Raw genomic sequence first — 72,089 nt, 5'->3', positions numbered from 1 at the left:
ACTTTGAACCTTTTCACCTCCTTTTTGAGTGTAATTTACATGAGTCTTTGACATCTTCTTTTCTTCTTTCTTAAAGGGATTTTGTTGCTATTGGCTGCCCAGGTTGTTTTTTTTGTCGCCTTTGACTTTTATCAACTTTGTGCCAGTACAAAGAAAAAGCAAATCTAAATGTAACCCTTAAATGATATACAGTAAATGGCAACCGTCTCCTTATATGTGGCAGCTGATGTATAGCCTCCAGTCTCCACTCTGTGGCAGACCACTGGTTGTGCATCCTCCGCTGCCACTAAGTGACAGACTGCGGCTGGTCTGCTTGGCAGGAGGACGAGCAGAGATGGACACTCATATCTCACCGCCTGCCAGCCGCACCGCAGGAGTCGCCTGCTGTAATAGGCCCGAGCCACACACATGTTGGAAAGGAGCCCGTCCACATGCACTCATGGATGTGCGATGTGTGCATGCAAACATGCGACTTTCACACGCGGGCCAAAACGCATGCGAGGATATAGTTTGATACATGTAATTACACAAAGAGGTGTATGATGTATGGAACACACACACATGTAAATATACACCCTCCACAGGGGCTGTCTAGTGTGATACCACTTCTGCTTTTATTTTTCACGCTATACTGTGGCTACCGCAGTGTTCGGATTAGCGCTGGCTCATATGGACGGATCATAGTCTTAACTGAAATGACTTAGATTTTAGACATGGAATATTAAGATGACCTTATATGGACATCCAACCCGTACCATGCCACTGAGCTAATGGACCTAGGCACATTTAAAACCATTGGTCGAGTCGGTCAAGCTTCCTTGCACATGCAGTGCACAAAATGGTCATCTAGTCTTGGAGTTTGCAGCAAAAAAAGTGCGTCCTCATTCTGAATACATACTTATTTATCTCACTATTTTTCTCTCATTCCTTCCATTACAAGATGACAGCACAACATGATATATGTTTGTTTGAAAGAGCCATCGATGTAGCAGAAATAACTGTTATTTTAATACAGAGCAACTGATCTTTGCATCATAAAAAGCAGTTGTAATGTTCTCAGATGAGCCTCAATTAGTTGTAGTATATGCTATATATGGCCTTATAGCTCTATCCAACGGTCCAGATGGTGATCCAGTGGTGTGTGTGTGTGTCTTTTCTCTTCATGTCATTTACAGAATTACAGACCTCTTTCATGCGGGACATATATTATTACAGTGAGCATCAAGTTCACACATTAAGTAACGCTAAAAGGATGCCATGCTTTTCTTTCCACAATTTGGAGTGTAATTTTTTTATGCAACCATTGCCTAACAAGCCAGCCCCATTCAAGGACAAATTCTTATTAGAAACGACAGCCTGGGAAGGAAAACAAGTAGGCATGGATGGAGGAAGGGATTTGGCTGAGGGGTATGAAAAAGAGAGAGAGAGTGATGGATGGTAAAATGGAAAGAAGAGAGGAATCATGAACAAAACACCAGTGAAATGTCACCAATATGCCCTGGCTGTGGCAGCAGGGTCGCAGGGAACTGCTGTGGCTAGATTTTGTATCCATGTTGCTCTATTGTGCGTAATCTATTAATCCCTGGGAGTAGTAGCAGTCTCCAACAGAAAGATGACGGCTTTATCATGTGTTTGTATGCAAACTAGGGCAGGAACTACACTAATGATTCTTTTCTTTCCTGATTAATCTACTGATTCTTTTCTCTGTTAATTAGGGATGATAATTAACAGTTTAACCGTTAACCGTTAACCGATTAACGCTATCGGTTAAACGGTTAAAAGAAATATTAAAAATGAATTAGAAAGCTGGGCAAAACTCAGAGGAGCGGATCATCACTTTAAGGAGAAAAGCTGGTCCACCTTAACAGTCCACCTTAATAGAGTCTGAGCTGGCGTTGCAGGATACAGGAAGTTGGCTCAGGTCTTGAGCTGAGGAGTTGTAGCATTTATTCACCGACAAATGAACTGTACACACACTGCTACAGCTACGTTCACAGCTAGAACGCCACCGACAACCTCACACTCACCACCAACACACACACACGGTCTGTTGGCTACTTGCTAACGTTACGCCGTGCTGACAGACCGTATGTGTGTGTGACAACGGTGAGCACGAAGCCTCCAGCATCGCTACAGCTGCTAATGTAGCATAAACAGACACACGGTCGGACACTCGCTAATGTTATGCCAGGCAGACAGAGTATGGTTGCGCCAGGCAGACAGAGTATGGTTGCGCCAGGCAGACAGAGTATGGTTACGCCAGGCAGACAGAGTATGGTTACGCCAGGCAGACAGAGTATGGTTACGCCGGGCAGACAGAGTATTATTACGCCGGGCAGACAGAGTATGGTTGCGCCAGGCAGACAGAGTATCGTTACGCCGGGCAGACAGAATATGGTTGCGCCAGGCAGACAGAGTATCGTTACGCCGGGCAGACAGAGTATCGTTGCGCCAGGCAGACAGAGTATCGTTACGCCCGGCAGATAGAGTATCATTACGCCAGGCAGACAGAGTATCGGTAAGCCCGGCAGACAGAGTATTATTACGCCAGGCAGACAGAGTATTATTACGCCGGGCAGACAGAGTATGGTTGCGCCAGGCAGACAGAGTATCGTTACGCCGGGCAGACAGAATATCGTTATGCCGGGCAGACAGAATATGGTTGCGCCGGGCAGACAGAGTATCGTTACGCCGGGCAGACAGAGTATCGTTACGCCAGGCAGACAGAGTAACTACGCCAGGCAGACAGAGTAACTACAGTAACGCTCCCGGACGGTGAACTAGGGACTCAGTTGTCTGTGTTGCTCATACACTGCAGCTGGCGCACCGTTACATGAGACGCACTAATCTTAATTATCGGTTAACGAGGGTCGGTTATCGGTTTAAATAACAAAACAAAATTAGCATCCCTACTATTAACCGATTAATTCTTTCAGCTATAAAATTTGAGAAATGGTCAAAAATGCCCATCACAATTTCTAAAACTCCAATCTGATGTGTTCAGATTGGTTGTTTTGTCTGACCAACAGTATAACCCACATACAGTAGATGTTCCCTTTACTATCTTATATATATATATATATATGACAAAAGATATACATTTGAGATACTGGAATTAGGGAACGTTTGGTATTTTTGCTTAAAAAATTATTGAACTTATCATTTCATTATCAAACTAGAATTACCACCTCGTGGTTGTATGCCTCCGCCAACCAGTGAAGTTGCAGTTTACGTCCATGTCTGTCCAAAATGTCATCATTTTATCCTGTTAGACATATGTGTGAAATTGTCATAAATAGTGTATGAATTCTTGAGCTATGGCCAAAAACGTATCTTGTGAAGTCACAGTGACCTTGACCTTTGACTTAGTTCATCCTCGAGTCCAAGTGAATGTTTGTGCCAAATTTGAGGAAATTCCCACCAGACATTCCTGAGATATTGCGTTCACAAGAATGGACGGACAACCCGAAAACATAATCCCTTCCGTCACGGCTATCGCCGGTATGGGGGCATAAAAGAGCTGCAGATTTTCTGTAGATGGAGTAATTGATTTACGGACTAATTGTTTTAACTCTAATGGAAACGTGGCCACAAAAGTAGAGCTTTGTTAGCCTGGATTTTAGAAATATTTGACAGTGCACTCCCTTGAATTAAGTTCCTTGTCCTTAAAAACCACCTTAAAGACGTGTGAAATGGACACTAGAACTAAACTTACTGGAAAACCGTGAAATTGAATAGTGACCTCACCATACATGCCTGCCTCTGACTGGACCTCACTTAGACCTAAAACACTGATAATATACTGTGATAGAGGGAGATTTAAAAGTTGTATACGACATGAAAGATCCATTTCATTTGTAAACTATAAACTGCACCTGTACCCCCCCTTAGACATTCCTCAAAATGAGCTGTAGAAGATTGATATGGAAGACAAGTGAAGAGTTTGGCCTCTAGGTGGTGGAACAGTGTTCTGACCTATGACCTGCCTCAGCGAAGACAAGCCTTCTTTCAGTGTCTTTCTGTTGTTTCTGTCTCTAGCTTCCTGCTCGTCCTTTACTGAGCACTCGAGGTTTAGTCATCACATGAAAAGACAAATACATTATCACTTAATGCCTCAATAAGCCTCTGGGAGTACACACACACACACACACGCACACACACACACACACACACACACACACACACACACACACACACACACACACACACACGCACACAGAAACATGTGCAGGCTGAGTTCCTCGAATACAGCCTCACAGCACATCATATGCTGATCACCACCACTAGCAGGAGCATGTGCTGAGATTCGGAGATTGGATACAGGGTACCAGTTAAGATAGTTAAGTTTTGATAAGACCCTGGTCTTGCCAACAATTGTTCTCTTAACAGAAATGGGTTGTGGATTGAATTTATGTGTCTGCTTCCACTTTCCACAATCAGCTTACTAGACCATTGAATAACTTCAGGCCTCGGTACACTTGGAACCATGCTGCTCTCATGCACCGTTCGTAGCTAGACCTATGAAAAGTAATGTGCTGTAATTCATATATATCCCACAAAATCAATCCGTATGTAATCCACACAATAGTGAACCAGGAAGTATAGAGAGCGACAAACGCTGCGTAGAGAGGAGGCCAGGGTGGATGGCTGGGACTAAAAACACTGGAGTTTGGCCCAGGAGACCGATGTTCGTATCCCGTGTGAAACCAGAAGTCAACGTTCATTTATTTGTCACAAAATCTCCTTAAGTTACACCACTTCAACAGTTATTTTAACCCAAACCACAATCTTTTCTTAAACCTAACTAAGAAGTTTTTTTGCCTAAACCTAACCAAGTTGTTTCCTGTGAAGACGAAGTTTATTTTGAAAAGACTGGAGCGGATATCAACATGTGGTGCTAGACATTTGTAGGAAAACACCCGAAAAATTAGGAATTGCATTCCGTAAGATATCATACAAACCGTCGTATGAGGTTACACTGTTCGAACAGCGTCTGAAACTGTCAATCCAACAATCACACTGAACCCTTAAAGACTTGTGCTGGCACTAAACCCAAAGATATTTACCTGTTTGATTCTACTGTTTCTGTAACAACATACAAATCTCAACTCTATCTCTACTTTTTAGGTTTTTATCGGCACAATAGGAAAAACAAGTGTCAGAGAAGGGACTACTTTTCTTCAAGGATAATGATACAAACATAAAAAATAAATCATCTATATCCAGTAGTCTGTGGCACCCAGCCCAAACGTCCAGTTGATTTAATCTTTACTTTACAGCATGATAGCGCCATGTATGAAATGAGGCAATCAATCAATTACGGCTACAGCTATTAATAATGGATTATTGTTTTGATTATTTCATTCATTGTTTTGGTCAATAAAACATAAGTAAACTGTGAAAAAAGCCTGTTACACTTTGTCCTCTGACCAACAGTTCCAAACCCAAAGATGTGCAGCTCACTGTCATATATTTTTGCTTAAACATGTACTTAAACAATTATAATTGTAGCTCTACATTCAATCAATCTATCTATGTTTACATGGAGCTGATATTATTAAAGCTAAATGAAGCAGCAGGCTCTTTGTTTAGCGTGAATCAAAAAGAGAGCGCAGAACATAAAGGGAGCTGCACGCTTCCCTCTCTGCTCGCCGGCGCTGCTGTCCTCAGACAACCCCACCCAAATGATTCTAATACTCCACCAAATGCTGCATACGTCTGAGAGTGTATCTCTGTCTGTGTGTCTGATGCATCGTACGCAGCGCTCGACACTACATGTGCAGTATGAGACTTATATTCGGAGAGACTGTAGTAATATCCTTCTGAATACTGGTTGCTGTGATGCGTTTGTGTGTGAGCACAGACTCTTTTGAAAAGAACTGTTACTCGCTCAGTTGCTCAAACATGATTGACATGATGAGAGACCGACTTTGACGCGTTTTAAATCACAGTATTGTAGAGCACAATAACAGCAACATACTGTACCGATCCACATGCAAATGATGGGAATGGTTCAGGTTACTGTGTGCTCTGATGAGACAAAGAAACCCAAAGTGAACTTTGACATGTGCGTGGAGGTGAGCCATGCAGTACATGTGTCTGGACTTTGCTGTGCTTGGCATTGATATGACATTCCCTCTGCATGTTATATCTATTTTGGTGTGTCTGTCCGTATATGTGTGTGTGTGTGAGAGAAAGATGCATCAGGGACAAAGAGTTCACACTGCAGCAGTGCTGTCTCTCTCCTCTCCCACATCCCTCCCTCCTTCTTTCCGCATCCATCTCCATCTCTGCTTTTCTATTTTCCCTGGGAGTCTGTTTCCTTCTCCTCAAATGATCTCTCAGTATTTCTGTCTGTCTCGATGCACAGCGCGTCTCTCTCGCTCTCTCTCTCTCTCTCTCTCTCACACACACACACACTCACAGTTTGGGTTTGATACACTGTCTGTACATTTTGTGCTGCATGTACCAGCCTGTGTATGAAGCTGCCTGTTGCTGCGTGTTCAAAGTGATATTTGTTGGCATAAAAGTATTTGTATAATTATAGCATTTTAGGGTGTATTGATCTCTCAATATCACTCAATATGTAGCTAAAAATTGTAATTATACATGCAGGTGTGTTTGTGTGGTGTTCCCCTTCGCATGCTCTTTGACATTTGATGATCTGTGTGCATGTGCATGCACGTGTGTGTCCGTCCCTTTTATCCCCGCTGTTCTCCCTCATCTCCTCATTTGACCTCTCCGTCTCCCGCTGTCTGTATCTCTCTCCCTCTCCTCGTCTCCTGGTAGTATATGTCAGATCCTCCCACATTGTGTGTGTAGCTTACCCTCTGTCTGCCTGTTCATGTGTGTGTGTGTGTGTGTGTGTGTGTGTGTGTGTGTGTGTGTGTGTGTGTGTGTGAGTGTGAGTGTGAGTGTGAGTGAGACCGTTTGATGCATCCTTTTTTTGAAGCTGTCGGGTCTGCCTCCGATGGAGAGGCTTGATGCGTGTGAAGCTGTTTGGTACTGATGTCTGCTTGTGATGTACAGTGTAGGACTGTGCACAGTGTGTGTGACAGAGAGTGTGTGTGGGTGAGTAGAATCTCTAACCTCATACAGATATAGAAATCATTCAAAGTCTTTTGTCTTGGATGTGAGTGTGTATCAATACACTTGATTTTTTACAATGTACTTGTGTGTTAGCAGTGTGTATTAGGTGTGTGTGTGTGTGCAGTGTGTAGATGTACTTGTGTGTTAGCGGTGTGTATTAGGCGTGTATGTGCATGTGTGTGCTGGTCTGCAGTGTGTAGATGTACTTGTGTACATTGTGGTTTAGTGTGTGTGGTGTGAGTGGAGTGTCGGGAACACCGAGTTCAGACTACTGCGCCATCCCTCCCTGTCTCTCCTCCTTCTCCTCTCTTGCATCCTTCCTTCCTCTTTCCTCTTCTTCTCTTTCCTCCCCTCCATCTCCCTTTTTCCTCTCCCTAGTCGTTCTCTTCTCTCCTCCTTATCCATCCTTACTGTTGTCTCCTCTTTCCTTCCTCTCTCTCCTACTACTTCCTCCTCGTCTATCTCCTCTTCTCCCTTGCTTGTCCCCTCTTCCTCTTCCTCTCCCCTCTCTCTACCTCCCTCTTTGTCTTCCCCTCCGTCTCTCCCCGTCTGAGGCGACCCACTCAGACGTCGATGAATAATTCAGACTGTGTTGCACTGCAGGTTTTCCCCCTCTCCGCCCCCACGCCTCCCCTCTTCTCCTCTCTCTCTTGCCTCTCCTCCTCTGCATCATCCCTTCTTCCTCCCATCTTTTCTGCCTGTTTTTTTTATCTCTGATTCACTTTGACTGATTGTTTGATTGTTATTTTGGATAATTGATTGAACAAGAGCACATATTTGAGTGTAAAAGAGAAAGAGAAAGAGAAAGAGGGAGAGATCCCCTTAGTGTTTAGTAATCTGCAGCTCTTTCTGCAGGGGGCTTCTGGGTGTGTGGTGTCTCTCTCTCTCTCTCTCTCTCTCTCTCTCTCTCTCTCTCTCTCTCTCTCTCTTCTTCCACACACACACTTTCAGAGGAGGTGCCGTGCGCACGATCAACAGCAGGGCTCTCCCGCTACCCCTCCCAACCTCAGCGCACACCTTCGTCAGCAGCATCACCCCTCCTCTCACCCCTCTATCTCTTTCCCGTTACTACTGATTTGCGATGAGGCGAGGCACCGAAAGCTCAAGAGATGCGAGGAAGAGGAGGAAGGAGGGTGAGCGAGTGTCGGAAGGAGTGAGTCACGGAGCGGACAGTCGGGAGCAACGTGACCACAGCTCGGCAACCAGGAAACGGGCGCGCTGCAGGCTGAGCTTTCCAAGAATCTGCCTGTGGCATTTCACTGATAATCCATAACAGCACACACACACTTCACAAGCTTTACAGAAAAAATTACGCTGCTAATGAGTGTGAAAGCTACTTGGAAAGAAATGTGACGGTGATTCCTGAAAGATGTCATGTCATTATCAGTCACTCTCAGGAGATTTAGATTTAGATTCAAATAGAGCTGACCCGACGGCTTCCAAGCTTCCAAACTTTGACCTTTGCCGTAGTATTCGACCTCCAAATCACTGTTCCAATGCTTCGTTTTTTAAATCTTTTTTTTATTTTTTATATTTAAATATGTAATAATAATGTCTAAATCCCTAAATAGCCCATGAAATAAGGAATAATCCCACATTACTAATTATTCATATTCAACATTAATTATTATGAGTTATTCTCAGACGGATATTGCTGTTTGTTGTGTGTAGAGGTGTGTGTGTGTGTGTGTGTGTGTGTGTGTACAGTAGTGCTGCAGCACCGCTGTCCCGAAGCTTCGAAAACCTTTGAATATTTCTCACAGAAGCTTTGTGAAAAAGCCAAAAAATGGTATTCGGGACAGCCCTAGTTTCAAACATTGTCCCTCATAAAATATTCAATTACTAAATTTGATTTATTAGACGAGACATTCGTAGCCATAATTCTGACGCGGAATGTCCTCTACGTCTCCCCCAAAAGTGGATTTAATAGGTGAAAATAATAAATGGCCTTCACTTTAAACATAAAATGACTGAGGCTGTCTACAATCAATCAGGACAGAGTGGGTGGTCGGGATGTTTTAAACATATCGTGTGTATGTTTGATGAGTTATAGCTGCTCTTCATGTGTGTGTATATCAGTGGGCAGCCAGACATGGCCAGTGAGCTTCAGATGTGAATTTCAAAAAAGGCTCCAGGTGGTCGTCCTCATGACAGAAAGCATTTTTTATTTGGTGTAAAGACTAAATTACAAGGTAAGAAACTGCCAATAAAAACACAGCCAAGTGTATATTTCCCTTAAAAACAACTCATAACTCACATCAGGTTGATGCTGCTTATCTTTTACACTCACAGGATGAGTATCAGCCCTTAAAAGGAAGACACCAAAATAGAGATGATGGAAAAAAGAGGAAAAAGACAAACAGGCAAAAAAGAAGGATGGAAAAAGAGGGATAGAAGCAAAGAGACCAAAACATAGGAAGAGAAGGGGTAAGGAGGAAAAAGGGGATATTTACTCTAGGCCACTCTCCTGAAGTGGCAGTTGCCATGGAGACCACGCCCAGCACTCCAGGTTTGGAAGCAGTGGGAGGGGCTGGATGTTGGGGGAGTGTGCCCAGCGAGCCAATCACAGCTCTCTGCTGGCTTCTGACACATTTCCCACATGCAGAGCCCCGTTAACGAGGTTACACAATGGTCTCCCAAAAAACACACAATCCCATCACTTTAAGAACAAGGCAGCTGCTGGAGGATGACTCAGCCTGTTTGTGTGTGACGAAGGAAAGCCACGATTCAGACCAACAGAAAAAGGACAGAAGCAGAAATACAGAAGTGTGACTGATCAGCATATACAAAATGTACAGAAACACAAAGTGACAAGACACTCCGACACACACGACCCTCCAAAACAAGCAATGCACTCGCGTTACATAATTACAAACCTGGCGATATCGGGTACACAGAGTGCTGGACCCAGACACATCACATGACCAGGAAATAGAAAATCACCAGTGGGAAGAAAATGAAGAGGACAGTGCATGTTTAGAGGCAAATTACACTCCTTTGTTTTTCTATTACAGTAACTTAAAAAGGCTTCATTTATATGGTCATGTTCACACTTAAAGGAACAGTGTGTTACATTTCAAGTCATCTATTAGCAGAAATTGAATATAATATTCATAACTATGTTTTCATGAGTGTATAATAACCTGAAACTACGAATCGTTGTGTTTTCGTTAGCTTAGAATGAGTCCTTCATATCTACATAGGGAGCGGGTCCTCTTCACTGAGTCCTCCATGTTTCTACAGTAGCCCAGAACAGACAAACCAAACTCTGGCTCTAGAGAGAGCCTTTCACGTTTTTATGTTACCTGAAAGTCACCATACTTCTCCGACACACTTGTGAAACTGCAGTAACGTGAGCTGCTGAGTGTGAAACCATGGTATCGCCAGCCGCCGTCTGACTTCCATTGCTCCCAAAGTAGTGTTATTATGGTATGGATGGCCTCTGAGCGAGGCGTTAACGCGGTTTTGTACTCGGCGGCTCACATTACCGCAGTCTTCAAAGGGAGGTGTAAGCAGAGGGGTACTCAGTTGGTTGCAATCTGCAACCACACCACTAGATGCCACCAAATCCTACACACTGTCCCTTTAAGTGGAAAATATTTAAAATAATTGTGAACTGTAAAGTTCTGAATTTCATCATATTGCAAAATGAGCAACGTGGATATATGGGACCCAGTTTCACCTCTGTCCATGACGTCTCTTAAACTTTGAATAATTCCACATTTTGGCAAATACGCATATTCACTTTTTGGCGGACACTTGAGGAAATTGATACCACTTTCCCTGCGTGTCCATTTAAAGAAGCTACAGCATATAGACAATTAGCTTAGCACACAGACTGGAATCAGGGGAAAGCTGCTAGCTGAGCTCTGTCCACATGTAAAAAGCACCTGTAAAGCTCACTAATTAACATATTATAGCTTGTTTGTTTAATCTGTACAGAAATAACAATTTGTTATATGCCATTTTGGACAGAGCCAGACTAGTTGTTTTAAGCGTTTCCTGTCTTTGTGCTAGGCTAAGCTTATCGGCTGCTAGCTCTAGTGAGAGTGGAATCCATCTTCTCATCTAACTCTCTGCCAGAAAGCGAATAAGCTTATTTCCCAAAATGTCAAACTATTCCTTTAAAGGTGCTCGATAGGACATGCAGAGCATTAATATAGCATCAAACAGCTATTTACCATGTAAAGATATCGAGGAGTAATGTCTACCTGAGCAGAGAAAGAAGTCTCTCTCTCTCTGTGTGTGTTGTAATCCGAGCTTGTCTGTGCTTTATTGACATAGCGTTGTTGTTGTAGCCGGCCGTGCATGCTTTTAGTGCATGTTTGTGCATGTGAGCGTGCCCCATGGCCGCCGCTCTGCTCTCATACGTCGGTTACAGCTGATAACTGTTAACTCTGTCAGACCTTTCACCGTTGTTTTCACTGTTGAAGCTGTTAGCACCTTTAGCTACGAGCCGCCGGCTTGTCGTCACCATGTTGAGAGCCGATGAGAGGCAACAGAAATGCTCTCAATCCCGTATTTAGCTCCTTTAAGTAAATCTGTTGTCTTTTACCTGCTACTACTGTTGTGTGACCTAACCTGATCAACTCCAAAACAAATGACTTCTTTCCATACTTGTGTGCACATGCATACTTCCAACTTATTTTCCAGTTCATATTTGCATCAGATATGGGTTACATCCTATAATAGATGTGAACAGTCAAGCAGAAAATGAGATATGAGCAGCAATGTGGAACTGATCATGAAGGCCTGCAGCCTGTGAGAAGACACTGCTGTCTCTGTTGTGTTGTGTGTGTGTGTGTGTGTGTGTGTGTGTGTGTGTGTGACGCTGCCCACAGAGGGGCCTTCACATGACTGGCAGGGCGCATATTTGATCCTGCAGCCGCCATGTGCTTGTTCCTGTCAGAGTGTGCTTGAGAAAGAGACGAAGCCTCACCTTCTCTGACCCTGTGCTGCTTTGGCTTTATGAATCAGCTTTATGTCTCACAGGGTTGTGCAACAGAGTCGGACAGTTTTTTTATCCCAAATGTGCTTGACTCAGGTAATTACATCATATGTAAGCTGCCAGGTAAAAGATATTGTATCCTTTATCTCAACAGAAAAAGGTATATTATATAGCACTTAGGATCCAAAAATGCAAACACAAAGCAAACAAATGCTGCTCAAAAAGACATGTTTGGGCACACAGACTATCATTCAAATCATGTGTATGTATGTACGCCCTACCTGCACGCCCTACCCTGCACGCCTTACCTGCCACAAACAAAAGGTGAACAATTACTGGAATGCAAATATACACGCTTTACCTTTAGCTGGCTCTGTAGTGACAATTCCCTCTTCTCCTCCTCCCTCCTTCAGGTCAACTAAGGTTGAGATATGCCATTTATGAAGTAGACTTATGGCTTTATGAATTCATAATAATCCAATAAAACCAAACATTCATTCTCTGTTTTAGAGAATCAGCTCTTTCTTGGAAACCGTCTTTTATCTCTATTGAAATCAGGCCCAGTGACAAAGGTTAAAGAAGCGGCTTTGTGCTGAGGGATGACATGAAATAATGCTTTCACCCTCCACAGCTAAAGTCAAGGTGCCCTTGACCGAGGCATTTGCCCCCGGCTGATCCAGAGCCAACTGCTCTGTGGCAAACGATTAGAGCAAAACGTGGGCTCCAAAGAGCAGCTGTGTGTCTGTTAATGGGGTTGAAAATGGAGTCAAATCAAGTTATTGTCAGCATATAAAAGAAAAATGTGTTTGGAAAGCAGCTTTTCGTTGAAACACTTTTAGACTTCTGTCAAGGCTCATCATTTACGGTGATGTTTGTGACAGCACTAAATTGGACTTTATATAAGCTATCTTGTTTTCTTTCCTCCCTTTCACATCCATATTTTCATCATGCCCTCTTGAATGTACGAACACATAGACAAATAATTCTTTACTCAATTTTCACCTGAATTAATGTCCCTGTGTTTTTTGGGCTGTATGACTGGAGTTTACAATAAATGAAGGTCTATTTGAAACAGACCTAGAAAGTCTTCAAAATGAAGCGAAAAAAACAAAACACCATTGAACTGTTGATTATCTGTTAACGGTTTGAGTCCCCCAAAATGAAAATAACACAAAAATAGTTAAAGTGGTTAAACTACATCACTACGTTGCAAATATTTATAATCACCCTGATCTCTTTTTATTTTAGATTTTTCAATGTATCTTCATATCCTCAGTTTTCATGCGTTCTCCTACGAATGTCCAGCAACACGCACGTGTCAATTTCCACTCCAGTCTTTTCAAAATAAACTTTTGTCTTCACAGGAAATAACTTAGGAAACTACTTAGTTAGGTTTAGGAAAATATTGGGGTTTGGTTTATAATAACTCTGGAAGTGGCATAACTTAAGTACGGATGTTACGTGGCAAATAAATATACGTTGACTTTCACGCAGGATATGAACAAAGACAGATGTTTTTGACCCACGTTTGTTGCTCGTTATAACTTCGTGGTTCACAATTACGTGGATTGCATACTAATTGTTTTTGTGGGATATATATAGGAATTACAGTGCATTACCTTTCTTAGGTATAGCGAACGATGTATGAGAACAGCCTGAGATTATTTTTTATCTTATCTACATATTTTTAAATATTCAAAATAAATACAGTGTCAGTCTACACATTTTTTTCTTGAGGATGGACTAAATATTAATGAATGTCTTGTGATTATTCAAGATCGAATTTTTCCACAAAGAAGAACCACTCACATGGACAGTACCCCTGAATTGTGCACCAAGTTAAAACATGCAAGAATTAGTGGAGTGTGCAAAAAATTGTCCAAGTTGTGATAAAATTGCTGTCAGCCATGATGTCTGACAGCAACGTCACTCTTTATGTTGATGCATAGAACCAGACATGAATCACGTTGAATCATGTTTTGTTTTTGACTTAAAGTCAGACATTTTGATGAATGAACTTGAAAGTGTGAAAGGTGGAACATCAAAGATGGCTGCGTGTGTAAAGAATGTGATTAGGAAGCTTTGTGCCACCAGCTGACAGCCTCTGCAGCGCTACGTTGTGGCATGATGACAAACTGAGACACTGAAACAAACATTTCAGGTGTCATATGAAAGACTGTTTTATTCTTCTGTATATTCCCTGAAAAGATTCTCTGATCTCTTGTCTTTTATAGTTTATAAGCCGTATTCTCTCTGAGACTCGGCTTTTTCTACAGAGAAAATACACACAAATGTTGACCTTTAACCCTCCAGAGTGATCTTAGAGGTACAGGCAGACACACTCAGTCCAGTCCTCGGTCCTCTCTGACTGCAATATGGCAAGAAAAAGTAATCCTCATTGTCTGTCCACCAGTTATCCAGCGAAAGGCTAATCCATTAAACACTGGAGTTCATCCAACGGTTGACAGATTAACCCACTGCATCCTGGGACACACACACACACACACACACACACTAATGACAAGGCAGCAAGTTTTTCAGAGAGAATCTGTTTCATGTAACTGTTAACCAATAATAATAATACTTGATATAAATACATGAGAGGGGCTGCACGGTGGTGCAGTGGTTAGCACTGGCGCCTCACAGCTAGAGGGTTGCAGGTTCGAATCTGGCTTGGGACCCTTCTGTGTGGAGTTTGCATGTTCTCCCCGTGTTAGCGTGGGTTTTCTCCGGGTACTCCGGTTTCCTCCCACAGTCCAAAGACATGCAGGTTAGGTTAATTGTGGACTCTAAATTGCCCGTAGGTGTGAGTGTGAGCGTGAATGGTTGTCTGTCTCTATGTGTCAGCCCTGCGATGGACTGGCGACCTGTCCAGGGTGTACCCTGCCTTCGCCCAATGTCGGCTGGGATCGGCTCCAGCCCCCCCGCGACCCCTAACGGGATAAGCGGTTGCAGATGGATGGATGGATAAATACATGAGTAGTAAGCAGCAGTGGAAGTGGAAGTACTGTATGGTTTTTAAGTATTTATTCCATTTTTACTTTGTACTTTTACTCCACTACATTTCAGAGGGAAATATTATACTTTTTACTCCTTTACATTTATCTGACAGATTTAGTTACTAGTTACTCTACAAATTAAGATTTTTAGTAAAACACAAGTTTATAAAGCTTATAAAATACAACACATTATAAAAGATGAAATGTAGTATGTTGGAAAACTAGACTAAAAACTACCAAACAAACTACTCTAATTATATAAAGTAGTAGGGCTGTCCTGAATATACCATTTATTGGGCTTTTGAAGTTTCAGTGAGAAATATTTGAAGGTATTCGAAGCTTCGCGGCACACAACAGACAACGATATCTGTCTGAGAATAACTAATAATAATAATGTTGTGGGATTATTCCTTATTCCATGGGCTAATCTGGGATTTATACATTATTATTACATATATACAACATTTAAAAAAAATAAACAAATAAAAATAGGAAGCATTGGAATAGTGATTTGGAGGTGGAATACCATGGCAACGGTCGAAGCTTTGAAGCATTTGGGTCAGCCTTATAAAGTAGTTCAATTGGCTCCACTTATGCATTTATGCATCACTATGTGCAGTCTAATACAGTATTGTCATATAACATAACACTCACAGAAGCTATTTTTTCTGCAGAACAAGTACTTTTATTTTTCATAAAGTACATTTAACTGATAATCATATGTTTTCTTTTGTAGTATTTTGAATGCAGAACTTGTGATGGAGAGCTTTTACATGGTGGTATTGGTACTTTTACTTCAGTAAAATGATCTGAGTACTTCCTCCAGAACTGCTAGTCAGTCATCTGATACTGAGTCTCAGAGGCTACAGGGTGCAGTTCACCATGTTGGCCACCGGAGGCTCCGTAGAGTCTCTGCAGCAGCCCTGAGGAGGGGCGCGGCTCTGCATCGATTCAGGTCAATGAGTTCCTTGTGGTGAGGAGAACAGTCAGGCTTGGGGCGCTTACACACACACACACACACACACACACATGCACATAGGTAGTCAAAAAGCAGTGTTACATCATATTCAGTAATCTTATTATTAGCCCCTGTAATGTTTCTGTGCTTGTCTCTGATGTACAGCTTCTAGGAGTGAGATGGGGTGAGACACACACATTCACACACATTCACACACATATACACTAACCTGAGCACAGGATGTACTGTGATCTACTGTAGTATCAAGGTGTGTTGATCGTTGACGCTGCCAAATGTAAGTGGACCTGCGTTACCTCACAAGACCCCAAACCAACTGGAGTAGAACACTGTGTGTGTGGACTGTAATGACAGCTTCATTGTATGTGCACGCATGTACACACCATGTATCCGTGTGTATTTGGGGGGTACTTTTTTTGATGCGGACTGTTGTGTGGCATTGTGCGGCGTTGTGCGGCGGTGGGGGATTGAGTTACATGTATAAAGTGCAGGGCGGAGATCTGGGAGCTGCAAGCTGAGCCAAGCTGGCCAGCGCTGCTACAGTACTGCTGCGACTGCAACACACACGCACACACACACACACACCGAGTGGGGGAAACGAGGTCGGCTTGGCACTCTGTCAAATTTCTCTCTCCCGCTCGCTCTCGCCAAGTGCTGCGTAGGATACTACACTACACACACACAGAGGGGTTCTGCTCTACTGCACCATTTTAGAAGGCTGGGGGCGTACAGTGCACACACACACACACACACACACACTGCAATTTAAATAAAAAAATGAATCCACATTGAATGTTGGGGGACATATTAATCATGCTAAGTGGATTCACCTCATGAAAAGAAGAGTGCTCTGTATTTTGTGGGCCAATTTCAGGGCAGCGGAGCATTCTGCGAAGATCTAAAATCTAGTTATTTTTAATAGCCAGATTTACATAAATCATATCTCAATCCACTGCCAATTTGTAGACAATTTGTAAGCTGTAACAGTCAATAGCAGAAAATGATCCAACGGGATCAAAAACCTACTTCTTTCCATGTGATTCCCCCAAGCAGCTCAATTACTCCTCTGATGTTTCATGGTAACGCCTCGTTCACGACAGCCTCGTTTACGACAGCCTAGCGCCAAAAAAGAAAAAGGAAAAAAAATTTATTTTGGCTTTTGCATTGAAAAATAATCCATTGTTTGTTCAGGGGCCACAGTGAAGCCTCTGATATTAACCCACAGTTGTGTTTTTCATCAGTAAATGCTCCCTGCATTCAGTTCTGCTTATATAAAAGCACAAAACTTAATGTGAGTGACATTTAGGTGTATGTGTGTGCTTCACAGCTGCCCTCCTAGACTCCCACTCCCACGTTTACCTTGAAAGCAATCTCTACACCCTCTCCTCCCTTCCCTTCCTCCGCCTCCCCACACGAGGAAAACTAGCAGAATTCAGTTTGGTGGATATAATCCCTTCTGAGTCCTCCGTGGTATTTCAAAAGGACATTGGCCCTTACACAAACTAAGCTGCTTAATATTAATACCGCAGTCGTTCCTCGCCGTTTTTCTGTGTTTGCGGTGGGCGTGTGTGTGTGTGTTGTGGCTATATATAGGTTAACTGGGCTAATAAAGAGGGATTAGGTGACTCGGTGGCACTGATTGAAAAATGGTATACGTCAGAAGGAGCGGCAAACTGACAGATTAGACCCCCAGTAGTTCTGTGTGGATTACAGCAGAGAGGTCATCTGACATGAGAGGTGGGGATGAGAGGAGATCGAGAGAGAAGGAGAGGTCATTTTGGGGAGAAAGAGACATTGCCCTGTTCAGACCTGGTATTAACATGTGATTGGATCAAGTCCCCAGGAATAGCGCCGGTCGTTGATCCCAACTTCCGTAGTGGCCAAACGGCGGTACTACAACTTCCGTGTCCGTCACGTGATGCCATCGGGCCCAAAAAGACCTTTTCCCATAGACTTACATTGGGAGAGAGACGACTGTAACCCAGCAGATCATTTTTTTGAGGTAAATAAACTCCCCAGTATGAACACTCCAATAGTCCTTATTTAAATCATTAGGTTGAAAATTTGTAAAATGCACTAATAGTTGAATCCAGAGTTATTTCTCTTCCTCCATTCATGTGAATGAGACCCAGAATGCTACTGTGCATGTTCCATGTGCCCAGGATCCGGGTACTTTTCCAGACGGAAGTCGAGCCATTTTGTCTTCAGGCTCCACTGAGCGACTTTCCTAGGAATGAATGGGGCCCCGCCTTCAACGCTGGATCCAGTTCTCTTAATACAAGATGCATTGAGGACGCATTGAGATCGGATCACTCAGACCACATTCAGAGGTGGTCTAGGCCTCATATGGCCACATTCTGTTAGCAGTGTGCAGTGAATGTGTCCTGGGCCACATTGAAGGATGTGAGCGCTGGTCTGCCTGTATTCTGTCGGTGCAACTGTATTTTATTAAAATATATCTCAGATATATCAGACTAGGCATGTGAAGTGCACTATTATCATACTGTCGGTGATGTGTCTGTGTTTTTGTTCCACTTCTTTGCACGGAGCTGATATCCGCCCGGCTCTCTGAAGCTCTGTACCCCTACAGGCTGTTGTCGGCGGTGTCAGCGGAGCGGAGGTCCCCCGGGACCGCCGATACAATAACCTTTTATTTTGATGTTAATACAATGTACCAGAATTCAGGAATATGTAGGACTACATTCCTGTAATATTACGTCACAACGTCTGCTGTATTAGCAGTGTGTTTAATACGTGTTTATTTGCATATAGAGCGGGGATGTGAGACCGGATCACAAGTGGTCACTGGAGACGCATGTGGAGACGCATTCTAATACCAGATGTGAACAGGCGTATTTAAAGCTGTCCACTTGTGTTTGGATCAGTCAGGTCGCATGTTAATGCCATAACAGGGCCAGAGGTTGAGAGTGAGGTGATGTAGGGAGATGAACGGGGATAAGGCACTGATTCTTAACTTCACTTTACTTAAAGGAAAACTGATTTTAAACATCAGAGTCTGGGTACAGGTCTTGAGGAGTTTTACTGCACATGTAAAAATAATTGTATAAAGCCTTTTGTGCCTCCAGAGAATGAGCTTCAGGTGATGTCACTTGAGTCAGTTGTGACTTTTGAAGACTTTGAAGTAGTTTAGCAATGAAAAGAATCTGGCGATGTGGAGTTAGAAAGAAGCGAGTTCTACCAGACCTGCAACCCGCTCCTCATCTTTGCTTGAGGCTGGCGGCTTAAGGCCACATTGGTCGCTACTAACCAGTGGCGGCGCCAGAGATTTTCTTTTGCTGGTGCTACGGGGTTGCTCCAGTTTTCAGTGAGGGTGCTCTGAAGTGAAGTGCTCTGACCCACTAGAAAACTCAGAAACTCATGTACATGCACACTTTGACTCTCACAAACACACTCAATTAATTCTACTCTGGGGTATTACAAATTTTAAAATGTAAATAAAGCACAGATATTTCTCGGGGGTACTAGGGGTAGCTCTAGCATCCCCAAACCCCTCCCTGGCGCCGCTTATGCTACTAACATAACACACCTGAAACTCTGACCCAACTGTTTGCAGTTGAGTTGCATTGTGGGTAAAGTAGGAGCCAGACATCATCGATTTTGTAGAAATACTGATGTAAAAATCCTACAAGTAGAAGTGCTGCATTCAAAATGTACTTAATAAAAAGGATTGCATTTATTAGGAGTAACAAGTACAATATGTCTCTTTGAAATGTAGTTTAGAGGAAAAATCAGACAAGAAAGCAAAATCCAGAGAAAAGAAGAGAAACGAGAGGAAGAAGAAGAGAGAGGTCAGGGAGAACAGGCAGGCCTCCTGTCAGGAGGACAGACGGATAACGTTACTGTTTGTGAACTGTTCACTAAGCAGGCATTTTGTGCTGACTTTGCTAAAAACTCGTATTTTCAGAACACCCATCGAGTTCACAGCTCTGCGCCGCCGTGCTCAATTTACAGCGTTAGATTGTACGGTTGCTGTTTGAGTGACAGCTCTGCAGTGTGCAATTTAGACGCCCCAGTTACGCCATCGCCTTTGATAGTAGACGCAAAATACGGCACCGCAACGAGGAGGAGACATGTGGAAGCCCGTCCGCTGTCCTTTGACGACCTTTACAATGCTGACATTTGATTGTTTCCTTGTGGCTGGGTTCAGTAAACCATGTCCATGTGTACTGAGCGGTGCTCTGGAGCCCTGCTCCCTGACATGCTAATAGCAGGTTTCCATCTCCTACACATGTGTGTTGCTCTCTCCTGAGTTTTGGAATATTTGATTCAAGCTGCTGATAGTCGATATTTAGTTTATATTTAAATGGCACAACTTTCACGGCCGTAAACAATACATGGATTTAATGTTTCCCACAGACCTTTATTCTTGGCAGCGTGAAGTAACAGTGCCTCTAAAACAACATTTAGAGCCTCACAAGAGGCACTAAACTGTGCTGGGTCACTTACAAACCAAAACACTTTAGGTGGCTTAGCAGCTGTTTAAAGAGCACCTATTATGGGAAGTAAAATATATATTAATGCTGTTCAACAAACATATTAAAAATAGAACTGAAGTGAATTTTAAAACATGTAGTAAGAGGAGTCTACAGCCATGGGAGCAGCTCTGTGAGGCTGTAGGCACAGCTGCACTGCACAGCTACATGCTAACAGTAGCATGGTAACGTGGTAACCAGTAGCTAAGGGTTGTATTGAACCCTAATGCACATGCACACAGTCACACACACACTCCCACACCACATCTGTAGATCCAAACCAGTCGGGAAAGAAAGGAGAGGATTGGATGCAGACATTGGCCTCAAACTCCAAAGCGGCCGCTGCGTTTTCTCCTGAGTTATGGCGCGATGCGGCCCCCTGTAATTTACCTTCTGCCGGAGCACGTAGGGCCATTCGCCCTGGCATTCCTCCGCTCGCCCACCGCAACACATGAAAGCTTCGGCCACAGCTGTTCTAGATGGCGGTAAACGAGTCCCAGATGGCGAAGTGTTTTGTGTGTATGTGTGCGTCTGAGCTTCTTGCCACATAAGAGAGTGCTTTTACTGTACAAGTGGCCTGAGTCACATCCCCAGGGGTAATGTGGGGAGGACTACTGCAGGATGCTGGAGGACGTGTGGGTGTAGCCTACTGTTTGCCCACAGGGCAGCTTGTATGCACCGGACATGTGTGCGTTCATGCTCGCACATGCACAAGCGTTCTGACTATTCCTACTCTGAACCCCGAGACAGCAGCTGGAAGAATTTTAACAACCTTGCAATCGACGAATAGCCAGCGCCGCTCCGCATATATGCTGTGTCATGCGAGCTCAATACAGCTCGAAGGCTATTGATTACTCATCTAGAAAAAAATCCATCCTGCTGGTAAAGTATGCATGTCAAACCATCGAGGATATCCTTTGGAAAGATGGGATTATCCTGCTGCTTGGAGATTAACAACCAACTATACTGTATATGTATAAATGCATCTGTGTGCCATTCATCCATGCATCATTATATCCATGCATGCATCTATTCATTTGTTAACTCAATACCATGAAAATCTTTCAAAATGGACAGTGATTATAAGCTGAATGAGCTACTGTATGTCAACCCAGCGCTAAAAATACATCACAATGAAGTGAAGTCCACTGGGAGCGTAAATCCATTTGTAAACTGCTGTTTTGCAAGAGGCAGAATAAGCTGATGTAATACGCCGTTTGCAGACTATTAAGAGAACCATTCACATATTGAATGGTATCCCTTTATTGTACTTTGTGTACTAAAAGGTTTTTCTTTTAGAATATCTGTAAAATATGTCTCTTTCTATTTTAAAATGATGTTGAAATAAAAACAAAAGGTGGAGAAGGGTTAAAGCTCCGGTAAAGCTGACAGTAAAGGCCTTAACACACCGGGGGCGTGAAGATTAAACAACACAAAAAATGCTAAATACTTGCCTGTGAATATTATATGTCTAGTTCTTTTATTGTGAAAGGTAAAAACGGAAGAAGTGGATCTGGTCTGTGCTGCTTTTGTCAATTATGAAAGGAGTGATAAAGTTTGCTGTCCTGGTTCAGACTACGCAGCCTCTGTGTTGTACTTTCATTAATATAGGCGCACCTCAACCCGTTCCACACAACGTGATTGGTTGATGCCTTTATTTGTGGTGCGAGCTCAGAAAATCAACCTCGTTCCCCAAAAAAATTACATTGCTTTTTTGCTGCATAATATTCACATTCCATGTGAAAGTATTCATGACAAAAACAACAATTTAATTGCACGAAAAAAACACCCCCGGGGTGAAAAGGTCCTAAGAAACAGGCAGAAGGAGACACTTGGGCTGCACAGTTGGCCAGGTGTGCAAAGGTGGGAAAGTGAGGCAACAAAGTGTGAAACATTACGTTTTGCATTGCATTCATTTGGCTGACTTAAAATGAATGCATTCATGTATTCAAACTCAAAAGGAACAAGAGCAAGGTGTCATGTGTCATGACTGTCTGAAAGTGTTTGACCTTTCTCCATTTGAACGAAGCAGAGCGGTTTTAAAAGAGACTGGGAGGCCGTGTTATGCAACCAGAGGGACATGAAGGCATGCTACTTGCCACGCCTTTGAGTTCAGACATTCGGAACAGGTATTACTGTAACACTTTCACCTTTAGACGTGGTTGAAAGACACTTCATATGACGTACTGTTTCAAGCATACTGAACCCTTTACCAACCTAAATCTACTCACATTGCAATTTTCAATAAATGTCTATTAAGTGGCAATAGCTGACATTTAAGCAGACACCATGTGTCTCATGGGTATCACGTGTCTGTCTGCCTTCTCCAGGCAAACTGGAGAGGTTGCAGAAAAAAGGAGCATAGTGCACGGGGACTTTGACATTTAAATTGGGAAAAGGACGGACAAAAATCTGCATAAATAAATAAATTAGTAGCAGACGTAATATCACATACATTTGTGTCAATGAATGGTGTGCATATGTGGAGTTTATCCCTATCTTCTAGGTCAGAGTTCATGCCACATGAGCTCTTTCCTTACAACCTACAAGGTGCTGTTCTTTTACTTCCAGAGAATGCCGGCGAGCAGGACTACCAATGTGTTATGGAGGTCAAAGGTCTCTTGTGTGCTATGGAGGGCCGGGAGCAGGGAGGCCTGGAGGGAGGGCGGTGAAATAACAGAGATTACAACACGTTATCCGTTTGCTCAGAGGAGTCTGGCGGAGTTAAGCAAGAAGGTGAAAGTTCAGGTCTTGAAACGAGACAGGTGGTTGTTCCTTTCTCAACAAAGGCGATGACAGTGGATGTTCTTTTGGCTGTTGAGCCTCCAACATTGTCAGAGATCAATGCTGCTGATTAATTCTGCATGATTGAGTCATCTCTCCAACTGTAGCATGGTGGCCATTCTTCCACTTTTCCAAGTTTTTGAACACTTCCTCGACCTTTGTTTTCTGCCCTAAGGCCTCGACCATACTCAAATAAATACATTTTAAATGCTGTTTAAGTGTTGAAAGATTTTTTTGAGATAGTCTTCTACAAGTTTACAGTCACAACAAAATGCCAAAAGAGTACAAAAGCTCTTAAATGTCGTCTATTTGACTCCTTCCATTTAGGAGGTGAAGTTTTATTAAAAGAAGGGCTGTCAAAGTTAACGCGTTTTTTTGCGATTTTTAGGTTGTAGCACGCTCAGTTCTAAAGCTAGATTTAAAGATACTGGCATCATATGAAACTAAAACCTAAGGAATCCATCGGTACCAACCATGTCATACTAGTTTGTTGCTAAGGAGGTTAAATAAATTCTTAGGATACATTTTGGCGAGGAAAAATTGTCATGTCCATTTTCAAAGGGGTCCCTTGACCTCTGACCTCCAGATCAGTGAATGTAAATGGGTTCTATGGGTACCCACGAGTCTCCCCTTTACAGACATGCCCACTTTATGATAATCACATGCAGTTTGGGTCAAGTCATAGTCAAGTCAGCACACTGACACACTGACAGCTGTTGTTGCCTGTTGGGCTGTAGTTTGCCATGGAGCATATTGTGTTATGCTAAATGCAGTACCTGTGAGGGTTTCTGGACAATATCTGTCATTGTTTTGTGTTGTTCATTGATTTCCAATAATAAATATATATACATTTGCAAAAAGCAGCATATTTGTCCACTCCCAGGTTGATAAAAGTATTAAATAAGAGTATTAAATACTTGACAATCTCCCTTTAAAGGTCACCTATTATGCAAAATGCACTTTTCCATGTCTTTTAAACATCAATATCTGTCCCCAGTGTGTCTACAAGTCACCATAGTATCATAAAAGACCATCCTCTCTCTTTTTCTCCTGCTCCGTTTGTCCGGAAATGGGTGTCGAAACAACGCTGCGCAGCTTTTCTTTTCTTCTGACGTCATTTGAGAATTAGCCATATAAGGGTTTCCTGGTCGAACCAGAGCAGAACCTTCAGTAGCTGACCCCGCCCCACAGCGCGTCACTGTCTCTCCTCCTCAACCGAACTTGAGCAAAGTAGCTCCTACTGTTAGTCTGCAAGAACCAGCAGAACAGGCTTCATGTACTCCCATCATCTAAATATAACATGTTCTTTCACAAAGGCTTTATGTAATTACACTGTTTAAACAGCTGATATTTATATATTATATATATTTGATGTCATGCATGTAGCAGAGTACAGGTAGTAGTGACTGTAAGCAACACAACACATTTCTGTTTCACAGTCAAACTTTATTTGAGTTGACAGATGACAATATTAATTATTCACAGCATTTGTAATCATCTCACCTGTTAGTTAGTTAAGTTAACATGGTACAGGAGAAAGTCTTCAGCTCTGGTAAACTATGGTAAGCTAAGCTCCGGTGGTCTGTAGTCATGGTAACACAGAGACAGCTACTACTGTAAATAATATACCATTACTCTGATCTTCCATACATTTATCTTTTAGCAGAAATAATGAACTGACTACTGTTTCACATCTTCTATTTTCCACCCTGATGGTCGCTGTGTTTACACACCGTGTCATAGCGGTAGCATGTAGCTAACCCGTTAGCATGTAGCTACATGCTAACGGGTTAGCTACATGCTACCGGGTTAGCTCTGTATCTCCATGTAAACAGAGCCATCTGCTCTCAGCTATCTGCTCTCAGCTGTCTGCTCTCCTCTGGGATGATTCTGTCGGTCATTTCTCACAGATGGATCTATAAAGTCAAACGTAAAACAGAGTGTATGTTTACGGTTTACAGAGTTGATGCATGAGGTAAACACTGAGCTAACCAACAGAGCTATAAACAGCATTATTTACCTGAGAGGAACCGTCAGGAAAACCTGGAATCTGGACCCAGATGTTCATCATGTGTCGCCGATTTCGGTTCAGATTCCTCCGGTCACGTGCGCTGGGTGAAGTTTCTGGTTTATAAACTTTAAAGTGGTTTATAAACTTTATTCTAGCTGCTATCTCTCCACTCGTCTCTCTCTCTCTCTCTCTCTCAGAGAGAGAGAGAGAGAGAGAGCTTCTCCAGGAGGGAGGGGGAGGGTGACGCTGTTGTTGAGGACGTTTGATTGACAGAAAACGCTGACCAATCAGAGCAGAGTGGGAGGAGACAGGCTGTGAATCAGGGGTTTTCAGACAGAGGCTGAATTAGGCTCTGAGGCAGGCAGACTCAGGCTGCAGTATGAGAAGAATAAAGGGTTTTTTGAACATTGCAGCATGTAAACATGTTCTAGTGCAACATTAAAATACATCTATGAACCTGGAAATGAGCATAATATGAGACCTACAGAGCTACAGACACAGAAATCAGCACTTTTGGAAATGGGCTGAAACAGAGGTTATAGAGACATGCTGGAATGCATGATCTGATTGTTTTTTTGCAAAAAAAACTTCAGAGACATGGTTTGGAGGTGTCTGAGACCTATAATAACTAGTTTAAATGGAGTATAATATGTGACCTTTAAGGTACATTGTGAAGAGATAAAAAATGTGGGATTAATTGCGATTCAATATTTTAATCGATTGACAGCCCTAATTAAAAGCTGTAAATCTCTTAGTATTAAAATGTTCTTCTATTCCATATATGAGAAAACCTCTCAAGCACTAGTGTGTAAAATCACCTTCCATTTCTATTTTTCATTGAGTGGACTGAACTTTAATTGACCCCAGGTCACGCTTTGACCTTCAATTTTAGTGCAATTCTTTCAATACTGCAGTGAAGTTCTGACACATAAAGTGGGTAAATAGGACGAGTGATTACCACCTCTGGACATAAAAATCAACCAGATCCTTAAAGTCTTCTCGCCCTTCGTGCAGCCCACTCTCACCTCTAAAGTACCGTGACAGAACTGTCCTCCCGTTCTCTCCTCTGTGGCCTGTCAGCAAGAAAGACGCCACTTGTTCAGCCTCACGGTAGCTAGACGGTCCGGCGCCACGTTAGCGGCTTCTGCGTCTAGACGCAGCCAACAAGCCTCCTTTTCTCCCGTCAGTGAAACACGGTGTGAAAAAAGGAAACTTTATATTGAGCTCACACACGGTGATGTCACCTCGCTGCTGCCAAGAAAGCAGCGGCCCTTATTTGCATTTTGTTTTTTCGGCTGACAGCATCTTTTAAAATCCTTTCCAAATAACGCCTGACAAAGATCCCGGTTGTTTTTTCTCATGTTTTTTTTTCTCTTCCTCTTCCGTCCCTCCCCTTTTCTTCTTTCTCAATTACTCTTAACGTTTTATCTGCACTTGTTACCCCACAGCACACACTCTTTCTCACACACACAGCTCAGAGAAAGAGGCCTCTGTGTTCTAGAGACAAAAGCTCCTCTTTCTCCAGAATGGGAGCCGAGCTTCCGGTTGAAGCTCACTGTGTCAGAGGGGAGAGGAAGGGCAGACGACGGGCCAAGAATACCAAATGCAGTATGTGTGTGTATGAATTTACATCTCTTCATTTATCTGTGTTTTCATCCTGCGTGGTATGTACGTGAGCTTGAATATGGGTGCCTTAGTTTGATGGCATTAATGCAATCTCCATCTTTTTCTCTGGTGCTTTCCCTCCCAGTGTGTGTGTATGAATGTGTGTGTGTTGTCAGGGTGGTCCGCCGGCTGGGTGAGGGCACTGAGTTTGTGTCCGCCTGGTGTGAACCGGTTAGCCGCCCCCCTGCAGACACACTAAGACTGATTGGTCGCCAGGGAGCGATGGGAGCGAGCTCAGTTTTCACCATTTAATGTGGAGATACAAACACACTCTGTCCCTCTCTTTCTCTTTGTCTTCCTCACAAGTTCATTCACTTCTTTCATATCCTGCCTGCCTCCGTCTTTCCTTTGTCGTTTTTCACTGTCCTACCCTCTCTTTCCTCTGCTTATCCATCCTGCTTTCTCTCTTTTTATACAACTTTCTAATTTCTTCCGCCCTCTCTTTCCAGCTCTTTCTTTCTTCCTTTCTCTTTCATGTCTAACTCATGTTAAGTATAACCTACAAATGATGAAATGACAGAGCTGGAGACAGAGATAAACACGGCTGCCATTATTTCAACTATAAACTACGGTGTTAAAGAGCAACAATAATGGTGGATTCAACTAAAGTGTGAGGCTCCGTGTGTCTGCATGTGCAAACAGTGCAGTCAGTGAGCCTTAATGAGATTCGAGGGGTGTGATTGAACGTTTAGCCCTCGTTGCTTGACATTCACAGCTCTCAACTACAGCATCAGTAGTAATGAAGGGGGGGTGCAAACACAGTGGTCCTTTTGATCTGCCTCCTGCAAGTGTTTACTCAAGGAGAATGAAGCCTAAGTTCCACAGAAGAATGATAGTAGCACCAGTGACAAAACGTCATGGTCACACTTAAGATAGTCCGATGCTGACTCTAAATTTGCTAAGTAACAAGGTTTGACAAAGCGAGGAGACACTTTTCATCGTTTTGACCGTAGCGTTTTACAGGATCATTGGAAGTTCTTTGTGTCCGTTACATAAAATGTTATGCTCTTTTGACATGTGGAGTTCCTCAAGGTTCAATTCTTGGCCCCATGTTATTTTGCCTTAGGGGGACATTATCTGCCATATCGGTAGGTTATCATTACTTTGCTGATGACACACTGCTTTATGTGAAATATTTTTAATTTGGCTGCCCTATTTACTGTATAAGTCCTTCTGAAATCAGTGCCTTCACAATTCAAAACATATTTTAAGTATTTAAAGCTTCAGTAGGCAGTATATTTTGGCATCATTTGGCAAAAATTCCATAATAACCTTTCAGCTTATTGTAATTCAAGTGTTCTGAGAGGAAACTAGACTTCTGCTCCTCCTCATGGCTCTGTTTTCAGGATTTAGAACATCTAGCCCGTGACGGGAGACTTTGACCAATCACAGGTCATTTCATTGAGAGAGCGTTCCTATTGGCTGTGCTCTGTGAAATCTTAAAGATGCCGTTAGGAGCACCGGAGGACATCGGAGGAGACAGAGGAACATGATTTGTTCTGGTTACCTGTCTCATGTACTACTGTCAGGATACAGCGACCGTTTTATAAAAATAACTTTTTTGAATCATATTTGCTCCAATCTGCCTACCTCAGCTTTAAGTCTTTCCCCCTGATTGAGCCTTTGAAATTATTATACTAGAAGACTTTTTACTACAAAACATTTTGTAGCTCAGGTTTTTAAAACCCCTAAATAAATAATGTTCTATATCCTTACAGGAACTTACCAAACTGCTATCTATTGCCTCATTTCCACTGCATGGTTCGGCTCCACTCAACTTGACTCGACTCAACTCTTTGGTTACAGGTCCTTTTCTCCATTCCTTTTCCCACTGCAGATACAGTAGTACCCTTTCAGTTTAGGCGGGATTCTCAGCTGATCAAAGTAGCGACGCCGCACATGAAACTGCTGTGACATGATGTTCAACGAGACACTCGCTGGATCCTTTCATGGGCAACCAAACAGAGGAAAGTCTGCACTTTGTCAATTGTACGGCGTGGCCTATGGTGTAGTTTTGCAAGCTGCCATTTTCTAAAATCTGGGTCGAGTGAACAGCAAAAAATGCTATCGAAGGTAGCTTAGGTATTTAAAATTGACGCGTTTTAACAGGATATCCCATGTGGCACTAGTGACGATTCCCTCTGACCAATCAGTAGTCAGTTCTAGTATCGGCTCAGCTTGCTTGGAACCTCGACTGAGGTGGTACCAATGGTGCTAATGGAAAACCAAAAACAGAGCCAGTCGAATTGAGTAGCGCCGTGCCGTATCATGCGATGGAAATGTGGCATATGTAATGCAATCGACTCATACATACTGTACAGCATGCATGCAAACTCAAAGCTGAAATACATGGAAAAAGGATGGGATTTTGCAACTTTTTCTTCAACTTTCCCGTATTAAGTGGCCTAGTTACGGCCGTCATTTTGTCATTTGTAATAAGATATATACCTTTTTCCTATGTTGTCAGTTAATGTTATCTATACTGTCCCAGTTACTGTACAGAAAGTTACTTACAGTCTTTGTAATCCTGGCTCCCAGGAGGTGGAGAGTTTACCCTGTGTGAATTAGCACTCGGTTAAATGTATGGTCAACTTCTTGTATACTTTTTTAAAGATTATGTTTTTGGCATTTTGGCCTTTATTTGACAGAGGACAATGTAGAAATGGTGGGGGGGAGTGTATGTATGTAAGGCCGGAATCAAACCCGAGACATTGCGGTTATATGGCATGCGCTGTAACCACTCAGCTACCAAGGCTCTCCCATTTTCATAAACTTTTTAATCAACAGTAAAAATACAGAATCCAACAAAAACCTTGATGTTGGTATGACGGATTACATGAAATGGACACAGTAGATACAAATATGTGCATGCATGCAGGTCTGCATTGTGAGCAAGCACTATTGTACGCATGAAGACACATGGTCATATACAGTACTAGGCACAGCAATGTGCACACACACCTCCACCCTACTACTGTAAGGGACAGTGACCAAAGCCCTCCTTCCTGCTTTCGCTCCTCCGCCCATTGATCGGTGTCTGGAGCTCGCTATAAATCTGCTGCTGCCGACAAGAAAGAAGATTGCGGGTGGCCACTTCTGCACAAATACAACCCAGTAAGCCAAAATCAATGGGTGCAATATCACACCCGTATACGCAAGCAGACGACAGTAAAGGAAATGTTGTTGGTTTTCACTTGAAAGGATGAAAAATTGGGTGTCTGCGTGTGTCAATGTATGATGAAAACGTCAGGTTTGTGGGGATAGTGTGTCATATAGAACGTGAGTCAATGTGTGTGCCACCTTGCACGTGGATGTATATATGAATGTATGTGTATGTGGGTGGATGTGTGTGCGTGTGTGTGTGTTTGTGTGTCTGGGGGCTGTTTGTGATGAGGCAGTCTCGCCCTTGTTGCTCACACCAGTTATTAGCACATGCTGCTGAGGTGTGTTTGCTGGTTTATTGGCTCATACTCACCACACACACACACACACATACACACACACACACACACACACACACACACACACACACCGTAGTAACTCCACCCTTTCATCCTGAGACATGCTTCACACACACACACACACACACACACACAGATAAAGAGGAGGAGAGACCGAGAAAGTGACATACAGTACATACCGTCCTTCAGCATGCTGTGTGGTTGTAGTCCCACTCTTGGATGTATGTTCACACTCACACACACACACACAGGCATACGCACAAACATAGCACATTGACACCTCCCTGCAATTAGCTTCTTCTCTGGTGTTAGCATAAGCTACTGTAAACTAATGTAATCCCTGTTCCTAACCTTTTAAACACCTCCCATACAGGCCGCTGTTAGCTTTGCATTTGTATGCTGGCATTAACCTCAGAAGTGGAACAGTGTACATACAGTATAGATGGGCTTTGTTGAGGGATGGCCATGCTTCGGATTATTTTATTCAAAGTGTAATACATTACCATGCAAATACTGTAAATTGTTTAAGGAGGAATGGTAATTAAATCCCATTCCTTTCGCCTTAACTGTGAAAAAACATTTTTCTCCGGATGAGCTGACTCATTCAGTTTTCAGAAAATAGACATGTTTCATGGATATTTAAGTGAACATGGAAATGTTCCTGTTTCTCTTTTATGCTTCTATGTATATGCTTTCTGTGCCTTTCACGGCACATGTCCGCTCCGTGTCTTTTATATGCGTCCTACGCCTTTGATGCCTTTTGCATGCATTTCACATTTAAATTCCAACATTCTTTATATGCGACGTAACTCATCACCATTTACACACACATGCTGTCTATCTACAGCGATGTCTTATGAAAGGTTTCCATGTGGGATGTCTCTGATGTGCATGGCTGGGGGAAGAAACCTGTGTAGTCAGCGAGGAAGGAGAGAGGTGGTGCGATAAGGCGAGGCTAATTTGTTTGTGATTGGCATTGATTAAAGTCGGCCCCAGGAGAGCCGTGAACACACAGGGACTCACTCATGATAGAACTACAGACAGTGTGTTACAAAAGCTGCCTCACTGTCTCTGTTGTTTCTACCAAGAAAGTCATCAGAACCCTGACAGTAACTGTTGATGTTTTTTGGCTTCCAAACTAAGACTCGGTGTCTTCGAAATATTGTGACATAATCGGCATTTGTCCAGTTAAAAACACAGCACTAATGAAACAAGACTAGGTTGACGCCTAGTATATGGCTGAATGGTGTTTGGTCAATGTGCTTAACTGTGGCCACATTGTTACAGGGATAGTTAGCAGTGTCTTTTGTGTGAATTCCTGGATAGTAAATGTAATCTAATCTAATTTTCTGTAGTGGTATAGACTGTATATAAGAAGCGGACGTAGTCATTGTGATGTCACCCAGTGGTTTGTGGACTGCCGTATTGGAGCCTTGAGTTTGTAATTTCGGCGGTCACAATCTTGGTTTTTGGCCGTCACCATCTTGGTCTTTTGCAACCAGAAGTGACATGAAAGGGCGGAGCTAAGCACAACCAAACCCCGAGTAAGACATGTTTAGGTGATCGAAATGGTTATAATTAACTTTCATGAAGTGAAAACACACTATGAAAGGGAAAAAAGATCTAAGACAAAAACATGGACAACTCCCAGACCGGACAACGCCGTGGGAGCAACCTGTCAATCACAAGGTAGCCCCGCCCTAAAGCATCCCCTGCTTTATGGTCTATCTGACTCTAAATGGGACCATCATTTACTAAATGAACATCATGCTGTATTGAAGAAGACTTGAAACTAGTGATTGAGACCATAAACTCATGTTCGACCTCATCAGTCATCACACCACAAACACCACCGTTAAACACTGCGGTAACGTGAGCCGCCGAGTGCATAACCGTGGTAACGCAAGCCACTGTCTAAATTTTGTTGCGCCTAAAGTAGCGTTGTAAAGGTAAGAATGGCCTCTGAGCGAGGCGAAGGTCCTGAAAGATACATAGACGCGTCTTCTTTCATGTTCTTTCTTATTTTATGAACATAATGCTGACATTGGTATGCATTGTACTTAATACGTTCCCCTCTGACGGACGGCCTGTGAGCGAGGCGAAGGTCCTGAAAGATGCATATACTCATTTTCTTTTATGTTTTTTGTTTTTTATGTTTTTTTATAAAAAATAAAAGAAACCATCACAGCCTTAAACTAACTATATTTTTGCATACACCCACAATTCATCTATATTTCTAATGTTCTTTAATAGTTTAGATACGTTGTTGTATTTTAAAAGTCCCTTCGAGTATTTGAGCTCATTTCTCTCTCCCAAATAGTGCTTGAAATGCGTGTCTGGAGATCTGGAGATCTGTAAATCTGGAAAACAGGAATGAAGGAGGAAACAGCCCCCTGTTGCAAAACCTTGATGGGATTCTGCATCACTCTTTTTCCTTTCTGTACTGAGCGTGTGCAGGTGGTGACAGCAAACGGGTGTTCTCCACACCCATTTGATTGCATTTGCATTAAACTAAGTCACAGTTTTGGGAGTAAACTGCGGATTTCATCACCCTTTCAACAATCCTCTTCCTCTGCGTGTCTGATTGCAGTCTATTGACACATTGTTTTTCTCTCCACACAGACGTGCATGTTTGTGTTTGCGCCTTTCATTGCGCAGAGCTTGCATCGCTCAGTCTGTACAACATGTTGAGGCAAGACGAGTAAACGCTGATGCAAACGGATCCTCCTATAGCCTGAGCTATGGAAACTCTCGGCACTGCACTGATGCAACTTGGTTGACAAGTGTTGACTTGGCTCTCATGATGGCACACACACACACACACACACACACACACACACACACACACACACACACACACACACACACACACACACACACACACACACACTCACCTCATCCATCCATACCTCCAAAGATCCTTGACGGAACAAGTCAAGCGCAGGTCCTTTAATGTTATGGTCCCTATCGCTCTTGTTAATCTGTCTGATGTGACAGCCACAATAATGCCTTTTCCCCCAAGCACCCTGTGTGTGTGTGAGTGCTTAAAATATTGCAGTTAGAGAAGTGCAAAGGGGGACCAAATAATGTACACAAGGCCCAAGAGACGAGTTGGGGCCCCGCACGCACAAACATACATACATCCTGACAATGTATTCATGGCAGACATCACATTAACCCTGTTTCCCTCTGGACCTCCACCATTAGCGGGCCCACAACCCCCTCACGCTCCCCCCGTCTTCCTTCATCTGTCTTTGCCACTTTGGGCTACAAGGGGCCTTTTTGTCTCCTCTCTTGTTCATAAGCCGGGGACTTTGGGGGATCACGTACCGAGAACACGTCGAAAGAAAGCATCTCATTACACCCTGCGAGCTTTGTACATGAGCTGATACGTCCCAGCTGGGTCGCCAACACGTTAGTTTAACAAAGCAGCGCATGTTGTCGGATGCAAAAATAATGGGCGGAAGGGGTCGAGGGAAGGTGGGTTAAAGAGGGAGAGAAAGAGCCACAAAGAAGGAAGTGCAGCGGTTAAAGATGATATGATGAAACAGTAATGACCCCCATGGGAAGAGTGGGTTATCTCAGCTACCAATCCAATAGGATTCAGCAGGGAGTCATAGATTACAATAAAGCAATAAAAACATTCAAAGGAATAAAAGCAGAGTGTAAAATGTGGGCGAAAGAGGAAAACACGGGAAAGAGGACAGATTACTTTGTGTGTCCAGTGTGCAAGCATGTGTCTGCATGCATAAGTGTTGGAAAAAACACTTCCTCAGTGAGTGGACGTCTCCCTTCCTCTTTTACTTTTCCTCTCCATTGATACAGTCAGTCAAAAAAACAAATCAAAGGAGCGCCAAACTAGAGGGAGAAAAAAAAATCACACAATTAATTAAACCAATTTGATGCTACTAACGGGAGCCTCTAGCGAGGGGTAGAACTGACCCCGCGCTAATTGTCGCTACCGGTTCATTAAATGGTTTTACACAGCGCCATGAGACAGCACGGAGCTTCCTTGGAGATGCTAATAAACAGAATTCATTACAGAAACAATAGGAAAGCAGTAATTAGCCAGATTCACTACCCTAACAGAGTGGTGTAGAATGTTAATTTATTCAGCTGATGAATTACAAACAGACAAAAAAAAGAGAGTAAGATGCCTGCGTGGATTTCTACACTGGAGACGTGCCAATAACATGTTCGTTTTTGTTTATCTAATAAGACAATTTAAAACACAATACAAATGTGATATTACCGTATTTCTTTGTGTGCTTTAATGTTTAATATATATTTATTAATTATAAATTAGGGCTGTCAATCGATTAAAATATTTAAACATGATTAATTGCATGATGTTCTTTAGTTAATCACAATTAATCGCAAATTATTCAGACATTTTTATCTCTTCATAATGTACCTTAAAGGGAGATTTTTCAAGTATTTAATACACTTATCAACATGAGAGTGGACAAATATGCTTTCTTTATGCAAATGTATGTATATATTTATTATTAGAAATCAGTTAACAACATAAAATTGCATTGCATTTAGCATAAAAAATGTGCTCCAATCATAACATGGCAAACTGCAGCCCAACAGGCAACAACAGCTGTCAGTGTGTCAGTGTGCTGACTTGACTATGACTTGCCCCCAAACTGCATGTGATTATCATAAAGTGGGCATGTCTGTAAAGGGGAGACTCGTGGGTACCCATAGAACCCATTTACATTCACTGATCTTGAGGTCAGAGGTCAAGGGACCCCTTTGAAAATGTACATGCCAATTTTTATCGCGTTATTATCGCGACAGCCCTATTATAAATAAAAAATATTTCTGTTTATCTGTGTTTTTTCTTTCTTTTTGTATCTATTGTGCGTGTATCTACAATTATTACCAATTATTGTGTACACAGCAATCATTAACTCACGCATTGAATACTATGAAATTGTATTTTTTGCCAAACCAAGCACGTTTTGGGCATTATTTGGCCTCTATAATCCAATTTATTTTTTATTTTACAGTGTAAAAGAGGTTAAATGCGTTTTCTTCCCATCAGGCATCTTATTTCTTTTCTTTTTCTAATAATATCATGATGTTTCTTCTTCTTCTCTTCTTTTTCTTTCAACATATTGAGGTTGTATCACTTAATTTTCCTTTGAGCTGCAATTTATCGCCATTGTTTCCCCCCCCCCCACTGCTATGTATGCATAAATTAACACTCTACCTACAGGAATTTCTCTGATTTATGTCTGGTAAAGGCGGGGAAACGTCAATTTATACCAAACTAAAGCGGATCATTACTGCTACTGTTTAAGATGTGACAGATGAATGTGTTTTTAAAATTTCATTTATAATATCATATTCTGTTAGTCTATTCTGGGACTTAATAAACAGACAATTCTCCTAAAATGGGAATCAGTATTTACCTAATATGCAAAGCATGCAGTCATATAACATGTTTACTCTGTGCGTCATCTCTATTCCAGCGCAGCATTACATGATGCATTATTTACATTTCAATAAAACCGCCACCGTGCACTCAGTGCTACGAGCCAGCGTGGAGTTTATAGCCCTCACGGACCAATACCAACCCGCTATATAATTCAATACTAGGCCGATAAACATGTGCTGTACAATAACCTGAGATGAGTGTAATCACAAGCATGGGGATAGTGTCTCCCCTTTCAAATTGCACCATATCAGCGTATATTAGCATCCGCATACCATTATGATGTGAGAGGCGCCGCGCCCCAGGTCCTATAAAACTATTAGCAAGGTATCATGCTGATGACTGCGACCTCGGGGGTGACAACGTCTGCTTGTGTGTGTGTGACAAAGAGACAAAGCATGAGACACAAAGAGTGTGACAATGGTAGAAATATGCACATTAGATGCACATAGAAGCTGATGTTGGCCATGCCGGTGACAACATCTGTGTGAGTGTAGTGATAGCTACACACACAAACATGAGGAGACATATAGAGGAAGCCACATGGTTCCCAGCCCATTAAGCTGCTCATTAGAGAGCCAGTCACAGATGGTGCTGCTCTTTACACCACACTGGAAATGGCCTTAGAAAGCTTCCCATAGGCCCTTACAGCTATACCGTCCCTGTCCCACCCTCCCACACACACCCTCTCCACTCCCGAGGCCTACTGGAATATGTACAGGAGGTACATGTGTGTGGGTGTGCATATATTTAGATATATTCATACCAGCGCATAAACACAGGTGTGATGGTGTTTTAGTGCAGAAATGAAGGAGTTATCTTTAATTACAACTTATTCTTATCATGTTAATAAAGTAGTCCAGTCCTGTGCTTATTAACTTTGTATCGTGTCAAAAATAAGATCATTTGTATCGTTTTCTCATGATAAAAATATATATTTTTTTTATTTTGTAAAGTGCTATATAAGTAAAAGTTATTATTTTAGTATAGATGTTTATTAAAATAAAGGCTTAAAGGTTGGCTATTTAAATTTTTTGTGTAGCATTGCTAACTATTAACAATTTTTCCAACCTGTTCTCACTCCCAACTCATCAAATATGTATAAAGAGAGAAAAAGTCAGTGTAGGAGGTCAGGGTGGATGGTTGGGTCAGGTTCCTGTCCCGTGTGAAACCAAGTCAACGTTGACTTATTTTACCTTACTTTTGTGAAGTAACTTATATGCTTAACTAATGCCGCGTACATAAGTTACGTAACAAACGTACTTAATTTAACCCAAACCACGATATTCTCCTATGCCTAACTAAATTGTTTTGTTGCCTAAGCCTAACCAAGTAAACCTAAAAACTAAACCTATGTTGTAAGTTTATTTTGAAAAGACACTGTATGCATGTAACAAGCAGAAACTGTACATTTCCTGTGAATACAGAAGTTTATTTTGAAAAGACACAATATGCATTTAACGAGCGGAAACTGTAGGCTACCTTTCCTGTAAACACGGAAGTTTATTTTGAAAAGACACAATGCATGTAAGGAGAGGAAACTGTAGGCTACGTATCTTGTGAATACGGAGGTATATTTTGAAAAGATACTGCATGTAACGAGTGGAATCTGTAGACTACAATTCATGTGAACACGGAAGTTTATTTTGAAAAGACACTATACATGTAATGAGCATAAACTGTTGGCTACGTTTCTTGTCACTACAGAAATTTATTTAAGAAAACACTATGCATGAAATGAGTGGAAACTGACATGCTGTCCCTGACACGTCCAAAGCTAACGCTAGAGGCCTACCTAAAGAGTCATAGTTTGAAGCGTAGGGCCGCACAAGTTGGGAGTGAGAATGTGTTGATCCTTCACCACCGACAAAAGAAAACATGACCATTACAGGCCATCATTTTCTAACTCTTGCATCCTTTATCACAATCTCAAGATAGCTCCTAATTTGGCAGCTGAAGCTTCAGGGTGGAAACGCGACGGCGACGGTATCTGTGACAGACGGGGAGAAAAGAAAAGAGCCGTCGTGGGTCTCTTCAGAGTTCAGAGCTCAGAACTCAGAGGGGAAAATGAGGCTAAACATCTTAACCCAGATAATTCCCCAGCCAAACAGCTGGCCCTCGCACCGCTGGCAGACTGGGCTAGATTGGACATATGCTCTCATTTCTATCACTGTCCGCTCCATAAAGTTGATGTATCGTCTTAGAGGTAGAGTGCAGCTTGAGTGTGAACGTGTCTCTGTGCATCTGTATTATATGTGTGTGTGTGTGTGTTTAAAGTGTTGCTGTAGGAGGAGGTTGTAGCGGCAAGATGTTTATGAGTGTGCAGGCGACAGATGTTTCATGCCTCCGCTATAGATCTGTCGTTTAGTCGGCCTGTCAGAAATGAAACATCTCTATTAAACGCTGTGATGAGACAATGAAGGGCTGATGTACAGCCCCCCCGCTCTATCAGAAATGAAATTCTTCATCTGCTCCAGTTCTCCGCTTGAGAGCCCAGCTCTCCCTCCTTTCATTGCTCCATATCTCCCTTAGAACTCCTCCTCCTACAACCTGCCTCCTCTGCTCCCCTTCCTGTCTTTCACTGATTGGTGCTTTTTATCTCCACTTTTCTCCATCTTGCGCTTGTTTGCATACACCTTCTCCCTTACCCCTTTCTTGCTTGATTTCCCTGTCCCGTTTGCTTTATCTCTTTTCTCCTCCTTGATCAATACATCTCTCCCTCTCTCTCTCCCCAGCTGTCTGTCTCTCTGACAGCTTCTTTCTTCCTGTCTCCTCCCTGTATCTCTGCCTGTGTGGCCTATAGGACAGCAATATCAGCCTTCTGTCTCTCTCTGCCATGTCTGTCCCCAGGGCAAGCAGCTGTGATGGGGGCCTAATGCACTATTGATCCCTGTCACCTCTCACAATATACCTGCGGATGCACACATGGGCACACTCACACACACATAGACCCTACAGAAGTCCCACTAATACTGCAGTGTGCATCTCCACACATGTATGATATAATATCTATGCATAGGCCTCCCATCTGCACTCAAAGACCAAAACATGCAGGGTTAGAAGAAATGCACAGAAACAGACACACACACATCCTATAACAGGAGAAGAATGGCCCATGCTAGTGATGTTTGACCCCACAAGTGCATTGGCACGTCACCATCCCAATAGCAGGACATTATTGCTCTTCACAGTATGTGAGCACACAAAGACACACGTTACATTATGTAACCTCTGAGGACAAGAGGTCTCAACGCTTCTTTACACAAAGTGATAAACGTCAGAGATATGAAGACAGGATGGACATTTTCATCTCTTTCATCACTCATTTCTCTTTCCTCTCAACCATTCCATCTCCAGTGGTAGTGGCAGGAAAGCATCATATAGCAGCTACAGCACACCGTACCTATATGTCTCACTTAAGTTCCCTCACATTACTTGTTTATCCAACAGGGTGTCCAATACTATGACATTTCTTTCCTTTCGGATTAGTCTATGTAATGCCCTTTTCCCTTTTTTGCTGCTCAAGCTAACTGAGTCTTGATCCTTTTTGCTTCCATGAAAGTGAGTGAAAATCTTTGAAATAGACAATTTGGGAAATTGGCTAATTCACGTTCTTGCCAAGAGTGAAGGCCTTTACACATTGGGGACGTTTTATTTTCGAGCGATACTTTTTGCAAGTCAATGTATTTTTTCAAACTGTTGTTTTTGTCATGAGTATTTTAACACAGAATGTGAATATCATGCAGCGAAAAATCAACGCAATTTTTTTTGGGGGGAAAAGGTTGATTTTTCTGAGCCTTCGCACCGCGAATAAAGGCATTACCCAATGACGTTGTGCAGAACGGACATATTCAGTACGTACACTTGTGTACAACAACATGGAGGCTCCAAACTCCAAACCAAGATGGCAAACTGTATTACTACCTTCAACCTTGAGAAAGGCAGTGCATACCAGATCCACTCGTTCCGTTCTTACCTTTCACAATAAAATCCCTGGACATATACTAACTGTAACCAGATGCCAATTCACTCAGACTGTTTCGCTAAAAGGAAACTAAATTAGCTTCCAGTAGTTTAGACTATACAATAATATAGCTCAGAGAGACTGCCAGACGCTGCTCTGGGTCAACAGGATCCCGGTGTTGGTGCTCTGCCTGCGCCAATCTGTTGGAAGCTTTTAATGAAAAAGTTTTACAGCTGTTGCAAAATTAATACAAATATTCGTAGGTGAGTACTTTGCATTTTTGTGTTGTTTATTTGTCACGCCCCCCCCGGTGTATAAAGGAGAAGAGAAGATTGATACCGTGTTAAATATGGAGATAAAACTGGTGATTAGTTTAGCTTAGCATAGAGACTACAAACATGAGTAAACAGCTCGCCTGGCTCTGTCCAAAGTTCAGAAATACGCCTACCAGAGCCTCTAAAGCTTAGTACATGAATCTTGAACATGCTGTTGTATCTTGTTTGTTTAGTCGGTACACAATCTCAAATGTTACAATGACAATTTAAGGCTTTTTGGAGATTTGCGTGCTGTAATTGTTTGTTGGCGGTCAACGGTTGGGTGCGCTGGCCTGGAGTCTTGTTGTCACTGTGGGTTTGCCTGGAAACCAGTGGAGATGCTGACATCAGAGTATTGATCTAACTCTCGTGCGGAAAACAAATCATTTGAACGATACCTTTAAATGAGTGAAAAAGCACCGGACGCTCTAAGGAATGAAACTGACAGAACTTTTAATGTATAGTTGTGATTCTTTTGGTGAATATTGTTTTGTTTAAATATCATCTTTTTCTTATGTTGGCTGGTTCTATGTTGGTTTGTGTAACGTTATTATACTGCCACTTATATACGGCTTTTCTCTCTTTTCACTAGCTATGATGCTTTGTGAATAACTTTTATCTTTACCAGGTTCTAGTTTTTTCTTCAGACTTCACTATTTGGTGGTGAAGCTGGGAGTAACTATTTTTACTAGGAAGTTTTATGAATACATCCCCTGGTTCTTCCACCCCATCTGCCCTGTATGCCCTGCTGGCAGTCTTGAAAAAGAGATTTCTCAATCTTAAGAGACCATCTTGCTTAAATGAAATGAATAAAACAAAGAAACATAGAGTAAAGATGGACTGTTTAGTCCAGTAAATAGTAGCTAACCAGCTAAACTGTCTGCTGCAGTTTCTCTTTGGACTGTTTTAAAATGATGACGGCTTTTGGAAACTTTGAACTCTGAATACAACACAATAGCCACTGGGAGAACGAGAGAGAAAGTTTCACATTATTCACATTGGTTTCAAACTATAAATATAACCATCATCATCTTGATTTCTTACATTAAAACAAATAAAATCAAACAAATTGAAATAAAGCCTGGAGATGGTACTGAAAAACACACGATAATATCCTTTAAGCTCATCATAGGATCCTCTAATGTGCCATACTACCATTTAACATAATATAGCTCATTATAGCTTCATGCTTACATTGAAGTGTAACCAATTTGCAATAATGCTTTGTTCCAAGTATCTTTCCCACTGTCTCGGAGCCATCTCAGGCTGAGAAATCATGTTTCTAAACCCATGAGAGAAGAATATCAGGGAAGATTCCATCCAGTATGTTCTAGTAATCCAGCTGTCTCACTCAGGAAGAATGTAGAGCTTCCAGAAAATAGGAAACCTAATGAAATATGATGTGCACGTGTATGACATTTCTGAGATTAACTCCTTTTAGTCCTCACTGAGTGGAAGGTGGGAGGAATAATCCATTGTCTTCCCATTGTATGTTAAAGACAAGAGTGAACACTGAGGCTGAATACATAGTGCCGATGGATGGGGAATAGGTCTAGAATGCTCCCACGCTGGATGAATGTGAGGCGACGCCTGAGGTCTTAGGAGACACGGAGGTGTGGAATCTAAACTGATTAATAATCTACCACAGGGACAGAGACCTGACCCTAACCCGAACCCCTATGGATGCCAAAACATGCACTCTGTCCCATTGCATTTCTCTGACAGGAATATCCACGCATGGTTTATAGCTGCAACTAGTTTTCATTATTGATTAGTGTAACGATACTTTTCTGTGGGACTAAACGCTTTTCTTGCATTGCTTTTTCAGAGCTTCTCAACCACATCTCACAGCCTTCATCTCAAGCTCAACTTTCAGTCATATAATGACAAATGGTCGTATATAGAGGCGGGAGATCATATCCCCTGTTTTTTTCATGATTGACAATTATTTTTCTGATTTACAGATTAAAGGCCTTTACACACCGGGACATGACCATTAAACATCGCGAAAATGCGGAATACTTGCCTGCCTTTGTCAAGGTTGAAAGAAGTAATAAAGTTTGCCGTCTCGGTTCGGACTCAGTTGGGATTACAGAGCCTCTGTGTTGGTGTACACCATAGTGTACGTATTGAATATGTTCATTCCACACAATGTCATTGGTCGATGCCTTTACTCGTGGTGCAAAAGCTCAGAAAAATCAACCTTGTTCCGAAAAAGAGTTACGCTGCTTTTACGCCGTTCTGTGTGAAAGTTGTCATGACAAAAAATACAGTTAAAAAAATATATTGACCTGCGAATTAACCATACTAAATAAATAAATGTCAGAAAATAGTGAAAATTGTCAGTCCCAAATTTTCCAGAGCCCAAGGTGATGTCTTCAGATTGCTCATCATGTCCGACCAACAGCCCAAACCTGAAAGATATTAAATTTACCAACATTTAAAATAAAGAAAAGCAGAAATCCTCACATATTAAAAGCTGGGACAAGCATTTTTTTTTTTGCTTTATGCATTATTTAAACAGTTTTTGATCAAAGAATTATTATTTACTATCAAAAAAGTTTGCCTATTCATTTTCTTTTAATTTCCAGTTCATTTTCTGTTGATGAATATTGTATTTATTGACTAATCCATTAACTGGCTAATCATTCGTGATTTTCACAGTATTAGCACCAAGTTGTACATCGGCGATAGCAGACATCATTTCTGTCTTACTGTTATGGTCGTTGAATAGCGTTTCAGTCATCGCCTCTTCACATCGGTGAAGGGTTTTTGTGCTTCGTTAGGATGAGTTTTCCCATTACTCATGTTTTTCGCCTTTTCTTGGCTTGGCTATTTTCCGCGGTCATTGTCAAATCTGGTGTGTGCTCGCTAGCCTGCTAACATCTCCTAATGTTACGGCGTCACTGATGTAACCAAACCTGGCAGCAGCTTAGGCGGAGCTACTGGTCGCAAGCTTCGCAAGCTACTGGTCGGAGCTACTGGTCGCGAAATACTGGTCGCGAGCTACTGGTCGGAACTACTGGTCGCGAGCTTCGCAAGCTACTGGTCGGAGCTACTGGTCGGAGCTACTGGTCGCGAGCTACTGGTCGGAGCTACTAGTCGCGAGCTACTGGTCGGAGCTACTGGTCGCGAACTACTGGTCGCAAGCTACTGGTCGGAACTACCGGTCGCGAGCTTCGCAAGCTACTGGTCGGAGCTACTGGTCGGAGCTACTGGTCGCGAGCTACTGGTCGGAGCTACTGGTCGCAAGCTACTGGTCAGAGCTACTGGTCGGAGCTACTGGTCGGAGCTACTGGTTACAAGCTACTGGTCGGAGCTACTGGATGCGAGCTACTGGTCGCGAGCTACTGGTCGGAGCTACTGGTCAGAGCTACTGGTCGGAGCTACTGGTTGCGAGCTACTGGTCGCGAGCGAGCGACGTGTTGGCAATACATCATATTGAGATATTTCAGTCAGGACACAATGGTAGTTCAGTTTGGCGAGTGCCTCTAAAATATTTTTACAAATGTACATTTCTATGTTTAATGTCTGTCTGGTCATGTGATGAATGTGTAAAAGGAGTATGCATCTTTTCTGTCTTTCACATTCTGTCTCAGTTGCTCTGCTCTTTCTGATGGATGCTCTTAGTCATCGTCTGCAGAGAGATCAGTATACAGTCTGGGCATCCCTCAGCCTCGGTGAATTAATGGCCGCTGGGAGTGCAGCAATAGAGCTTTGGGATCGATACATCAGGCCGATAGAAGATGCTGAGAGAGAATCACTCCCCCTGTGTTTGTGCTTGGAAGTGTGTGAATGTTTGTGCATCCCTCTGTGATTGTGTGTCTGTGGATTTGTGTATTTCTGTGTGCTCGCATGTCAGCGTCCGTGTATATCTGTGTTTTTGTGTGCGTACTGCAGGTCGAGGCTCTGTCGACACAGACAAATCAAAAGCCTCGGCTTCTCCTAATGCCCACTTTCCCTCGTCAGCGTCTTCCAGGGAGAGACGGCAAATCATTACCTCTCTGTTTTTCTGCTCTCTCTCCCTCTATTCCTTCTATTCTGTCTATCCAAAGTGCTGCTGTGGCAGTATGTGGGATTAATTAGTAAACAGAAAGTGCTAAGTGGAAAATCTTTTGCAGCGACAGACACAGTTTGGTTACAATGATTGATGGAGAAGGTGTTGTTGCTCATTAATGAACTTCGGAGAAGATACTGGGACTGGATCCTTGGAAAAGATTTTACAATTTTCTTGTGCACACACCAAGGACCTGCTCACATCTACTGCTAAAACACATAGTATACTTGAAAACTCACTTTTTATGATAAGGCATTTATTTACTCAGTGATTTTAAAACCCAGTTGCCAGAAAAAATATTGGCAGCGTATGTTTCTGCAAACCACGGTATACATTGAATGTCAACGTTTCTGAACCAAAAGTACATTCCATAAATACACTTCACATCAGCCTCATATCACGCTTGCACACTCGGACATTGTTTCAAATTAATCAGCACAGAGTTTGAAGAGAGACTGAATAAGTAGCACATGTAAAAAAGAAGTAACTGCTACTTTCTACTGTTTTCTAACACTGTTTCATGGCGTGTCCGTGACGTTGAACATGACCAAAACCAAACCAAAAACCCCAGAAAGGTGTACTCGTCTACTGGCAATGGGAAAGGAGTCTATCGCCTATTTTAAGCGACATTTCCCGCTTTTAAAAAACCTGCATACACAAGCTAATTTTGGTGGAAAATCGGTATTAGAGAAGGACTTTTGAGCCTTGAGAGGTAAGTGAATGCATCATAGTTCAAATACAATTCAGTACGTACATCAGTAAGTGAATGCATCACCAGCTTCCAGAGCTGATTCAGACTGTTTTCAGTTGAACCTTTTGCTGGTTCAAGCTCTAACATGCAGTTCAGTACCAAACTCGGCCTTTAAAAGCACTGTTTAATAGCTCAGCAGCCACTTCTATGCAACAAAGTTATCATATTATGATTGTTTCTGCTTTTCCTGTCTTTTATTAAGCTTTTAACGAGGAAGTGCTGCTAGTGAGGGGGATCTCCACTGCCAGTGAGTAGGAGGACTGTCGTGCTCACAATGGGCACTATTTGTGGCTTTAAATTTTTTTTTTTTAAATTCCATCACTGATACAGCCTGTAAGAAAACTGAAAACACTCGTTTTCCACCCTGTCTCCTACAAAATGACGTTACCATAGAGCTAAACTCCATTCTCAATTACGTTTAGAGGGAAACATATTTGCTTACGTTTCTTATTACGGTTGCCGTTTTAAACACATGGTTAACATTGTAAATTGAAAGAAAACAAAAACACAACAGAATTACTTGGTTATGTTTAGGCAACAAAGCTACTTGGTTATGTTAAGTAAATCATCATGGTTTGGCTTAAAATAAGTTTGTTTGTTACATTATTTAAGTTGCGGAAATAAGTCAGCGATGACTTTTGGTTTCACACGGGACACGAACAGCGGTCTCTGGGGTAAAAGTCCTGTGTCTGTTTGAACAACCCCCAACCTCCTCCCTACGCGGACTTCCACAGACTATTATTAGCAATGCGACACTTCAAAAACAAAAGTAATCCGGGAGGAAATACATTGCCCTCCAAACATAATGCAGTTTGGTAATATGGGAATGTAATTTTTAGGAGACCAGGCTGTCTTTTTCCTGCTCCCTCTCATGTTCCAGGTGCCAAATATCCCGCAAACTTGTTTTTTCCCAAAAAAGTTTATATCTGAATAAAGCAATATCAAATGTTTCCGTAAATGAAAGCTAATGTATGTCAGAATGACATAACATATGAAAAAGGGCTTTGAAAGGCCATAATCTATCTACAGCAAGAACTTTTTACATTTCACACACTTGTAGCCAAAATGCAGTAATTGTAATGGTATGTAGTGTGGAGACACTTTTTACTTCTGTCCAATCCCCAGTAGAGATACTGTAGATATGACTCATACAGGATCAAGAGGCAGGGGCTGTATTTTCCCATGATCCTTGTACACACACGAGTATTTGAACGTGAGGCGCAAGTTTGTTTACATTTGCACTTTCCGAGTGCTCTGCTGCTCTCCGCTGCTTCCCGTCCATCAGGGTGCGATGGAAATCCCTACTGAGCACGTGCAGTAGATGTTTACTCTGCTGCTGTGTTTACTACCTGGCTCCTATAGGATAGACAAACAGAGGGGAAGTGGGATGCTAAGACACACACTTCCAAAACCTATTCATGCACAAGCACACACACACACACACACACACACACACACACACACACACACACACACACATCGCTCTGGCTGCTGCCTGGCGGTGCGTTCGGGTTCCAGCTACATGGGGCTTGTTTGTTTCCACTGCAGAGGAAATCAAGTTCAAATGCTGCGAGAGCCTGACTGTTTAGCTACACACATATTCAAACACACGAGGGAGGAGGTGTGCGTAATTACCCACACACACACACACACCCACACACACACACATGCAAACACACCTAATGTTTGTCCAGTGAGCCTAGATTGTTACAGAGCCTGGCCGGTGTCAGGGGGACATTTTTGGCCAAATTGTTCACTCAAATTAATAACTGGAGTCCTCAAATGACACTTTGTTTTCCCTCAAATACTGCAGCAGTAGCAACTAGGATTACAGGTTGTTATGGCGAGTCATTTCAGGAGGAGTACTTCATGTTTTATCATCAGGCAAACAGCTTGAATACTGTGTGATGAACTGAATGTGGTGAGCAGGTATGAACTACAATGATGCCAAACCTATAGGGCTGGGCAATATATCAATATTATATTGTGATATGAGACTAGATCATCATCTTAGTAGTGTTGTCACAATACTGAAATGTCTAACTTCGATACTATACCTTGAAAAATATCAATATTCAATACCATTTTTATACCACGGGTAAAAATAGACAACATTGAGGGATACAATAGAATTTTAGATTTGTATTAAAAGATAAATAGCAGTGTATCAACTCGCTCTCAGAGAGAAGAGAGAGCAGAAAGTGCATCTTGTACCCGTGTATCCATACTGCGGAAAATGATTATTGATACAGTTTCAAATATGATAGTTTTGACACTATGTCTTAGATTTTGGCTATCATAATATGGCATAAGTGTATTTTCATGGTTTTAAAGGCTGTATTACAGCAAAGTGATGTCATTTTGTGAACCTACCAGACTTTTCTAGCTGTTCTGTTATTTGCCTTAGTCATTATATCCTCATTGCTAATGATTACTTGTCAAAAACCTCATTGTGTAAATATTTTGTAAAAGCACCCCACAATGTCGTTTTTCACACTTTTTGGTGCCTTGAGATGGGGGGGTGGGGGTGTTTACCATGTTTACCAGATGAGTCCTCTTGTGATATTCATGACCTCGTCAGTGGAAAGTTTCTGAAAGCTCTGAGTTGACGAGTTGTGACGTGTTTGTTGACGTTGTCAGAAATGGTGGAGGCCATGGAAGTTCATTTTTCGGTGCATAATAAGTGAATATATTGTAATTTTAGTCGTATATTGTAATTCTTTGTAATTTTACAAAAGGTCTGAGGAAAGTGTTGATATTCCCAAGAGCCTCATCTTTCTCCTCTGTCATTATGCCTTTGCATTTCCTGCATTATGTTACTTGCTAGCTTACTAAATTGTTAGCCTCTGTGGCTTTTAGACGCCGACAGTAACGTTAATATTGCCGTTGCTTAGCAGCGGTGTTCTCACCACTTAACCACTTGAACGTCAAGCATATTGTGTACACGACTTCCATGACTGGCATGTTTGATGTGTGATTTGATTATTTTCCTGCTGGCTGCTATTTATTTGCACGTTGTAACTGTTTGCCAGTACTTGATTGTTTGCTAGTGTGCTTCTGTTGAAGAACTGAATATGACCTGAAACATGCATGAGCCCTAGCTGGTGTGCGCCTACGTGTACGTGGGTTGAGGTGACTGCGTGTTGACTTGGTGTTCTTGTTTGCATGGTTGTGTTACTGACCTGTGGGTGATTGAAAGCAGGCCACGCTAACACGGTGCTGATGTCCCAGTCAGGAGCTCCTGCCCCCCCCCTGGGTCACCCTCTGTTGATGTTAGGGTGACCCTCACCTCGCCACCTCTCTGCCCACACCATGCTCTTCTCCTCTTTTCCCCTTTTATCTTTCATTTTTCTCTCTCCTCTCTGTTTTCTTTACCAACTTATTTTCTTTCCACCTTCTCTTCATCTTCATCCTCTTCTGTTATGACTCTAGTTCATTTCTCTGATAACCTTTACCCCCCCTCTCTTTCATCTCTAACCACCGGCAAACAGGAGAAATAGAAGACAAACAGAGCTGGATTGACAGCGAGCCAGATCGAATTCGCAGGCAGACACAAATATTTTTTGCCATAAATGTTTATTCAGGCTCTGGCAGGCTCCAATGTAGTGACCTCATCAGGCTCACACACACACACACACATTAACAACACGCCTTTTACAGTATTCCGTTCGACAAGAATCACCTAATTCCCTTTTCTAAAGTGGGATAACGGGGATATACAACAGCATCTGTTCTGTGTAAACATGTAATCCCATTATATACGGTATAACATGTTACATGACTACGCTTGGGTAACATGCACACATACACATGCATGAACACACACATCCACACACACACAACAGCTTTTTCCAACAACACGGGTCCAGAGCAGTCACTGGTCATTGTTTTGAAGACACAGGCTGTGGTGAACTCAGTGAACTAGAAAAACAATTGGCTCAGACTTCCTGCTGGCTTCCTCTGTAGTGGACCAGGCCCCTAACAATACTACTTTCTCCCTTGCTCTCACACACACACACACACACACACACACACACACACACACACACACACACACACACACACACACACACACACACACGTAAGGTCATCACGCACACACACACATAGAGAGTGCAGGGTGACAAGCCCCAGTGTCTTCCCGCCATCCTGTTTTCTAGCCAGAGTTTATTTTGGTCATGTGCCGGATCTGTACTGTACAGGAAGGGGTAGCCTCTTTGTGTGTGTGTGCGTGTGCGTGTGCGTGTGCGTGTGCGTGTGCGTGTGCGTGTGCGTGTGCGTGTGCGTGTGCGTGTGTGTGTCTGTGTGTGGAGGATGGGGAAATTCAGAAGAAAATTCCTGTGTCTGTCATAATATAAACAGGTCCATATTTGGGACGAGTGCTGCACGGGGCTCAGTGTAAACACACACACACACATGCTCACACACACACACACACACACACACACCACCAGGTCTACTTCTACTTCTAGATTATAAAAGGTGACTAAGAGAACTAAAAAAAAACACTGAAACAGTGAATCACTTCCAGCGTTTGTGGCCTGCACTTGACCAATGATAAAACCCTCGTTATCACTTATAAAGATTTACATGGTCGGTCTTTTTGGCATTGTGTTTTCGGGTTGTCCGTCCGTCAGTCCGTCCATCCGTCCGTCCGTCTGTACGGACTACCTATGTCTTGTGAATGCGATATCTCAGGATCACCTTGTTGAGGGATTTTCAAACGTCTACTTGGACTCAAGGAAGAACTGATTAGATTTAGGTGGTCAAAAGTCAAAGTTCAAGGTCACTGTGACCTTACGTCCATCCCATTCTTGTGAAAGCGGTATCTCAGGAACACCTGGAGGAAATTGACTTCATCTTGCACAAACATCCACTTGGACTCTATAGAATGAACGGATTAGAATTTAGTGGTCAAGGGTCACTGTAACCTTACAAAACACATTTTTGGCCATATGTCAAGAATTCATATGCCTATTATGACAATTTTACACAAATGTCTTGTCAAATGACCTTTTGGACAGACATGGATGTAAACTGCAACCTGACTGGTTGGTGGAGGCTACAACCACAAGGCGTTCATTCTAGTTTTTAATTTACATGAGTGAGTTTTCCAGCCCTGTAACACCAATACTGTGGTCCTCTGACCAGGCCATGCCAGTTGGACCTGCCTGCCACACAGAAGTACACGCAGTTTTCAAAACAAAAGAAGGTTGTTTCATGAAAACCAGTCTTTGAATCTCCAGTACATGTGACGATATGGCCACGTTCAGACTCCCACCACATTGGTGCAATAGGAATGCCAACAAAAGAATAGTTTAAACTGGCTCAACTAACTTTATGCATAACTTCCAGTAGCAGAATCCTCCCTCATGGTATTATATACCAGTGTCCAGTGTGTTGGCATCTGATAAGCCTTCAGACTCATGGACTTGCTGCTAAAACTGGTCTTCCTGGAGCGTATTTCATGGTCTCATGGTACCTGAAGTGATGCGTCCTCATCAATGCAGCCCCTTGTGTTTTTTCAATGCAGGGCTGTTTTCAGTCTGAATGCCCAGTAATTCCAAAGAGAGACGTAGTCGTTCGTCATCTTCCAATGCTGTCAGCACAACAACAAGACCAATATTTCAAAACCTGGGCAAACAAAACTAGGCCACCTACTTACTGTAGGAAAATTTGTTTTTTTCTGTAATTCAGGTGAACTGAGGCTTTAAAATAAAAGCTCACACTTTCAAAATTGTGTCTCCCAGATTTTGGAGCTGTGGACACATTAGAAAAGCAACTAAACACACACCTGTCTCTTAGATTATTATCTCTCACTGTTTTACTGAGCAAATCTTGAAATGATCTGAAAATATCCTGCAGAAACTTTAATGAGGTCCAAGATAACATGTCTGAAACTATATATATAATAGTCCAATTCAAAACCTGCCATGTGGCAACCATACTACTACTGCTACTATTCCTGTTGGAACAGCTTCTAAAACAACACCCACTCCATTTACTGAGGTAGCTACTTGTACCACTAGTATGATCATTATTAGCTAACAACTCATTTGAACACATCAACAGACGCTACTAAAACCATGTTCCTTAGCCAGAGGGACGTTGCTGTGGTTGCATTGAGTGAAATAAAAATGACTAACACACACACACAAAAACCCTTCTGTCTTTTAACATGACTCAGCATTCAGTCAATGTTTAGAATGATTCATTCAGTTTGTGTTTGTTTGATGTCCTTTCTACTGAGCCTCACTGACTCACTGTGCTTCATTAGCAGTCAGAGCTCTGAATACAGTGAAGATATTTATGTAAGAAACGCACCATCTCCTCAACCTGTTTGTCACAAACTCTGTAGGCTGCAGACCACAACGTCCTATCCCTCTTCATTAAGAGGAGGTAGATTTGCTATAATAATGCCCCAGATTAAAGGGTACACTTCTAAACCCAAAAGTCAAATTCAAATGGTCTCCTAGAGCTCTTCCTGAGTGAGCTAAAGCTAGATCTATATCACTGTCATGTCTGTCTGCTACGTATGAAGTCATTTTTACACCTCTCTTTTCTCACTGATTAAACAAACAAGATGTAATGTGTTCCAGTCTTTATGCTAAGCTAAGCTAACCAGCTGCTGGTTGTAGCTTCATATTTAGCGCATAAATAGGAGTGTGGTATCAATCTTCTCATCTAATTTTTTAGCAAGAGCGCAAATAGTGTTTACAAAAAAAAAAGAACCCTTTAAAGGGACTGTTTGTAAGAATCATAAATGTCTTGTTAACAACTTCACCTGTGGCCTTTAAGTCAACTAAAGTCAGCGTCCTGTTGCTGGCGCTTGTGCTCACTCTACATAGACATGAAGGAGCATCGGTCAACACAGTGAGGAGACACACGTCAGCTAAAAGCACAATATCACTCTATATTTCAGCTGCTTGGCAGTAATGTTAGCTGACCAGACAAAGGTCTCTCCATGAATCAATGCTGATCCTAGTGTTGGCTTTTCCTGCCTCAGCCTCCCGACCACGGCCGGAGGGAACAGGGGAGACACCGGAGTTTTTGCGGCCAACACTGTTTAACAGACGGGCTTCACTAGATACAACCAAGAGGTTTTGGTGCTTCACTGTAGTTTGTGTTGGAGTCTGAGTCTGAACAGCGGAGACACATGCGATCGCGCATGGGACACCGACCAGCAATGATTTATACGCGTAAGAAGATACAAACAGTCCCTTTAAAATGAATATGCAGCTTTCATTTTTCAAATCAGATATACAATCACCTCTTTATTTAGATGCAAGAACCACACTTTTTTTCCACAATCAGGGACCTTTTAATGAGTGCTTTCAGGGAATGTCTGGCATGAATGCTCATTGCAGAGTCTCCACAGAGGACACAAGCATTCAGGGGAAACACTGGTGTGATGTACACTTGGGCTTAGCTGCTCCATGGTTGGGCAGTCAGTGGTGTGCTGACCTCACACCATGCTCCATTTCCTGTTTACCCCAGAGCCTGTGTCAGCACAGGGGCTATTAGTACTCAGGATACTGCAGTACTCATGCATGTATGTATCCATGCATTTAGAACACATACATAGATACCCATGAGCAGGAAGACAAATGCATAATGTTGGGTTCACTTCCAAAAGAATAAAAGCTGCTATCCTCAAGTGTCACTATCATCCGTCCTGCACAGATTGCGTCCACCTGGATATATTTGCTCTTTCTTGGTCATTTCTGGTGTGGTTAAATTTCGTCGCACAGCAGTTTGTGAAATAGTCACAAAATTCAATATATTGATTTGTGTAGAAACGACTCACATTTTTTCCGTGATGGTCAGCACGAAATCAATTTGTATGTAATCCACGTAATTATGAACCGAGAAGTATCAAGAGGCGGGTTAACGCCACGTAGGAAGGAGGTCGGGGTGGACGGGTGGATCAAAAGACATCGGACTTTCGCCTAGGAGACCGACGTTCGTGTCCCGTGTGAAACCAGAAGTCGAAGTTGATTTATTTGTCACGTAACTTCCGTACTTACGTTACGGCACTTTCAGAGTTATTTAAACCCAAACCACCATCTTTTCCTAAACCTAACTGAGTAGTTTTTTCACGTAACTTCTGTAATTAAGTTACGGCACTTTCCGTGTTATTTAAACTCAAACCGCGATCTTTTCCTAAACCTAAGTAGTGTCGTTGCTCAGCCTAACCAAGTCGATCTATTCCTAAACCTAACTAAGTAGTTTTATTTTGAAAAGACTTGAGCGGAAATTGACTAATGTTGCTGGACATTATTAGGGAAAAAGCACGAAAACTACGTTGTTGAAAGTCATACTGTGCGTCACGGAAAAAACGTCAAATACGCGTCTATATACACGAATCAAATAGATTAAATTTTGTTCGTATTTCACGAACTGCCATGAAACTGTGATGGTTATTCCGCATAAAAATGACAAGTTGTGTTTTTTTTTGGACGGAGCCATGCTAGCCGTTTTCCCCCTGTTTTCACTCTTTATGCTATGCTAAGCTAACTGCCTGGGGGCTCTAGCTCCATGTTTAGTGTACAGAAATGAGAGTGGTATCAATCTTCTCATCAAAATATCGACAAGAAAACAACTAACTGTTATTGGTTTTAGAAATAAACAACTTTTTATAAGAAAGCGCTTTTTAAAGGTCTTTTAAGAAAAAGTATGCAACAAACATTTTGAGCCAGACTCCCTCCCATGACATGTAGAGCTTGCTGTGATACCTGTATGCCTTAGGAAATACACTTTACATTCTTTAAGGTCATACAATTGTTTTTATGACTTTTCCCCCCTATCTGAGTGTTTGCCAACACAGACCAGTTTCCAGCTCACGCCCAGAGAGTGTCGTCCATCATCCTCCGACAATGATTTGGGCCATAAATAGATGAAGTGGAGTTCAGCCCTCCAGAGAGGAAATGACAGAGGGAGGCTATAGTTAGCCAGTGTAAGTCCCTGAAGTGCCACTAGAAAAAGAAAAAGAAAATCACCATTTTACCTGGACAATAACAAAGGTTGGGTGTTTTCCTCCATCTCCTCTATTACCAATCTCATTTTGTTAACTCATTTTGGCAACAACTCACCAAATGATTATCCTTTCATGATGTCTACGTGAGTATCAGATGTGCAGCCTGGGTGTGTGTGAGTGTGTATTCAGTCTCCATGTGATCATACAGTAAGGCTGTTGTTAGGATGCAGATTCCACGGGACTTTCTAGAGCACTCAGCATTGTTTTCATAAAGAGAGAGGGTTAGGAGGCCACTGAGGTCACACATACACACCCACCCACCCACACATACATTCACACACACTCCCTCATAGCTTGTTGCCTTTGTGTCCAGCGTTCACCTTGTGATGCATTCCACATCCTGTTTTTCCCCATCTTGACGAGTTTCAACACCCTCGGCTAAAAAATACACAAATATACGCAGCATGTGAACACACACATACACACCCAGCGTTAAAACCCAGGAACATGGTGTCAAGGAAGCATACAGCACTAATGAAGTAAACATTTCCTGGTGTTGTCACATGTAGAAGTTCCCTGGTTATGCAACAGAAAATAAAGATTTTGTAAATAAAAAATAGTTGCGTCAACAGCGTGCCTTGGAGAGACGTCCTACCGACTGTTTTCAGGAATGAAGCTACTTCTTTCACTGTGACGGTTGTCTGTGCTGCCGTTGCCGTCCACTTCTTCAAGACAAAAGTGAAAGGAATGTGGCTCTGACTTCTTCAAATGGCCTTCAGGTTTAAATTTAGCAGCAGCACTTTTGAATGAGATCAATTTATAAAGTTATCAAACAATTTTTCATCTTTTTTGTGGCCAAATTCTACATTTATCTTTTAGGATTTAAGGTCACACACCCACTCAGAGAGAGGCTTATGCACCAGTTGAAGCTTAAAGACAAAATTAAATTTGAATTATCATGTTCTGTAAATGGTAAATGGACTTGGACTTATATAGCGCTTTTCTAGTCTTCCGACCACTCAAAGCGCTTTTCTGTGCAAGCTAATATGAATCACAATGATACTGCAGCCATTGGGAATATTTTTCTATCTCATTTCCAGACATATTCATGGTATCGGTTTGGTGGTGACATCGGCCCAAACTGGTTTTAACCATACCATTTGTTCAAAACTGTAGTAATATTTCTTCATCCTAAAATGATCATGTTAATCTGATTTCTGTCTGTGACATAATGAACACTTTTCAGTGCCGACATCACAGATATTTCATCAATGAAGTCAGTGGGCAGGAAAAGTTCATGGTCCCTGGAGAACATCAATGTATGGCGTACTTTCTCTGCATTTAAATAAAACCCACTCATATTGAGTTCTTAGGGGAAAATAGTTTTAATTTCAGTCGCACTTTAAAGTAATAAATTACAACATTTTTATAAATTCAATGGCTATTATGTTAGTATGAATCAAACAAATAAAATAAAATGAAATGCACCAAAGTAGATGTTTCCATGACGTGGGCACTCTTTCAGGTAAAAACTTTGTTTACACAGACACGCACAATATCTTATCATATGTCTGCAATCATCACTTACCTATGAATCGTGACTCATCTCATGAAAGGAAATATTAACAGTACTTTGACTTCTGCTAATAGTATACTCTTAATTATTTGTGAGAACAGCTTGTGATTGATGCAAGGCCGCTGCTCTCATGAAAATCCTGGATTTGTTATTTTAGAACCAACCTGAGTTTCACAATAAGAAGGACCTCGTACATTCAGCTTACTAATAAAGAAGCTCCGACTGAATGAATGCTGTGTATCAAAAATAGTTGCGTCTTTTGTCGGAGCGTCCTTGTGCGAGAATCCTAGCCTGCTTTGAACGAATCACTGTAGCTCAGAGCTTAATGCTTCAAAATGTTCTGGAGACGTCATGTAAACAGCAGAAAAAGTAATAAAAACATGAAACTAACCAACTTGGGTTTAGGTGGTGTTTGCCCGACTGTAGTACGAGTAATATTCTATTGATTTGTCCAACAGCCGCCCTCACAGTGAGTGTAACTAACAGTAATGCTTGGCACAGAGGTTGCAGCTTTACTGGAATACACTTCTTGTGTAACTGTTGGCCTTTCCACTATTGACATGTTCCGGGATGAGGCCGCGTTTTCATCACCGGGTAAACATGTGGAGTAAAGGTGGGAGCGGTCAGTGGTGTGAACTGATAAGAGCCATGCAGGAAAACGGAGGCAAACTGAAGTAGTTAAATATGTTGTCATTTTGTAACTTTGCTACATTAATGTTTTGTTACAATAGGCCTAAACATATTTCAACATATTTCTAGGGCGTTGAAATATTTAATCGCGATTAATTGCATGATTGTCCATGATTAATCGTAACTTAATCACACAATTTTTATCTGTTCAAAATGTACCTTAAAAGGAGAAAGCATCATTTTCACTGCCCTGTTCAAACTTCCCAAACTCCAGTTATTTTTTCAGGCATTTTAATGCTTTATTGTAAGTAGAGAGATGACAGGAAACAGGAAACAACAGGAAACAAGGGTCCGTACTTGGGCCTGAACCGAGGGACGCTGCCGCTCACAGCCAGCGCTCCAAACCCCTTAAGCCACCAGGGTGCCCCAGAAGAGTGGATAATTAAAGTATCACTACGTTTATTATACCACATTGCACAAAAATCTGCATTAGGTATTTTCTAGGGCTGTCGATCGATTAAAACATTTAATCTGGATTAATCGCAAATTAATTTACCATGTTTTATCTGTTTTACCTTAAAGGGAGATTTGTCAAGTATTTAATCCTCTTATCAACATGGGAGTGGGCAAATATGCTGCTTTATGCAAATGTATGTATATATTTATTATTGGAAATCAATTAACACAAAACAATGACAGATATTGTCCAGAAACCCTGTGCCGACTATGACTTGCCCCAGACTGCATGTGATTATCATAAAGTGGGCATGTCTGTAAAGGGGAGACTCGTGGGTACCCATAGAACCCATTTACATTCACTGATCTGGAGGTCAGAGGTCAAGGGACCCCTTTGAACATGGACATGACAGTTTTTCCTCACCAAAATTTAGCGTAGGTTTGGAGCGTTATTTACCTTCTTCATGACCAGCTAGTATGACATGGTTGGTACCGATGGATTCATCAGGTTTATAGTTTACTATGATACCAGGATCTTTTATTCTAGCTATAAAACTGAGCCCACTACAACCTCCGGAAGATTGATTGCATTAATGCGTTAAAGAAATTAGTGGCGTTAAAACAAAACGTGTTAACTTTGACAGCCCTATTTAATGATCTGAGTTCATGTGATATGAAAAATGAATTGAAGGTTGAATTATTGTAATTCTAGTACACAATGAAATGCTAGTTGTACTCTCTTTATGCTACGCAAGAAAACACTAAAGCGTGGATTCTATTTATATGCTACACATTGCATAGATACAATGCTACACTGCACACACCTCTGCTGCTGATGTTGGTTAGCGTTGATGGTTCAGACACACTGAAAGTCCCACTGGGTCGCTATGGCAACTAGAGCCAAAATAAAGCAGCCGTCGAGACAGCAGCGGCAGCCTCAGCTGGCACACACACGCGTGCGTACGCAAACACACAACCCCCTCTGGCCTTGGCACCTAGAAACAGACACAAAATGAGCTCTATATTAGACCGCAGAGGGAGAAAAGAAAGGGACGAAAGAGAAACATGGAGATGGAGCGGCGGAGGAGGGGAAGAGTGTGTCCTGGAATAACCCTGCTTAGCTCTGCTTGGTGCTCCAAAGAGGACATATTTAGCAGCCTCTCTGACTGGCAAGAACCCAGAGTCGCTCTTAGTCTCTCCTTCACACACACACACACACACACACACACACACACACACACACTGAAACACTGCCCAGGTCCGGCTGGCACTTACAGGCTCGCCCAGCTCTCCTCAATGTAGTCCCAGTGACGCACTCACTCACTACATTGCTTTGATTGTGTGTTATACGCGTGCGTGTGTGTGTCGTCCATGCCAAGGGGCAGACAGGCTGGCTGTTCATAGCGACGCACTGTGAACACTGAAGCCTCCTCCTCCTTCTCCTCCTCTTCCTCCTCCTCCTCCTCCTCCTCATCCTCCTCCTCTGGGCCTTTACTAGAATGTTCCAGGAGCTCAGAGAGAGGCTCTGCAGGGCCAAGCTGGCACCTTGACGCCTGCAGAGATGACCAAACCTCCACGGTCAGCTGAGGCCAAATAGCGATAGTAACAGCAGGTCGGCGTGACGACAATTCTGGGTCTACACGGGGAAAGCTGCTTCACTATATATTGTACAGTAGCTACTTACATAATGCTTGTCAGGCTACATTGCCCTTTAAAGGAACAGTTTGACATCAAGATGTTAATAATTAACCGTTAACCGACATTACAAATTTGAATTGATTAACGCTATCAGTTAAACGGTTAAAAGAAATATAAAAAATTAAATAAAAAGCTGAGCAAAACTCAGAGGAGCAGCTCGTCACTTTAAGTAGAAAAGCTGGTACCTTAACAGTCCACCTTAAGAGAGTCTGAGCCGGCGTTGCAGGATACAGGAAGTTGAGCTGAGAAGTTTTAGCATTTATTCACCAACAAATACACTGTACACACACTGCTACAGCTACGTTCACAACTAGAATGCCACCAACAACCTCACACTCACCACCAACACACACACGGTCTGTCGGTCACTCGCTAAAGTTACCAGTACACTGGTCGGCTCTGTAAGAAAGCCAGCTGTATCTCCAAAGACCCCACCCACCCTGGATATGTACTGTTTGCTCCCCTTCCCTCCGGAAGGAGATACAGGACAATTAAAACACACACCAACAGACTACGAAACAGCTTTTACCCACAGGCTGTCAAGTGTGTAGAACCCCCCCCCCCCCCAAAGGCTGAGGACACTAGCTGCTGAACCATAATTTGCACTTTATGATGATGATCCACTTATTTATTGTTCTGTGACTGAATGTTTTAATGTTTGTTTTTCACTGCAAAGAGCTGCTAAACTGTTTTTCATTGTTTTCAATGACAATGACAATAAAGTATCTATCTATCTACAGTAGCTCTCCTGACGGTGAACGGGAGACAGTGAACGCAGCACCGTGGCTGCTACAGTAACTCTCCTGACGGTGAACTGGAGACAGTGAACGCAGCAGCGTGGCTGCTACAGTAACTCTCCTGACGGTGAACTGGAGACAGTGAACGCAGCAGCGTGGCTGCTACAGTAACTCTCCTGACGTGAACTGGAGACAGTGAACGCAGCAGCGTGGCTGCTACAGTAACTCTCCTGACGGTGAACTGGAGATAGTGAACGCAGCAGCGTGGCTGCTACAGTAGCTCTCCTGACGGTGAACTGGAGACAGTGAACGCAGCAGCGTGGCTGCTACAGTAGCTCTCCTGACGGTGAACTGGAGACAGTGAACGCAGCATCGTGGCTGCTACAGTAGCTCTCCTGCCGGTGAACTGGAGACAGTGAACGCAGCATCGTGGCTGCTACAGTAGCTCTCCTGACGGTGAACTGGAGACAGTGAACGCAGCACTGTGGCTGCTACAGTAACTCTCCTGACGGTGAACTGGAGACAGTGAACGCAGCACCGTGGCTGCTACAGTAACTCTCCTGACGGTGAACTGGGGACAGTGAACGCAGCAGCGTGGCTGCTACAGTAGCTCTCCTGACGGTGAACTGGAGACAGTGAACGCAGCAGCGTGGCTGCTACAGTAGCTCTCCTGACGGTGAACTGGAGACAGTGAACGCAACATCGTGGCTGCTACAGTAGCTCTCCTGACGGTGAACTGGAGACAGTGAACGCAGCAGCGTGGCTGCTACAGTAGCTCTCCTGACGGTGAACTGGAGACAGTGAACGCAGCAGCGTGGCTGCTACAGTAGCTCTCCTGACGGTGAACTGGAGACAGTGAACGCAGCATCGTGGCTGCTACAGTAGCTCTCCTGACGGTGAACTGGAGACAGTGAACGCAGCAGCGTGGCTGCTACAGTAGCTCTCCTGACGGTGAACTGGAGACAGTGAACGCAGCACCGTGGCTGCTACAGTAACTCTCCTGACTGTGAACTGGAGACAGTGAACGCAGCAGCGTGGCTGCTACAGTAACTCTCCTGACGGTGAACTGGAGACTCAGTTGTCTGTTGTGCTCATACACTGCAGCTGGCGCACCGCTGCATGCGAGGCACTAATCTGGTTGGTTAACGGTTAATAATCGGTTAACGAGGGTCGATTATCGGTTACATTTTTTTTCAAAATTACCATCCCTAGTTTGACAATTTGGCAAATATATTTGTGTTCTTGCTGAGAGATAGGTGAGAAGATTGATACCACTCTCACGTCCGTATGTTACGTAAATATTATGTTGGTAATCTTAAGAAACTAGCAAGAATTTGGTAGATTTTTCAAATGATCCAACAGAAAAGCTGAGCCCAGTGTTGCTCTTTTCCAATGAAAGTAACTCGCAGCACTAGCTCCAGAAGTCACTAAATCTAGAGAGAAAGTCCCACTGACAGCCCGTCTCTTCAGGCCTCCCTCCAAAGACACTCCCCCAACATGATCATTATGAACTTGAACAACCAACATGGCTACTGTTCGTACTCACAGCTGTCAAGCTAGCAGCTGCTGGGAGACTCCAGTGACGCGCGATGAGACCACAGGCAGGTAGGTAGATAGACAAACAGGTAGCCCATCCAATCATTACATTCGGCCAAAATGAAATGATTGGACGAGCTTATTACAGTCCTGCAACAGCCACAGATACCAGATTTTTATGCCTTTACACCGGCAGAAGCCGTGGCCGGAGGCGTTCTGTTTTCAGGTTGTCCGTCCGTACATCTGTCCAGACCATTCTTGTGAATCTCAGGAACGCCGATAGGAAATTATATTACATTTGGCACAAACATCCAATTGGACTCAAGGATGAACTGATAAGAATAAGGTGGTCAAAGGTCAGTGTGACCTCGCAAAACACGTTTTTGGCCATAACTCAAGAATTCATATGTGAATTCTGAAAATTCTACAGAAATGTCTAACGGGATAAAATGATGAATTGATGAAAGTTTGGACAGACATGGATGTAAACTGGGACTTGACTGGTTGGCGGAGGCACACAACCTCAAAGCGGTAATTCAAGTTTTCTGTTTTTTGTCAGAGCATTTGATTTATTGATTGCTGTCGGAATGTAAAGAGAATTTCAACAAATATAAAGAAAAAAATGCTTTTGAAGATTACCAACTTTAGCTTTAAGCTAGAGCCAGCAGGTGATTAGCTTAGCTTAGCATAAAAACTGTTAATGGGAAAACAACTAGCCTGGCTCTTTCTAATAGTAAAAAAGTCCATTGAGCAGCACCTCTTAAGCTCACTAATTAACACATTCTATCTTATTTCTTTAATCCGTACAAGAGCCAAAGTGTAAAAACAACAATTTGTGCTTTTTCTTGGCCGGTTCCATTAGCTTCCTGGAGTCTTAATGTCACCGTAAGCTTGCCTGGCAACCAACAGAAAGCTTTAGAGTACTGGCAGGTGGATTGTTTTTTACCTTTGGACAGAGCCAGGCTGGCTGAGCCAGTCTCTACCTGTTTTTATGCTAAGCTAAGCTAATCGGCTGCTGGTTCTCGCTTCATATTCAGCGTACAAACATACGAGTGGCATTGATCTCCTCTTCTAACTCTCAGCAAGTAAGAGAATAAGCATGTTTCCCAGAAAGGTCAAACTATTCTTCATAAAGTACTCACTTTATTGTGTCTGTTGAGCAGAGCTCTAGGTAGGCCTTGATCAAGGATATAGTGTGTTGTATAAGAACGGAATGCAGTGTCATTGTTCAGTGTTTCCAAGTAAAATGAATGAACAGAAATTTGTAGCATTGGTGGAATGACTTTTGCAGATGACACAGCGCGGTGTTGCAGTCAGTGCCCGGGAGTCTGCGAGACAGTTAATAGAAAGTAGACTATACATATCACCCCACATGTATACAGTACATTCGTCATTGTATATTCATTCATCATAACGTAAACAATACCACAGCTGTGGCGAGGGATGGTGAGAGCCCTGCAGTGCTTTGGAACAAACAGCATAGCGCCAGGCAGTCACACTGACTCATTTTACATTTACATTTCAAGCAGACGTTGTGATTCAGAGCGAGGGAGCCAAAGCCCCCCCCCCCATGTCACATACATCCGCTTGCGCACGTTACCAGCATCTGATGTTTGATAGGGCACGAGAATCACACGTCGACTATAAATAAAGCCCGCGATCCACACATGCCAAGCCATGGCAGCTGCCTGTGGGTTCTTATAAATCGAGGAGTGTGACTTATATTTGTAATCTTAGACGGATTAGCAGAAATACCGTGTGTTGTATGTTTACAGATCTAATAATTTTAAGATGTGACACCAAGGAAACAATAGCATGTCTTTGTGATATGTACCATTTTAATAACAATAATAGGATTTTTGATATTGTATTTCTTTTAATGCAGTATAATCTGCTTAATCTTCAATGAAATCCAAGTTTATAGAGGATGAGCTAGTTTATCTATATGTTAATAGCTGTGAAGATCAACTATTTAACAACAGATATTATTTATATTAACTTCCTACACATAAGATATGATTGCAGGTTTGTTTGTCCCATGACTAAAGCATGAAAGGTTTAACACCCCAGTGACAAATGTGTCTTTCAATCATCTGTTATTAAATTGATTCAATTTCATTGTCATGGAGCCATTCAGACATGTTACTGCACTACAAATTGCTTTGCAGGCAAGGGCATAACTTTGGTTTGAGTGGTCTTCTTACCTTCATGTATCCATAGTTATCGTTTAGCTTTTAGGATGAAAGACAGACACACTTTTAATATACAGTAATAGTACGTGTCCACAGCTTCTGTTCTTTCCACGCTTTCCATTCATTGCCTATGTAAGCAGCTGTGCAATACATTCTGGTATCAGGTGGCGCGAGATGTCGGCCGTTGGCCGCTCATCATTTGCATAAAGTTGAGGTCTAGGCTACTGTATACAAATCAGGGACGTCCGGCACGACTCGCAGCCGCTGGAAACTCCTTAAAAACTGTTAAACTAACCCTTGTCGATCTAAAATAAAGACAGATTCAGCAACTGGGATCACTTTGCTTCCCAGCATTGGACGCTTGATGAGCTGCCACAAGGCATCTGATTGTAAAATCCAGAATAGAATTTAAAATCATCCTCCTCACCTACAAAGCGCTAAACGGTCAGGCTCCATCCATCCATCCATCTGCAACCGCTTATCCCGTTAGGGGTCGCGGGGGGGCTGGAGCCGATCCCAGCCGACATTGGGCGAAGGCGGGGTACACCCTGGACAGGTCGCCAGTCCATCACAGGGCTGACACATAGAGACAGACAACCATTCACACTCACACTCACATTCACACCTACGGGCAATTTAGAGTCAACAATTAACCTAATCTGCATGTCTTTGGACTGTGGGAGGAAACCGGAGTACCCGGAGAAAACCCACGCTAACACGGGGAGAACATGCAAACTCCACACAGAAGGGCCCCAAGCCAGATTTTGAACCTGCAACCCTCTAGCTGTGAGGCGCCAGTGCTAACCACTGCACCACCGTGCAGCCCCGGTCAGGCTCCATCATATCTTAAAGAGCTCATAGTACCCTACTACCCCACTAGAGCACTGCGCTCATAGAATGCAGGGTTACTTGAGGTTCCTAGAGTCTCCAAAAGTAGAATGGGAGCCAGAGCCTTCAGCTATCAAGCTCCTCTTCTGTGGAACCAGCTCCCAGTTTCAGTCCGGGAGGCAGACACCGTCTCCACATTTAAGAGTAGGCTAAAAACTTTCCTCTTTGATAACGCTTATAGTTAGGGCTGTCTTTGAACAGCCCCTAGTTCTGCTGCTATAGGCCTAGACTGCCGGGGGATTTCCAATGACACACTGAGCTCCTCTCTCCTTCTGTATATATTCATGTCCCATTCATTGTTACTAACTTAATTTCTTCCCCGGAGTCCTTGTGATTTCTCCTCTCGCAGGTAACCATGGAGTGGGGTCACACCTGGAGTGGGGTTACACCAGGATCGGGGTTACACCTGGAGCGGGATTATACCTGGAGCGGGGTTATACCTGGAGCGGGGTTACACCAGGATCGGGGTTATCACATCAAGAACTCCCAGCAAGCATGCTGATGCTGTGGGAACCAACGCACGGGCATCGATCACAGGGACGTCCCACACCAACATACATGGACGTCCTGAGGAGAGATGCTGGACAGTGCTGGCGGGCTAGCCAGATGTATGGAGGACTGAGACAGCTGGAAGCTCCGCTGGAAAGCCCGTCTGAGGACGACCCAATGATATCAATTCCGATAGTTGTATTATCACTCTTTTACATCCACTGCTATTGATTTTTGTTATTAGTCCTACTTGTATTAGTTATTACAGCTGCTAGGCTATTATTGTGGTTGCTGTGGTTTCTCTCTCTCTCTCTCTCTCTCTCTCTCTCAACCCAACCGGTCGAGGCAGAGCCGGTTATATATACAGCAGGTCTAGACCTGCTCTATATACAGTATAACGCGTCTCGAGATAACTTCTGTTATGATTTGACGCTATATAAAAATAAATTGAATTGAATTGAATTGAATTGAATTGAATTGATTGGACGAATGCTTTCCCTCGTGGGCTGCTGCTTCCAGCTTCCGGAAGCTTCCGGTTTGAAAGCTGGAAGCAGCAGCCCATGACGGAAAGCGTTCGTCCAATCAAGCGTCCACTGCTGGGAAGACAAGTGATCCCTCGTGATAAAAAAGATTAAGAACATTTCTTTATTCTCATCCTAATCTCTCCCTTAAACTCCATCTCTCTATTTATTCTGCCTCCGTCGATCCATCCTTCTATACTGTCCTTTCTTTTCTCCTCAGCTTAAAGAACCAAACACATGCTTCCTGAACTCATTTGTAAGGATAAACTCCTGGTCATTTATTTCCTTGCTGACTTCATCCAGTATTTCTTTTTGAATGTGACAGACTGCTACATCGTTTAGATGAACTTTGAATGCGTTGAAAGCGTCCCCGTTCACAGTCCACAACTGGACCACAGATGCCAAAATGTACTGTAGAACTGCATAGGCAGGCTGTCTGTATCCGCTACACGTCCATGGCTGTTCTTTTGGAGTATATCAGCAGCTAAATTCACGTACACAGCCAGAATCTGACAGCTGGCCAAACAGTCACTTATTCAGCACCATTTTTGTGGTTAAAACAAAAAAAATTAGCTTTTGAAAGTGGGGGGACACAAACAGAATTATAAGACAGTAAAAACAGTAAAACAATGAGAAACTAATGCACGAGTAAAACAATGAGAAACTAATGCACGAGAAAAATAAGACATATTTTATTTAAGGATCTCCCCAGAAATGTTTGAACACATAAAAATACCCTGACTTGAATATTATTGTGTGGCTGATGTGGTTTAAATTTAACATGTAAATGTAATGGCCTGCTAATCATCTACTTTGCAAGGGTAAAAGAGCATCACATTGTCATTATAATGTGCTTTAGATGTTAGAATAATGTGCACCATTTCCACTTAAATCTCATATACATCTGCATAATGTTGCATCTTTAGAAGGGGAGGTGTGAATGCGGAGATCCCGTCATTATATCTGCCAGTTACATGAAACCAGTGAAATGGTGCATCACACACTTACTGAGCTTTAAAAAGCAGGAGACACCGGTGGTTTACACACACACACACACACACACACACACACACAGGCGAGAAAAACAAGTGGCAAGTCTGTCAAGGAAAAGCCCCCAGAGATCTCTCGCACGCAGCTTTGCAGTACCTGATCTCTGAGCCCTGACACACACACACACACACGCACAAACACACACACACACACACACACGCACACACACACACACACACACACACACACGCACACACACACACACACACACACACACACACACACGCACACACAAAATGCTTTCTAGGCAAAAGTGCTCTATCTAAGAATATAGTGTAGTGTTAGGGGAGTTATGAATATTCATGCACATATCCCAGAGATGGTAGAGTAGGCATGCCACGTGTGTGTGTGTGTGTGTGTCTGTGTGTGTGTGTGTGTTTGAGTGAATGATGGGGTGTGAGGGGGGTGTGTCCATATCTTTTGGCCCGGTGTCTTATCACATCGCTGCCCTTTCCTTACTATCGAAGCAACCTTGAAATTATCTTTTGGTCACGCCTTCACGTGTCCACAGGGCCTGAAAAATGCTCCCTCACTTTCCTCTTTCTCTTTCACACACCCATAAACACATGCACACACACACACACACACACACACACACACACACACACACACACACACAGTGGCTATCCCTCAAGGCGTTGGGTAACTTGATGACTCCGGTAAACAATCGGTTCGAGCTTCCCATTTCCACCTTTGACAATAAACACACATGCGGCTGCCAGCAAAGTTCAGCCCCGTAATAACCTGCTGCTGCTGATAGCGCTGCATACATGGAGGCATGTGCGCAATTCTCTCCCATATCTGGTGTTATGTAAACAGTACACCTGCCCACCCTCCATGAGCATAAAACAGTGGTATTATTGACAGCACTAATTACACTAGCTCATGTTGCTGAGTGATGCGGGCCACGGTTTACATAGAGATGAATCCCCAGTGACGGACTTTAGGAGGCATTGATCCCACGCTCACAGCTGATGCTCACTGTCACTTTAAATGCGCTATCTGCTAAATCATAATTGTCACACATACAAAAGATATGTTGGCTTGTAGGTGGAAGAGCTACCTGATCATGATCAACATTTAATTGTCTTTGTCTGTGAGTTGCCGGCGTGTAAATGCGTTTGAGTTTGTGCACAATTCCCAAGGGGCCAAGTGGAGCATCATTAAATATTTTACAGCTCGCCAATCCGCTTCCAATCGTAATGGCCGTCCGTCCCGGTCTCAGCAGGGGGGGGGGCTTGATGAGGCTGTAGCCTGCTGAGACTGGCAGGCAGAGAGCTGGGTCAATTTCTCTCTAAAGGCCTCTCATACAGTAGCTCTAATGATAAAAGATGATGCACCGGGAAGATAAACTGCAGGAAGGAAACGGGTGATAAACGGGATTGGAGCTTAAAAAAATAAAGGCGCATTTGATATCGATTGGATGATTCTTGCTTCTTTTTTTTTTAATCAAAGCAACTCCTGAGTGATTCGTGTCAAGCTTCAATCAAAACCGCCGTAAATAATGTGCAGAACAACATTTGAGGAAGCTCGACGTGACCTTTCCCCCTTCATCCGAGCTTTGCACACCCCAGCGGGTGCGCCTCGCTTTCATTTCAGCTGCTTGCACGTCTTAATAGTCTGATATCCCCGTTACTGGTCTTGACGAATCAGCAACGGCCGGGGCTCGGTTCTATTAAAGCCCCACAAAGTGAGCGACACGTGTTATGGGGTTATCGCGTGAAGCCAGGCGGAAACGCTTGGCTGATTTCAGGGCAGGTATGTGGAGGAAAGTGAGCCATTCTGGGAAGTCACACGGCAAGCAATCCATTTCTGTGATTGCACTATAAATAGCCTTGTGTAGGATTAGATTGGGTGTGTGTGTTAGTCTAGCTTGATGTGTATGACAGGTATGAGTTTGTATATTTGACCTTGTGCATGTGTGTGTATTTAAGAGTATTTAATGCACACTTCTGTGTTTGGTTGTGTCTCTTTGACCTGCATATGTGTGTGTATGTGGAGAAATACCTGCCTGTCAGGTCAGAGTGATAACTGGGAGTCTTAAAGGAAGCCGAGCGGCTCTTTGCTTTGCTTCCTTGGCCGGTCAGCGGTTATGTGTCACTTACAGCTGAGCCTATTTTGGCACTGGAAAGGTTTGAGGAGGGAGTGAGGTGCTGGCGGAGGGGTTTCCAACCCGTATGAGGTCACTTGAAGTGTTTTTCTCGTTCCCCATCTGCCTCTCCTTCCAGCACACAGTTTGACTGATGGGGGGCCTAAGAATAGCCCTTTATGATGTTGCTAGCGTAAACACGCTTGTTTCAAAAGCTCACAGCCCGAAGGTTAAAGACGGCAGCTTGTGACCAGAAGGTTGCCGGTTTAAATGCAGAAAAATAGCATTAAAGGAAGATTTTCTACTTTCTTGAACTGCCCTCGAGCAAGGCCATTAACCCTTTCTTCCTCCGCCGCATCGAACGACCCGAGCTGTAGCTGTAAATATGAATTTGCTCTTAGTCATCTCGCCTTGATAAATAAGGGTTCTTTTTTGGCCTTAGCCATAACACACAGTAAATTACCATTATCATGTTGCAACAACAGACACTATCATTACTGCTACAGTATGCATGCACTTTGGTAATTATGCCATCAACATAATGCTCACCGTCTCACCCAGATGTATGATTAAAAAAAGTTTGAGTCAGCCAGCTAGTAAAAAAATAAAAGAGACAAATGATTCTCAATGCTGGAAACCGCAGGATTGATTGCAACTCCATACTTCCCCTATTTTCTTTTCTTTTGTCGACTTGGTGAGCTGCCAAGCCTCTCAGCTGCTCGTAAATTCACCGGGAAAGAAAAGCAATCACGGAGAGAAGAAAGGAGAGGAAAGCATTTCTACAGTTTCATTCGTTTTCTTGCTGGTGTGTAGTTACTCTCACTTTTGGATGTATAGTACGCTAATGGCTGGTAAGAATAGTTTCATATGGCTATAGCAGCTAGTCATTGAGCAGTGGATTTTGGATAAGAATAGCTTGTTGTGCCTTGCCTTGCCTTGGTCCAAAGCCCCCCCCCCCCCCCCCCCCCCATACCTTCAGGCTTTCCTCAAGGCCTCAACACAAAAACAAGGCCAGCCTTGGGCCCCATTGACAAGAAATGTTTTCACTCAACAGATAAAAACAGGTTGGACACACTTGTTGTAGCTCCAGCTGCGCTCACAGAGCCGTTATCTGTGAGATGAAATGAAGAAATGCAAAAAAGCATTCAAATGGCCAATGATATCTGAGATGGAAATGGAATTCGTGTGAAGGGATGAGCATTCAAATCATAATCCTTTGCTTTCTCGCTAAAAGGCAGAGTAAGGGAAATAGTCGAGCTATTGCAGACATTTTTGCAAATTTAACAGCCAGCGAGCGAATGCTTTAGAAATGAGCAGATAAAGCAACTACTGTATCTGACACCTGGCTTATGTTGCCACTGCAGCTAGTTCAGAAACACACAACTATTATTTCAAGTTTAGTTCAACTCCAAGTAGCTGACTGATTGTGCAACACACAAACACACAACTATCAGCAACATGATTCATTTAAAGGGCCATAACTGAGTGGCAGAACTCAACGACTCACTGGAAGATTTGCACATTTTAATCTTTGTATAATATTCCAAGACTGGATTTAGATAATCTCCCCAAATCAGGGCTTAATTTGACGAGGTTAACAACCAGTGCACAATCTGGGTTTTACTTGTGAAGTACTACATTCAGGGCTCATTCCAGGCAGCGGCGAAGTGCTCGCTGCAGCAATTACACATTTTTGCGTCCGGGACGCGTGTTCATGTGTTTCAGGCGGGAAAATATTCTTTGTAGTCACAGGATCTGTTTACTGATTGGCTGCGGGTCCTCTCTGGACGCACTCTGCCGCAGAATCAAACTGCAGCTTTCCATAGACGTTGCATGGCAGCTCGCCGCAGGCCGCACTTTGCCGCTACTATGATGTGAATTTGGTGTTGGCCCGGACTTCTGTCAGGGGGGTCTGCTAGATAAACAAGCTGTATTACTCTATTTTGATGCTTTTTATGCACTCTGGCACCTTATTTACATTCAAAGTACAAAAAACAATTCCCATTGGGAATCAATCCATTTTCATTGTGATTTAGAAAGTAGGTATATTCCAGCATCACTGCAGTAAGTGTTCCATACCTGGTCTGGGCAGTTTGTGGAGTTTGGGGGGGGGGGTTGCATCAGGAAAGGCATCCGGCGTAAAACCTATGCCAAATCAAATATGTGGATCATAAAATCAGTTGGCAGATGATCTGCTGAGGCGGCCCCTAATGGCAGCGGTAAGGGATTATTCCAAACGCTAATCCAATGAGATTTCATTTAGGAGAGGAGGACGATTTGATTTGATGAAAAATAAGAGATTTGTAGGATGGTAGGATTTCGTACATATTTGTAGCAGTTGGAATTATTATTTATACACACTTACTTGAAGAGGTCACCATTAACAACTAAATACTGAACTGTAATCTCAATAGTGTATGTTTTTGCGGTTATTAATATACTTGTAATTAACCTTTCTGTACTAACTGTAAATTATGTTAAATTTAAAAAAAAGAAAATGAAAAAATTGGAAATAAAGCCCCAAAGATAAAGCCAAATTATTTTTCCAAAAATGTATAACTTTAATTTTCTTTTATTGGTCGTTCCCATTTTCAAAATTATATTTTCATCATGCCACGATAGACATGTTTTTCACACAAACAATTGCCTTAAATGTGGTCCCCTTCTTCCTTTTTCTTCCTGCTTTTTAATAACCCTGTTAAAAAAAAAGAAGCTCAAAATGAATATTGACAAACAGAACAGCCTGTACCTAACCTCGGGAATAAAGTTCATTTCCTTTTTGTGTGCAGGAGGTTTGGAACATATGTTTGCAACATTTCAAAGCCACTGGTAAATCTGATTTAAACAAAACATAAAGGTTCAGTGAAATACAACAATAAACTAACTTCAAATCTCAGGTTTAACTCGTGTATCAACAAGTACCCGGCTAGCTTAAGTGTCTCTTGAGCAAAGTACTGCAAAGCTACAGTATCAGTGGAGTTGATTGTGTTTTCAAAGACTTGTCACTCATTTCAAGGGTAATCTTTATCCTTGACATGCAAAGACTGATAAGAGCTGCTTGTCCTCCCTACCACACTCTATGGCTTTACTCCCAAACAGTTTCACTTCTCTATAAATTCAAGCTTTAGTGCCGCTGCTTTTGGCTATTTGAGGGTTTCTATATGCAGTCTATACAGCCAGTAGGTCAGTCAGCCAGTCTGCACGTCTTTGTTTGGATAACTGGACAGTGAGACCTTTGGAAAGGGCAGTGGTTGGTGGTGAGGTGGCTAAAGATAACACACACACACACATTTGCATGCGCGTACATACACATACATGCAGCTAAAGAGCTTATGAGAGCAGCAGAAACGCTGAGTCATAGAGGGAGAGCAAAGGTAAGAAAAATGTGGCCGGTGTTATGGTCACATGCTCCAGACGCACTGTTGTCTCTGTTGCCTTACTACCAGACACACATACCCACACACACACACACACACACACACACACACACACACACACACACACACACCAGGTGTAGGGGGTAACTGTTAACTGTAACAGGGGTCACCGTTCCCACTGATATGGCTTAAGCTGCGGTGTTGTGACAGCTCCAAACCTGAACTCTGTAAACTCGGTTTAATCCACCATGTCACTTAAGATGGTACAACCTGTACTCCTTCAAATACTCATTCAGACACATACCGCTTATCACTTCTTAGCTACACTCAGTGGCTTTATGGTTGCAGAAGCGGGCTTCTGAATCAGCAAGATGATGAACTCTTGGGAGCCCCAGCGGGCCAGCTTATTCTTGCTTTCCTGGTTAAATAAGTATTGAAATAATACTTTTACAAGTGACACCTACATATTTACTTCAAATCGCATATTCATCAGATAATGAAGATGCCTCGCTTGTCATCACGTGTGCTAAAAAATTGAGCGTCGGCCATGTGATAACAGGTGCATGTGGGGGAGATCGTAAACCTTGTCTCTGTTCAAGGATGGTCTCTGGAATCGGATGTGAATGGTCTCCTTGATCTTTCTCCGGCTGTCGTCCGACTCGTGGTTGATGGCTTTGACCCATCCCGGTCAATGACGAGACAGTTTGTTATGATGGCTGTAGTAGTGTGGGATATTACATGCAACATGTTTGTGTCAAGGACCCGGGTCAAGAGACTGAGAGTACACTGGAATGTCAGAAAAAAAAGCTAGTAAATGGAGCTATTTTGTCAAAAGACACATATAGTTACTCTCCAGTATATAAAAACCTTCCTGAGCACATTACTTTATACATTAACATGTCCCCTGAAGCGTTG

Source organism: Sebastes fasciatus, chromosome 23 (assembly GCF_043250625.1).
Source record: "Sebastes fasciatus isolate fSebFas1 chromosome 23, fSebFas1.pri, whole genome shotgun sequence".
Classification (NCBI taxonomy): Eukaryota; Metazoa; Chordata; class Actinopteri; order Perciformes; family Sebastidae; genus Sebastes; species Sebastes fasciatus.
This window is presented reverse-complemented; position numbering follows the sequence as displayed.